The 61,156-nt window shown below is 43.8% G+C and overlaps 1 protein-coding gene across 2 annotated transcripts; it reads left to right on the top strand.

Annotated features, from left to right (window-relative positions):
• The first annotated feature begins 1,822 nt into the window (after positions 1-1,822).
• IRS2 (insulin receptor substrate 2) lies at positions 1,823-34,218 on the top strand. 2 transcript variants are annotated; one of them, XM_063337513.1, is made up of 2 exons: positions 1,823-5,766; positions 7,985-10,029. In XM_063337513.1, the coding sequence occupies exons 1-2, from the start codon at positions 2,262-2,264 to the stop codon at positions 8,050-8,052; spliced, it is 3,573 nt and encodes a 1,190-aa protein (XP_063193583.1). In that variant the 5' UTR covers positions 1,823-2,261; the 3' UTR covers positions 8,053-10,029. The 2 variants fall into 2 exon arrangements, with proteins under 2 accessions (XP_063193583.1, XP_063193594.1); XM_063337524.1 differs by lacking the exon at positions 7,985-10,029 and adding an exon at positions 31,772-34,218 and having other exon boundaries at positions 1,825-5,766.
• The last annotated feature ends 26,938 nt before the right edge of the window (positions 34,219-61,156 follow it).

Below are 61,156 nucleotides of genomic sequence, written 5' to 3'. Positions count from 1 at the left end.
CGCACTCAATTAGAGGCCGTGTTGCAGACGCTCTTTTCTCGCTCCTGCGGAGAGGTCCGTGCCTCAGATCTCCAATTAATTGTCTCCCCCCTGCCCCCTCCCCCCCCCCCTTTAAAAAAAAGGAAATGAGACCAGGGAACTGCTACCTTATATGTAAATGTTAGTATTTCCCCGTAAGACGAAGAGGTCTGCCTTCAAAAGCTGCTTTATTGCAGCGTACCGGTATTTACAGTGAAGTGGTCTTTTCCAATCACCACCCCCCCTCCCCTCCCTCCCTCCCTCCCTCCCGGTTACAGCTGTTGATTTCTAAATGGGTTATTATGACCCAAACCGCGGAGAATTTCGGCGGGCAGGAGGGAGCGGAGCGGAGCCGTGCGGCGGCGGCGGCGGCGGCGGCAGCGGTACGTGCGGGATGCGGGCGGCCCCGCCGCCGCCTCCCCCGGGAACGCGGGGAGCGCCCGCCCCCGGCCCCCGCCCCCGGCCCCGCACGGCGGCAGCTGGAGGCGCCGCATCACTTTCGCCTTTTTTATTTTTTTCCTTTTTGTTATTTTTTGGGGTTTTTTTGGTGGTGTTTTTTTTTTTTGCCTGTTTTTCCTCGGCTTTACACGCAAAAGCGGCTGCTTCAGCTTCGTCGCAGGCTGACAAATGGAAGCGTGTCCCGACGGCACTCAGGGGAGAGAATGGAGAGGGTGGGTGGGTGGGTGGATGGATGGATGGATGGATGGATGGATGGATGGATGGATGGATGGATGGATGCAGGGAGGGACGGACGGATGTTTGCGTGACCCCAGCCTCACTCTTCCTCCCGGGCATGTGCAGAGGGAAGGCTTCCCCCGCCGCCCTCAGGGCGGGAGGAGATACGCGCCCGTGATGGTGGGAAGCAGCACAACCTTTTCCCCCCAACCCCTCCCCCCGCGCTTCACCCCCCGACTTTGATTCTCACTGCCCTCCCCGCACCACGCCGCATTCTTCGCGCCCTCACCGGAGGGGCGATCGCCGGGCAGCCCCTGACCCGCAGCCCCCTCCCGGGCCCCCTGTCTTCCCCCCAGCTCCCCCCGCACACGGGAAAACGTGGATTGGCGACGCCCCCCACCCCGGCCGGGGCCCCTTCCCCGACCCGCGGCGGGAGGGAAGGGGGGGCGGGCTGCCCGCACCCCCTCCCGCCGCAGTCGTTTCAGGTTGGGGGGAGCGCAATGGTGGTTCGTGAGGTGGGGGCGGGCTGACACACCGGGCGGAGGAGTGCGCGTACGGCGGCGGTGGGAATGGAAAGGGGGGGGGGGGGGGGGGGGAGATGTGTGGGAGCCGCCGTGCCTGCGTGTGCGAGGAGGGCTTGACGCACACACGCGTGGGTGTATGTGCGGGGCGGGGGGATGGCTGGCGCACACGCACGCCCGGAAGCTCCGCTCGGGGGAGGGGGGAGCAGCACCTGATGGCCGCGGCGAGCGGCGCCGGTGTGTCGTGTCCCGTGTCCCCCCCCACACCTTGCTCCCCCCGCCGGGGTTACTATGGATGGCGAGGGACAACACCGGGGCTGCCCGGGTCCACCGCGGAGGGCAGCGGCGGCGATGATGAGGGGTGTGAAGGAGGCGGGTCCCGCCGCGGCGGGGTGGGGGGGGACGGGGGACGGACACATGACACCGGAGGCTGTGGGCGGGAACGCGCCCGCCGCGGAGGGGCGGGAGGGGCGGGGCGAAGCTCCCGCCGCCCAACCGCGTGTGGCCGCCTCGCCCACCCACCCCCCCTTCCCAGGGCCCGCCTCGCCCTCCCCATTGGCGGGCGGGGCCGTCCTTCGCGCGGCGCGGCGGCCAATGCGGGTGGGCGCCGGCGGCGGCCGCGCCCCCCCCGCCCCGTCTCGGTGTGTGAGCGGCTCGGTACGGCGGCGGTCACGTGTTGTTTTGCTCTTTAGTTGGGGCACTCGGTGCGCGATGTGTTACTTACGGCGAAACTCCCGCCGGCGCCGGCAGCAGCCGCGGCGGCACCGCCACCACCACCAGCAGCGACCGGGGAGCGGTAGCGCCGGTATCCGAGCCGGGGAGGACGTCGGGCGGCCGCCGGTAGCACCCGCTGCCTAGGACCCCGTAAACGGAGGACCCCGCTGCGGCTCCGGGCAGCCGCGCTCTTTCTCCGGAGGAATAACTTTATTTTGCCCGCTTTCCCCCCGCCCCACCTCTCTTCTTTTTTTTCTTTCCCGCGGCGCCCGGTCCTCATCCCTTCTCGGCAGCGAGAGGAGCCGGGCGGCGCTCCCGGCGCGGGGGTCGGGGATGGCGAGCCCCGCCGTGCTGGGGCTGCTGCCCTCCCTGAGCTCCCCGCCCGGCCCCAACCTGAACAACAACAACAACAACAACCAGGGCGTGAGGAAGTGCGGGTACCTGCGCAAGCAGAAGCACGGACACAAACGCTTCTTCGTCCTGCGGGGCCCCGGCGGCGGCGGGGAGGAGGCGGGGGGCGCCCGGCTGGAGTACTACGAGAGCGAGAAGAAATGGAGGAACAAGTCCGGGGCGCCCAAGCGGGTGATCGCCCTGGACTCCTGCCTCAACATCAACAAGCGGGCGGACGCCAAGCACAAGTACCTCATCGCCCTCTACACCAAGGACGAGTACTTCGCCGTGGCGGCCGAGAACGAGCAGGAGCAGGAGGGCTGGTACCGAGCTCTCACCGACCTGCTCAACGAGGGCAAGGCGGCCTGCCAGGGGTCCCCCCATCGCCACCTCGCCTCCCCCTTCTCCGCCTCCTGCAGCGCGGCCGCCGCCTCCCTGGCCGCCGCCGGCGAGGACCTCAACTACGGGCTGATCACCCCGGCCGCCGCTGCCTACCGGGAGGTCTGGCAGGTGACGCTGAAGCCCAAGGGCTTGGGGCAGAGCAAAAACCTCACCGGCGTCCACCGGCTCTGCCTCTCGGCCCGCACGATCGGCTTCGTGCGCCTCAACTGCGAGCTGCCCTCGGTCACGCTGCAGCTGATGAACATCCGCCGCTGCGGCCACTCCGACAGCTTCTTCTTCATCGAGGTGGGGCGCTCGGCGGCCACCGGCCCCGGCGAGCTCTGGATGCAGGCGGACGACTCGGTGGTGGCCCAGAACATCCACGAGACCATCCTGGAGGCCATGAAGGCGCTGAAGGAGCTGTCCGAGTTCCGGCCCCGCAGCAAGAGCCAGTCCTCCTCCTCCTCTTCCTCGGGGGGCGCCGCCGGGCCCGGCGGCGGCGGCGCCTCCGCCACCCACCCCATCACCGTGCCCGGCCGCCGGCACCACCACCTGGTCAACCTGCCCCCCAGCCAGACCGGCCTCCTCCGCCGCTCCCGCACCGACAGCCTGGCCGCCGCCACCAAGTGCACGCCGTGCCGGGTGCGGACGGCTAGCGAGGGCGACGGCTGCCGGGTGGGCTCGGTGGCCGGCAGCCCCATGAGCCCGGGCCCCGTGCGGACCCCCCTCAGCCGCTCGCACACGCTTAGCAGCGGCGGCGGGGGGGGCCGGCCGGCGGGGAAGCTGCTGCCGGTGCTGGCCGGCGGCGGCCTGCAGAACAGCCGCTCCATGTCCATGCCCGCCTCCCACTCGCCCCCCTCCGCCACCAGCCCCATCAGCCTCTCCTCCAGCAGCGGCCTCGGCTCCGAGCCTGCCCACCCCCATCACCCGCAGCGCCCGTCCAGCGGCAGCGCCTCCGTCTCCGGCTCCCCCAGCGACGCCGGCTTCATGTCCTTCGACGAGTACGGCTCCAGCCCGGGCGGCGACCTGCGGCCCTTCTCCTCCTCCTCTACCGCCAGCAACCGCAGCAACACCCCCGAGTCGGTGGCCGAGACCCCCCCGGTGCGGGACCCCGGGGGCGGCACCGACCTCTACGGCTACATGGCGATGGAGCGGCCCCCGAGCGGCCGCCTGTGCTACCGGCCCTGCCCCGACGCCGCCGCCGACAGGGGCCATCGGAAGCGGACCTACTCCCTGACCACCCCGTGCCGGCAGCGGCCCGCCCCGCCGCAGGTCTCCTCCGCCTCCCTCGACGAGTACACCCTGATGCGCGCCACCTTCGCCGGCAGCGCCGGCCGCCTCTTCCCCTCCTGCCAAGCCGGGGCTTCCCCCAAAGTCACCTACACCCCCTACCCCGAGGACTACGGGGACATCGAGATCGGCTCCCACCGCAGCTCCGGCAGCAGCAGCACCAACCTGGGGCCGCCGGCGGCGGGAGGAGGAGGAGGGGGAGAGGATGACGGCTACATGCCCATGACCCCCGGCGTGGCCGTAGCCTTAGGGCAGGGAAGCCGTGGCGGTGCAGACTACATGCCCATGAGCCCCACCAGTGTGTCTGCCCCCAAGCAGATCCTGCAGCCCCGGGCGGGGGTGGGTGGCGGGTCCCCCGGGAACGGGAGCAGCTACAAGACCAGCTCACCCGGGGAGAGCTCCCCTGACGATAGCGGGTACATGCGGATGTGGTGCGGCTCCAAGCTGTCCGTGGAGAGCTCGGACGGGAGGCTGAGTAACGGCGACTATATCAATATGTCCCCTCGGGACCCCCAGCACGGGCCCCAGGCTCCCTCCCTCACCCCCCCAGACTTCTTTTTTGCCCCTTCGGGGCACGGGTCCAGTGAGCCCTCCAAGCCTGGCTGCTACTCGTACAGCTCCTTACCCCGCTCCTACAAGAGCCAGGGCCTGGTGAAGGACAGTGACCAGTACGTCTTCATGAACTCCCCGGGGAGGATGATCCCGGAGGAGGCGGTGTGCGGTGTGGGCCAGTCGCCCGCTGGCACCTTCGCCCCCTCCAGCCACACTGTGCCTTCGCCCCTGCGGCACAGCCGGACTGAGAGCTTCCTGAGCCAGCGGTGCCAGCGGGTGGCCCGGCCCAGCCGCCTCTCTTTGGAGACCTTGCGGACGATGCTGCCTAGCATGAACGAGCACCCTCTGCCGCCTGAGCCCAAGAGCCCCGGCGAATACATCAACATCGACTTCGGGGATGCTGCCGTCTATTCTCCCCCCTCCCTGCCCGCTGACAGCCCGGCCTCCTCCCTGGGCTCGGGCACGGGGCAGAGGCGCTCCCCTCTCTCTGACTACATGAACATTGACTTCGGGTCGCAGTCGCCCTCCCAGTCGGGCACGGTCTCAGTGGGCTCCCTGGAAGCGCTGTCACCAGGCTCTTCCTCCAGCACCAGCCAGCCCGACGGGCGCTACCTGAAGGCGGCTGTGGGGGTGGCTTGTTCGTCCAGCCCGTCCGACGGTGGGGATTACACCGAGATGACCTTTGGCATGGCCACCACCCCACCCCAACCCATTGTTCAGAAGCCAGAAAGTGCCCGGGTTACCAGCCCCACGGCTGGGGTGAAGAGGCTCACCCTCTCTGGGGTGGAGGCTTTCATTCTCACCAGCCCCCCCCCAGACCCGAACCGGGGGGCCAAGGTCATCCGGGCAGATCCCCAGGGGCGCAGGAGGCACAGCTCGGAAACTTTCTCCTCCACCACCACTGTGACCCCCGTGTCCCCCTCCTTCGCACACAACCCCAAACGGCACAACTCGGCCTCGGTGGAGAACGTGTCCCTCAGGAAAACCGAAGGCCTGGAGGAGGAGCAGGGTAGCAGCCCCATGTGCCGGGAGACCTCGGCTGGCTTCCAGAATGGCCTCAACTATATCGCCATCGACGTGGTGGACGGGACCCTGGCAAACTGTGACAAAGCCAGGTCGAAAGCCAGGCACGTCCTCAATGGTGGCATCAACGGAGTGGAGATGAGCGCCTATGCCAGCATAGACTTTCTGTCTCACAACCTGAAAGAAGCGAGTGCTGTGAAGGGTGAGTAGCTACATCTGACAATGCCAGCCATGCATGTTTGTGCTTAGGGTTTGTTTCTCTGCCGTGGGGTTGTGTTATGCTGGGTAGAGTGCTATCCCTCCTTGCTTTCTTAAAAAGCTCTTTTTCCCCAAGGCATCCTGTATTAAACAGTCTTGGAGGAACTATCTGGCTCTTTGTATGAGGAGAAAAGTTTTAATTTTGGGATTTTATTTTTTTTTTTCACGTTTGAGTTCTGCTGTGCTATTATTATGAGAGTATACTTCTGGGCACCCCAACAGAAGCTAATGTTTACACAGTTACTATGTTTGGGCTGTACTTCAGTGTTTTCTTATGTAAGATTTTGGAAAGTGTTTGGAAAATGTGACCAAAATAGTTAATGTTAATGCAGCTTCTAAATACTATTTAAAAATGTAAAATGATTGAGTTAAAAAACAGGATTGTTGGACTGAGGACATGAGATTACAAAAAAAAAATCCTTGGCTTTCTGGCTGGGAAGGTCAATCATACCAAAATGAGAGGGACAAATTTAATATCTTGGTTTTGAAATACTTTATCTCTTGCAAAAGTTTAACAGTAAATCATGGTGAGCGCGGAATGTGAATTTAAAAACAACAACAACAAAAAAATTCCTTCCAGAAGTCACTATATGCAGGAGCTGTTGCATGCTGTATTGCACATTTCACTTAAAGGCCCACCCTATGGTGGTGTGTGACTACGTCCCAGCTGGCGGCTCAGTCCCAGCGTGAATGACCAGTTGGTTGGCTTGCGAAGGCTGGGTGTTCAAAGACAAAAGCAGACCGAAGAAATCTGAAACTTCGGGTGGGAGAGAATTTAGGCTTTAATTATGTAGCTGTTCCTTTGTTGGGGTGCTAGTTACGCCGTTTGGGGGGGGGGGAAAAAAAAGGCAAAACAAAAATACCCGAAGAAATGTGTTGTGTGTTCTCTCCCCCCCATGTAATAAGCCACCTCCCCTTAGCGAGTGAGTTTGTACACAACTGGGGGCTGGTTGAGGAGGGCACAGGACAGCCAGTCTGTCAAGGATTAAAAGTTAACGATGAGACACCGTAGGGATTCTCTTTGCTCTTGCATTTATGCAAGGCATGGCGCTCTAAACCCGTGTGCGTATATAGCTGTAATGTATGTTTACGGGTCTAGCTAGGTGAAGTGACATACCACGTTAAGGTAGTTGCTTGGAGGTGAATAATAATTGCTTCTGCGTTCGCAGTGCTGATAGAGGTCATCAATAATAAGCAAACAGCGACAGTTTCCAAGAGCCGCCTGCAGGTTGTTTTTGTTGTTTTGTTTTTTTTTTTTAATTTTTTTCCCCTCCTGTTTTCTTAGTAGCTAGTCGATTTTTGAAGAAGAAAATGTTTTCCTCTTCTGATAGGAAGTGCAGGAAGATGGAAGAGATGAGAGAGCCCACCGTTTGCTGGTGCTCCCACCGGAGCAAGCTCTGACCCTACTTAAGATGAGAGGAGTGTTGAATGCGGTGTCAGAGTTCGAAAGGATGAGCGCCAGTTCCGAGTGACTGGGAGGGCAGAGTGTTATTTGCCTGTTGCTGCTGGTTCTTACTGGGGGCCGTGATGGGGGTCCCGGCCCGGTGGGGGAGGGGGGTGCTGCAGTTCGGTCCCAGCCACCGACAAACTGTCGCACCCTTTAGCTTTGCAAGCGGATTTTTCACAAAAACAGGATTTTTTGGCTGGTTTTTTTTTCTGTTGTTTGGGGTTTTTTTGTGATTTGTTTTTTTTTTTTTTCTGTTTGTTTGTTTTGTTGTTGTTGTGTTTTTTTTTTTTCTTGAGCCACCTACAGCCCGAAGTGCGCCCCAAGCCCCGCGTTGGCAAAGAGCTATTTCCACAACATTCCCCAAACTGCTGACCCTGGAGAGGACGGGGGGGGGGACGGGGGACGGGGACAGGGGGAGGGGAGCGGGCACCAGTTACCGAGAAAACCTGGAGCGGATGGGAGCGCGGCCACCAGCCGGGCGAAAAGCAGGGATGAAAGAGCCGATCAGAGCAGATAAGCAGAGGGGAACCGACTGCTGGCTTTCCCATCCGGTAAACAGAAGGATAATGCAATAAACACGGCCGTGTTAATTTGGTACGGGGCGTGCGGAGGAGAGGGTTCCCTTCTGCTGTGTGTTTGTCAAAGGGTGGTTATAGGCTTGCCTTTTTAATCTGCACACCTATTTATTTGTTTATTTGTCCCTCTTTCCCGTAAGCTTTTAAACGCAGACCACGTGGAGAGAAGCGGTGCGGGGAAGCTGGTTGGGATTTACCCTCTCTGTAGGTTGTCTTCTCCACCATCCCAGCTGCCATCCCTGAGCGGTGGGCACGCCTGATGGACGCACGCAGGGCCGGGGCGGGGAGGGGGGGTCGATGTGGCCAACATCAGGCCAAGGCGGTAAGGAGAAACCTCGCACGAGCATCGCCAGCCAGCAGCGTGCAGGGTTAGGTACCAAAAATGGGGCTTCAGGTTAGTCGCCCTTGTGGCAGGCAAACTGGAAAAGCCATAGCGTGGGGCTGGGCAGATAGATCACAAAGGACTTCTTTATCGGTGTAAGTCGAATCAAGCCATTAACTCCTGCACATTTCCTAGTTTCTCTTTTGGTTTTCATTGGGATTTCGCACCAAAGTTGGCTTACGGAAGGACTTTTGCCCCTGTTGTTTAAAAAGATCACCAAGTATTGTGCCAGCGTATTTGAATTGCAAACGTTGTGATTTGGGAGACTGCCGAGAATTTGATGTTTTACAGAGAAACACGTATACAATTTAAAAAAAACCAAAACCCTGTATTTGGAGCATAAGCAAGATTATTTTAACACAGTAATAATTCACGTACAGTTGAGAGAATCTAATTTTGTAAAAATTAATGGTTTGCACAAGAGATAGCTTATATATAATCAGCATTGTTTACTTAGCTGTTTGCACTCTTTTGAAGTTTTGATTTCAACTATATTAGCAAAGTGAGAAGCTTTACTTCTTCAAAACTTCTTCAAAAGCCAAGAGAGGTTTCTAGCAATTGTAAAACAATGGAGAATCCACATAGATTTAATATTTAGAACAGGAGAATCCCAGAGATACAGGGTATGCAAACAAGCTCCTTGTAATTACCTTCTCAGTAAATTAATATTTCGATTTGTGTAAAATACATGTAAAAACAAAAACAAAAAAAAACCCCAAAACCAAACCAGTCTGAATGCTTCCTGAAGGTCTGTAGCAGTAGTTGTGGTTTTGTGTGGATAAGTGTTTAAGGGAAATTACTTGTGTCATGTAAAGGTGGCTGCTTTTCACATGTAGCATGTGTCTCTGCTATCAGTAACTTGCCTCTGCTGTAGGGAGTGCTGTGCTTTTGGAAATCTCTGTCCGCGTTATCCTCTTGTGGCAAGAGCAAGTGAGTGCATCCTCAACTGCTGTCAAAACTGCGAAATTAAAAGGTTGCTTGAAATTATCGGTCCATTTAGTTTTAGTGTGTTCTGAACGTGTGCAAATATTCGGGAATTGGAGAAACACTTGCCTTCATCTGATGTGTAAATAAAATAATGCTGTTACTGCTTGGTTAAAACTTGTTAACTTGCTGATAATTAGCCTTTGTTCTTCAAGGATGACTGCTTTTTTGCTTAAAAACATGAACTGTGTATGTTTTTCATTATTTGTGGAGACATTTACACTAATTTTTCTCATATAGTGTAAATTATTTATTTCAGTATATTTATGACAGATTATACCCAATAATGATGTGACTTTTTATGGTGGATCTTAGTTCTCTTGAAGTCAAATGGGAGTTTTGTCTCTGTCTTGTGGGAGTTACGATTTCACCCTTTGTGTGTAATCCTGAAATTCTTAAGGAAAATTCCCATTAAATTTAATGGGTGTGTAATAGGGAATTTTCCTTAATGGAAAACACCAGACTTGGGTGTGTTATCTTCAGTTTTGTTTTCTTTTCCGTTAACAAAATGCTCTGTAACTTGTAAATGTTTCTAGTAGTTGGTCTAGTTTTCTAGAGCTGAACAGATACTACGTGTAATGGTGCAAAAAAAAAAACCTGAGGGTTGTTCTCCTCCTGTGTTGGTTTCTTTTGTCTTGATTTATTTAAAGAAGTCATCCTCTGTAATTCATCTACTTAAGATAGTAATAAGGTGATTTTTTTTTTTTTTATAATAATGGCACCCTCCCTCCGCCCTCCCCCCCCCACCCCCCCCCGCCTTGTCAATTAGCTCTTACTTTTGTGAGGGTTTTATGATTGCACCTAAACAATAAAAAGCCTATCTTAAGAAATCTCTTCCTGTGTCTTTCTAATGGCATTTTAGCTTATTGAAGACATGACCCTTGTTTACTTTTTCTTTGGGATGCTTTGCCCAATGAATTATATTATTAAGGTGTTGGGTTTTTTTCGCTCTCTAATGTGCCAACTGCAATAAAGTTTTGGTTCTCAGAGCAGCATGAGAATGTTTAGTTGTCTCTTTAAGAAAACTTGTATTCGTTTTAAAATGACTTGGAAGTATTAAAAGAACTGTATCCTGTGTTAGAAATCCATACATCTTTTAAAGTCTTTTTTTGGAATAAATTAATAATAGTTTCTCTTACTGCTAAGTTCTGTAAGAACATCAAAATTAACAGCAGAAAGAACTGAACTACTTTTAATGCCTTATGTAGTTTGAATTTTTTTAACTTTTTACGGTTAGAATTAAAAAATTTGGGGTTTTCTTTTACAATCTCTAGAAATTTACTTCTTGTCTCTCAGGTTGCATTTTACAGCTGATCTAACCAAAATGGTTAGGTCTGAACCTAGCAGTGCCACTTGTGAAACACGAAATGTAAACTGAAGTTATCTAAGATTAAATGAAGCCTTTGATATTCTAAATTATGTTGATTATACGGATGTCCGCTTTTTACAAGCAGATAGAATATTAAAACGCGTAACATCTATTAGACTTTTATTTTGCTTTATACTTCAAATTACGTTTAGCCATACTGCTCATAGAAAGAATGTCATGGTTACTTTGAGTCATTTAAGATAAATTGTTATAGACCAAGTTGAATGGTGGGTTTGTTCTAAAATGAACCAGTACAGTCATTGCTCAAGGCGGAGGAAATGCTTAGGTTGATGATTGCTTCTGATTACTTGATTTCTTTCAAGATAGCTACAGAGACTAACGTTTGCTTGTAAGTAAAATGGATAAAGGAATGTTTGAACAGAAAGAGTATTAGCACATGTTTTATATGGTGTGGTTTGTGTTTTTTGGTTTGTTTTTTTTTTTATAAGGAGAGAGTAACATGGGTTTCTTTACACTTGATTTACTATTATTTTAAATAGCATTAATTACACTGGAATGCTGAAGTGCTTTAGAAGTTGAAACACAGCAAGCATCCACAGAAAAATTAAGCTAGAGTTAGTGTGTGTGATCTAACTTTCCTCCCTATTCAGCACTTAAACGGCAACATAGGTACGTGCAGGTATTTTCTGTTTGTATCAGATTTTCTCTAAAGCACCATTACTGCGTTTCTTTTTAAAGTAATAAACACATAAAGAAAAGGCTGTATCTGGGGTCTTTTTTTTTCCCCAAGTTGTTGAGAGATGTAGCGTGCTTTTGTACTGGTCGTCCATATGTTTTCTTTTTGTGTGTAGGTGTGTTGCGTATTAGTCACAATATACTTCAGCAGAGTTTGTGGAAGTTTTAACATTATGTTGGCGCAGTGTGTGTCTAATAGCAATTTAAAGTGAGCGTAGTGACTGGTTTGATAAATTAGGGCGTGTAATTATGAGGGTTTCACAATTCTTTGTTTTGCTGTAGTTTCTTACAGTGTTTGCTTAGAAGCGATCTGTGTATACAGGAAACCAGTAGCATCCCTTGAGTTTTTAGACGATGGTGTCGTGACCCCGAGGTTCGGATGTGTTTTGTTTGTGTGTCTGTTGTCTGGCATGTAGTTAGTTATTTTTTAAACTTCTTGTGTGTATGTATGCAGGGGGTCAAGAGTGGCAGCCTTGAAAAGCCAAGTTCAGCTGAGTAGTCCCCTGTTGTTGAAAAGGCTGGGTTTCTTCCTGCAGCCTTTCCAAAGGAAAACTTCTCTTGTTCTTTTTACACTTGTGTTTGTCTCGACTGCCTTAAGCTCTCCAGCATGTGGGCATCTTGGGTCAGTCAGTGCCAGGCTTTTTTGGAGAACCAGCAGCAGTAAATGGAGCCAGGAAGTGTGACTGCTGCCTTTTTAAATGCAAGTCTCTTGAATTTAAGTTATAAAGTAGCAGGAATCTTCCCCCTGCATCTCTGTCCCCCATAGAGGAAACCAGGAGTACTGGTTTAGATTGTATTTGCAGTTTCCACACTAATTTAGGTAGGATGAGTCCCTTAGTCGTAGGGTTGTAAGTGTTTGTACTTAAAGCAAGCTTTTAAGGCTTAGGTGTTATAAGTCTGATCCAAACCACCGAGAAATCAATGTAAAGATTTACAGAGGCTCACCTGAAAAATACACTTGATGGAGTGTTAAAGTGCTAACACGTGCAGTAACATTTGAGACTCACTCAAAGACAGTCGTAGTGTGTAATTTCCTCTGTGTTGCCAGTTAGACAGTAATAAATAACTTTCCTGAAGAATAGGTATGATCACAGCGACTAGTCTAGTAAGTGCATGCTTATGGAGCATGGAGTTAAGTTATTGCTTGGTGAAGAATGGGTCACTGAACTAGCACTGCTTAGGAAAGACGTTCAATCTGATCATGAGAAATCCCTTTGGAAATCGATTTAAAGACCAAAGACAATACTAGGAGTTCTGTTACTGTCCAGGGTTTTTTTTCTTCAATATTATTTTTTTTCAAAACTGATGTTCTCAGTTTTTTTTTAACAGTAGTGGTGGCCCAAAATTGTGTATAGGTGTATCAAAAATAGTAATTAAAAAAAAATCCAGTTCTTGCACACAGTGAAGGGCAATACACACTGTAAAGAGGTACATTACAGGTTAACAGTGGGGACATTCTTTCCAAAAGAAACCTCTCTGATACTAGGGTGTGTTGTTGTTTGTTTTCAAATCCAGATTTGCTTGTCTCGGTTAAATAAAAGTTATTTTAGAGTGTGTTTATTATCTTAGTAAATCAATCACAGAAATAGTTAAGAGGGAAAAAAAACAACCCAAGGCCCAGACCTAAGTCCCCGCCTCTGCTGGTAACATCCACGTTTCGGAAGAGTAATGCGATAGCTTGATTCCATAGATTAGGAATGATTCGGGGTTTTGTTTACATTATTTGTCAATCTCTTCAGCATCCTAGAGGAGAACACTTCCTTCCTGGCAGATGGCAGCCCCAGGGCCATGCACCTGCCATTACAAGCACTACGCGCTAGTAATCTACCCCAGCATCGCCGTTGACAAGAGGCTAATGATTGGAGACTGTCTGCCTGACAGCCTAAACAAAACGGGAACATATTTGTCCTTCAGCAGAGGGTCTGAGAGATCTTAGGAAGGACAATCAGGGTGGTATACTGAAGAAGTATAATGGAATTTAATTTAGACCTCTTTGGTAGCGTTTGCGGTGTGAGGCACTTTGAAGATGATGATGCCGCAGAAAGCAGGCGATGGCTCAGAGAAGGGATTTTCTGTTTTCTCTGGCGGAGCAATAGCAGACTTTATATTCAACAGCTCTGTGTCGATGGGAGGAAGGCTTGCGTGATTTAGAGTCCTCTGCAGCAGCGTCTGCCCTGGCTGGAAGCCGGGGGTCAGATGTACTCGCACAGGGCTCTGTCTTAGCCTGGTAAATGGGGCCAAAACGGTGTTAAAACTCAGAACGTCTCTCTTTAATTGTTTGAGCGGTGTGTTTTGTGCTTGCATAATGCATTCCTGTTTCAGTAATTTGATTTGTAACACTATATGTTTTTATTATGTCATTAGACCAGGATCTCTTATTTTATCTCGTGTTCGTTTCTCTTGCGCGTTTATGTGTGTTTGCCTTTCTTGTTTGAGCGAGCGGGGGCGACGTTTCTAGGGGACGCTACCCAAGGCGAGGGTATCTTTGAAGTAGGCCAGGATGTTCTTTGCTAAATTTAAAAACTACCCAAATATTACCCAGAGTTTGTAGAGTATTAAGCAGGATTACATGACGCACGGATTAGACATTGTTGAGCAGCTTGTTTTTGTTTGAAGGGGTCAGAAATGGAGGCACCGGCGCTTTACTTTAATGCCAAAATAGCAAACTTGCTGATACCAGAAACAGTAGAGCACAGTGGAGGATTTTCCAAGCTTTTCCAAGTGATGCTTTAGTAAAATTTGTTTGATACATGCCATGATGATGAGTGTAAGGTGTGAAACTCATTGTTTCATTTGGTCTCAATTTCCAAATCTGTTTCACAGACAGTTTAAAGTAGACTGAGAATAACACTGTAAGTGTGACTTGAGGCAGAGGACTTTGCTTCTCTTCAGTCAAAGACAAATCAATAAATCATTCCAGTAACAGTGGGAAAATCATGTCAATGAAAGAAGATCTAAGCAGTTTTAGATTTCTCCTCCCAGGCAGTTTATTATTTAAAAAACAATGTTTAAGACAGTCCTAATGTCCAATTTAACACCTCATTAAATTGGGTAGAATTGTCAAACTAATGTATGGAATGAGAACTTGGAAGATTTTATTTTTTGTTTTGGATCTAGCCTTTTGCTCCCCAGGACCAGGACTGATTGAACAAGACATACGACAGTCTTTTGGGGGAGAGTTAGGCTTAACTCTTTCATAGGAGACAGAGTGGCATTGAACAGTTGCTCAAGAACAAGAAAACAATAATAATGCTGGCTTAGTCTGCCTTCACTGATGGAGATAACTCTCTGTAGTCTGTAATAACAATGCTCCATTTTAGCATTATTTAAACAAAATAATAATACAGTTGACAAATGGATGCAAACCTCATCAGTTTTCTAGTTAATGCAAAACCCCTTTACATCACCAAGTTGACTGCTTCAACTACTGTGGTCTCTCCAGCGCTTGCATTATTGAGAAGTTATGGTGTGAATTTCTTCTGTAGTCTTTTTACCTGTTTCTCTGATACTGATTTTTTTTTTTTTCTTTTCAAAAGCTCCAGTGAGTGGTTTTAGTTTACTTTAAATAGCAGCCCAAATGTTAGGTGACGTGTCTAACCAAAATTTTCACTGATGCCCAAAAAAGACTTCTTTCAAGGGAATGATGAGATTTGGATCTGAAAGGTGGAGGTAAAATTCTTCTGTAAGGCGGTTGCATTGAGTTCTGTCGTAACATCATTCATTTTTACAACATAAACATTTGGAACAGATTATAGGTGCGTGGACTTGCATCTTTTGCAACAGGTTTCAGTCCTGAGTAATTATTTCTGCCAAAATCAATGAAATATAACTATAATAATATTGTCTCTTTATCATGACAAAAATAAAAGTTATGTTTTTGCTGTAACAATCTTGTACAGAAACTATTGATAAAGACTTGTGATGGTGATTAGTATTAAAGTGAACTATGGAAATTCACTTGATAATAAGATTATTTACAATTAATTAGTTTTGATCTAGCACAAAACTCGAAACATTTATGTTTGGATTTGGAATCAAACTTGTATAACTTAATGCAAGGGTACGTACTTCACTCAGTGGTGAAGTTACAGAACAGAATTAGTGCTCGTGACTTCAACAATAGTTACAGAGAAATGTCTATGTGGAGGACCATTTGGTATAAATATGTATATATGATCCTGAGGCACAGAATACTTGAGAGAATTGTCCATAAACTTAAAATGGTTTGTATTTACGACTTCATAATCCCAATAGACTAGCAGTTACTCTCACAAATAGCAGTGAGAGATTCTAACATGCACCAATGAGTGCTAGGGTAACATCTTTTTCTGTAGATATCTACAGAAGGGTAATTTACTACACTGTTCTGTTTTAAACTTTAAATGTCAGATGAAAATCCTGTCAAGATAAGCTTTTAACTTTAACCATAGCTGGTGTATTTTTAAATAAATGGTGGATTGCGTGGGTTCTAAATAAATAAATTGGTAGTACTCAGTTGTTGAATGTTAGCCAATAGGACAATTTCCAGATACAAATGCACCAATGTATTTCAGCACTCTAAGTGATTTCTAGTCCAGGTCCTCTCAGTTTTTTTCTGTTAGTATTAATGTTCAAGTGACAGTAAACTAAAAGCTTTTTAAGATATGGTAACATGAGAGAGTCCATCTGTTATTTAAGAAAAAAACAAAACCCAACAACAAAAAACTTGGTAGTAGTGAAATAGCTGGACTTTTTTGTTACTGAGTTTTAGTAGAATTAGAATTCAGCCCTTGGGGAATAAATTGATGGAATTTTATTTTAATAAATATATACTTTACTCTGCTAGGAAGTGGAAACAATAGACTCAGATCTTGCAGCTTGAGTGAGCACGGTCACACTGGTGTGCCTGAATGTGGAGGGAGCTGGTCCGTGCTGTGATTGAGCTACGTAGGACGTTTGGATGCCACGCTGCTGTTTGATGGAGTCGTTGCAAGAGGTCATTTAGAGGGTCTTCTCTGAGTCTGAGTTATTCACCAAGTCTTGAGTCTGCTTCGTCGGTCACGAACATGGGAAGCTTTAACTTGCCATACTGGCCGTGTGGATGCTATGTTGTCCAGTTAAGAAAAAATACCACGACTTTTTCTATTTCTCTCACTCCTCAGTAGATATTTTCCATTTTCTTTGTATTCGTGTGGCTGTTGTTGCTTTTACAAGGTGATAACATTTCAACCATACTATTTTAAAAAACAAATTGACAGTTATTTACATGATATTTTTAGTCATGTACACTCAAGCTTGTATTCTACTTGTATTTACTTTGCCAAAGTAAATACTTGTATTGATTTTTACTAATAATTTCCATATTGTTATAGTGCAGCCTGCTCCATTTCCTTAATTAAGCACAGGAGAAGCAGAATGCTGAAGTTTGGGTTGTTTGTTTCAAAAAAAAACAAAACAAAACAAAAAAACCAACCAATGAAAAACCAAACAGGCGCTGGGACATTAGAACATACCTGGGAAATAGTGAGCTCTTTTGAGGATTGATGCTTAGGAGACAACTTTACATTCTCCACTCTGAGAGAGATGAAGTGTATACATCTTGTCCTTAGTCAGGTAGCTTGGCTCTGAAGATGTTCTTAGTGTTTCCTGTTAGTTTACTTTAGATCCCAGCCCCCTTATCAGGCACTGATTTTTCACTTGTCGTCTTGAGGCATTTTCCCGTACATTTTGTAAAGGGCTACCTGAGCAGCCGACTCTTCTTCATTCCCCTTTGGAGGCAGAGTTCTATTAAGTTCAGCTGAAGATGGCAAAACAGTAGATAAATAAGTCTTTTATTGAAACTGCATGATGAATTTCTTCTTTGCAATCTTTAAGATTTTTTTAAATCATGTATGCTCATTGTTTTATTGGACTGTGAAATGGGTTTATCTTACTTATTAGCGTAGCTGTGTTTTTGCGCGTATGTGTGCGTACCTGAGCAAGATCTTCATTTTGCTTCTCTAGTTGATGAAACATTTCACATTTTGGTATGTCTCATTACCTGGAAGAAGGGAATAAAGTGTATATGATACATAAACCCCTATTGTCTCATCAGTTAAAAAAAGCACCCCGCTAAAAAGAATTATATTTGGTAATTGTCAGTTAATCCAGGAGCAGGAAACACTTGTCCAAATTCCATGATTTAGTTGAGGAAAAACATTGGAAATAAGTGGTACCCATATTAGTACAGGATGTAGCATAGTGGGGCTATGACTGTAACTGTCAGAATGAATAGCATTGTCATCTGTCTTTTGTATCTGAAATTCTATTTCTTCATTGGATCAGGTGCTACTGGAGGGTTTTTTTCCTAGTTATGTGTGTTTGTCTTGGTGTATATGGTGGCACCTTTCTTAAGGTGCAGTCTCCTCTGCTTCTCTAATGTGGTAACTTTTAATTTGACAGAGGTTTCCAAGATTTTTCATAGCAGCCATGAGATATTAATAGAGAGGCTTGGAACCATTTCTCTTTTCTCATGGATTGTCTTAGGTCCCTTTTTGGGCCATTTGTGACCACATAATATCTCTCTGGAATAGTAATAATTAATTACTTCAATTAATTTTTTCAATGTACTTTAATTAAAAATAGCTACTGGAAATAAGGACCTCTGATACAGTATAAAGTAGTCTGTGGAGTGTAATTTGGAAAGCTGTGATGTGGAGGAACCAGTCATTTACAGCCTGTTCATGTTGGGTTTATTTTATATGTGTGTTTGGTAAATGGTTAAGTGTTTTTGCCCAAGTCTTATTCCTGCTGTATAGGAAAGTGTATCTGTGGTGTCTTGTCTCAAACACAGATTGAGTCTGGCTTTTTTTTTTAAGAGACACTTTTGATGACCCTTGGAGACACTGAGGTATCAAAGTGGAAGACACTGTCAAAATTGTTGTGCCTTCTATTAGTGCCTCAGGTTTGTTTTTTCCTCCTTGTAAACGGGTATCTTGTGATTGCTGCAGAAAAGTTTTGGGAGGATTGTTTAGCACAGACAAAATGGGATTATTTGCAAGAAGAAGAAGGATATTCCAGAGGAGACCATTTATCCATGTTTTTCCAAACAGATTTTGTAGAATTCAGCTGTGCTGGACTCTTATTTTGGCCTGATGGACACAGGAGTGTAATTAAAAGGCAGAAATACCTTTGTCTGAGGCCAGAGAACTTCAAAATCTGAGGGAACCTTAATGTAGATGTTCTGAGTGAAGCTGCTTAATGCTTTTTGTTGCAGATTCCAGCTCAGGTATCTCCAGTATGTTCTAAGGGTCCATGTTCCTGTTTTAGATTTCCACATACGTGGTGCTTTGTTTTTTTCTTTTGCTAGCCAGTGTTCTTGCACATTACTAGAACAGAGAGGTTTGGCGGAGCCTGTAGGCACCTCATTTGCACCTTCTTAGGAGCCTACCGAAACAGTCCTCTTGAAATAAGGATCTGGCTTCCCTAAGCAGTTGCTGGAAGGATACGGGTCACTTTTAAGTATTGAAGAGGCTGGTCCAAGCCAGGCTTGGAGATTGGCACAAAGCTGTCTTCCCTGGCTATAGAGGGAGCCTATACGCTTGGCATAAATGGAACGTCTAACTTCCAGAGGTCTGTGGCTTGTGAGCTCAGACTTGCTGTGTGGAGTCTATTTTAAGCAGAAGGACTTGAAATGAGACTGATATTCGTATGTGGATCAGCTGGCGTAGCTAAGTATTCCTGCCTGACCTGGACTGTACTCTAGTTAGTTGATGATGTATTGTACTTGTTCAGTAAATGTGAAATTAAAAGGGATTTGTGTTTTCTCTAGCTATGCAGCTGCTGCACTGTTGGCTGAATGCTTTTTCAATGTATTTCCTGGTCAATCACAATATGTGAAATATGCAATGTATCGGGGCCTTAGCACTTGGAAGCAAACTGGGGCTTTAAAGGCGCAGACGCCTTGGGGGAAATACTGGTATTTTGCAAAGTAGTTCTTCATGCACGTTGTCTGTGATCTTTCCTTTTCTATTCTTCACAGAGAATAGAACAGCAAATTCTAGAACAGCATTTTAGCTTTTTAAAATCTCTCCTACTGCGTGGTATCCCACAGGAAGTTATAATTCCTTCATGTGACCTCCTGAAGTGTTTACCACACCTATTTGAGATGTCCGAAGCATCTTTAAAGAGCTGGCAATGGGAGAAAATACGTGTAGGTCTTTATGTACTGGAAAGCCTTCCTGAAGTCTAGGGGAATTCTCTGTTGAGCATCGTGGGACTACAGCCAAACTCTTAGGTGTCCCATCTTAGGTGACAAAGATGTTTTTTAATCTGTTTTATAGAAACAGCAGTATAATACAATTTCAAAAAGGTGACACTCTCGGTTATGTAGTCGTGTGGTCAGATACGCTGCTATAAGTAAAACATATCTTTCAAAAACACTAAATGAAGTACCGTCAGACTTTGTTAAGAAAATTAAGCGTCATTTGTTGCTTATAAACATACTTACCTGACAACAAACCAGGGGAGCCATAAAACAAAACAAAGACACCTGTGTGGGAGCACTTGGGAGGAGAGGAAAAAAACAGAACTGGTAAAACAGTAGGGTACAGCTCTGTTTGTGTAAATATTTACTGAGAGCTCTTGTAATTACAGAAGAAAGTGCATTTTGCTCTGGAGTTAGCAGTATTGCACATAAATGATGTGCATCACGTTATTTCTGCAGTAAACTATTGGATGGGGAGGACCCAAGGTGCATCCAGTGGATCTGGGAGCAATCCGATTCATTCAGTACAATCTGTTTCTTGCTTGAAAAACAAAGCAAAATATCAGTAAAACAGAGTAGGTAACTTTCTGCTATCACAAGTTATTTTATGACCACCTTCCAGGTTTTAAACTGGTGTTCTCAGAAGATAAACTGTAACCACCAAAATTAATTTTCTGAAGATTTTGCTAAGCTTTTTGCCTCTGTTTTCAAACAGAATATCAGTTAGCCTCCAGGAGTGATATGTGGATGATATTTATGATGCCCATGTGACAAAATACATCCTCTCCTTTCATGTCTTAACGTAATACTGGCTTCTGTACGTAATACAATCCATATCAGCTTCAGAAAGAAATGCTAATTCATCTCCAGGTTAAATTCAGAGCAGGAAATTACAGGTGCCCATGTTTGTTTTAAAAACGCAACATAAAAATGTTGTGTTTTTTATTATTTTTTTAGCTTTTGCCAGAAATGCGTTTGGAAGGGAGAACACAATCCAGTTTGTAAATAAGAAATCTGCAAATAATGTTCTCTGAGACATTGTTTTGCTTTGATTACTAAGGTGTGTGTTTATCGAAGGAATAGTAGGAAAAGTCTGCTGGGGGACTGTGTTAGAGTGGCCATTTTCAAGGACACTTAGTGGGTTGCTGTAGGGTGATAAGTATTAAGGCTCAAGTAGATGACAGTGTTAAAATCAACAGGGACAGGGCACCTCGCTAAATTTGTGAGCCTGGCTTTCAGAGAGTATCCACTGTGCCCAGTGTAGCTGTGGGCTGTGAGCCTACAGTCCCAAGGAAGTTAATGAGATCTCGGTCCGTGGTCGTTAATGAGCTGGCTATGGGTACTTTTCTAAACGTTATCTGGTGAGATGATCATAGCCTCTGATCATAGCCATCCTGTGTACCTGAGCTTACCTTACCTGAGGGTAAGATGTTTTGATCATTCTCTGTGGAGGTATTATAAAGTATTTGCTTAAACTCGACTCTTTTGGTTCTGGGCAGGATCTGTCTACCAAATCCCATGTCTGAACTGTGGGACCAGGACATTTGTCAGGCCTAGGTTTATGGCATGGTCACTCCAGTCACCTTCTGACGATGTGGAAGGTGACAGACAAAGGCCCAGGTTTGCATCATCTCCCAACTCCCATCCTGTCCCCTGATGCTCATCTAGAGGGGAAACCCAGCCTCAGGCAGGGAGGGACTCCCTGAGCACTGCAGTGGGTTCTCTGGTGGCTTCCCATCATAGTCTTGCTTATAGCTCAGGGCTTTGGGCTATCGACAGAGTCCACTCGCCTCATTTCAGGTGTGGCCATAGTCATTTCTAAGTATCTTAAATTCAGTCTTAGCGATAGGTTGAGGTAGAGAGAAACCAGTCACAATTTATGTATTTTTATTTTGTGTTATATAGATTATATTTAACAGATGCCACAGGGGCAAGGAGTACAGCTGAATACAGCAAGACACCTAGATGATTATAAAATAGCAACTGTACTACTCTAATGAGCAGGAATAGGTCTGTAAATGTTTTTGACCAGGGATAAGCTAAACTTGGTAGTTCAAACAGGCAGAAATAATGTTCCTGCAGAAATATTTTTATGGCTTAAAAAAAAAAAAAATTATTCACAGAAAAGTGCAGGAATGTGCTCAGGGGTGATGCGATGAGGGGCAGCTTGCCCTGCTTGGAGGAAAACCTGCTGCTTACGGCTTGAGCGGCAGCTGGGAGCCATGTCCCTGACACACAATGAACCGGTCAGGCTGTGCTTTGGTTTTAGCTCCCTCTTGTCATGTCTGATGAGTGGTCTGGTAGTATGAGGAAGTTCACCTTTTCACAAGGTTTTGTTGTAATAGCTCTTTCTCACAAATCTAATCTTTCAAATTCTTTCTGCAGTGTTGTTTCCAAGTACTTTTCTGGAGTGGTTTTTTTTGTTTGTTTCGTTTTTTGGGGTTTTTTTTTGTTGGGGTTTTTTTTTTTTTTGGTTGGTTGGTTTTGTGTTTTTTGTTTGTGGTGGTTTTTTTTAGTTCTTTTATGTGTTGCTAACAGGAGCAATACCTTTGATGTCATAATCGCAATTCTGTTCAGTTAGTTTACTGTAGTTAGTAGCAATATATTGTGCCTATGTGTATGTACAGTGTCTGGAACTATAGGCTCCATTAGTAGAGGTTTCTAACAACAACAATATAAAACCCCCAAAGTTTACAGAATAATGCTTTTAAAATAAGGAGACACTGACCTTATTCATGGAAATATTTTACTTTTTTTTTTTAATCCAAACATTTCTATATAGAAGCTTGAATTATTGTTTAAGTGGAAGTAATAAAGGAAAAAGGTTAAGGGCCTAACCTGGTTTGTGCTACTGTATTAACCACTCTGAACGACAAGACAGTTTTAAAAGAACAGGGGTAAGAACTTAAGTGCAACAAGATTAATAGCTGAAGTGAAAGATGTAGCTGTTTAATGACTCGGTAATGACACTTCAAAAGATACGAAATTGAGAAAGTAAACTGTTGTTACATTTTCTAAGGAGTATTACACAAAAGGCATCATCTCATTCTTTCAGTGTGAGAAGAGGATCCTAACCTGGAAAATAATGACTTAAATCTGGACAGAACAAACCTCAAAAAAAAAAAAGGGAGGAAAACAAATCTTCGTGTAAACGTGGTTAAAACAAAAATAAATTGTAGGAGCTCTCTGTGTCAAATACTGAGAACCTATTGGGAAATTGTGTAAAAAGAGAATACCTCTTTTTTCCTCTTTTTTTTTGTCTTAAAGAGCAGACTTGAAGTAAATGGCTAAAATAAAGTAGTGACCTTCGAGAAATACTGTACATCTGTGGATACTTCTTTCTCTTCTCACAGAGAATTTCTTTTCTCTCCCTCTACTGCAGTCCGTGTACACAGTGCAACTGATTTCCCATCCAAGTGTTAGAAACCTTTTCAGGTTAACATATAGCATAGTTTTTCTTGTTGCAGGAATCCTGCAGAAAGTGTTGGCCAGCCGTACAGGGCTTTTCATCCCAGTTTTGCGGGACTGTATAGAAATGCTTGGGCACTGTGTTTTTGAGCCTTTCCATTGTCCCCTCAGGGTGTAGATGGGAAATGTCGGTGCAGGGGAATTGCACTTCCTGCTGTGTCTCAATGTATTGAATAAAGGAAGGACAACATGTGATGACATATGGACGGTGAGTCTTACCTGTACGTGGGAAGTGAGACTTCAGCTTTACTGGGGACAATAAGGTAACATGTAGCAGGTTCGGAACAAGCAGAAGGAAATCATTCTTCTTGCACCCTTTAGTTCAGGTGTGAAACTCCATGAAGGTTTTCAAGGCGTAGTGCGGTGGGGTCCTGGATAGGTAAATCATTAGAAGCTAGATGAGAACTTGAGGAAGTATCTCTGTATGCTTATCTTGCTTTTTATAGTCTTGCTTAAGCAGCTGCGTTTGACCCACTGTCAGAGAGAGGAAACTGGATTAGAGGAGACTTTAGCCTGCCTCAGTGCAGCTGTTCTGTGCTGTGTTGCTCATTTCACTAAATGGCTTTGAGGCGGTTGGGGGGTGGTGGTGTCTTTTCATCACGGAACATGAAGTCTGCAACTTCTTGCCTAGCTTCACCTTTCCCTCACTCGCCTGTTACTGACTGATTCGCGTTGACCACGGTGGGAACACAAAAGATTTCTCAAAAAGCATTGGCAGAAATTGAAAATCATCCTTTAAAATCTTTTTCTTTCCTACTACCAAATGCTCAGAGTTTTAAATGAGGGTGCGACAAGAAGAGAGTGCGGTAGGGAAAAGGTTGCCCTCCCGTGCATGCCAGGCTGTTCCTCTTAGCCCTTCCCTGCTTTCTTTTCTTCTCCCTTTGCTCCGCATGTATCTCTTCCATGAGAAGAAGCATATCTCTGGATGCATCTCCTGACTTGAAAGGCCAAAAGCGGCAGCAGCCAGCTGGTTTAGTGTGGGACCATCCAGTTGCATTTAGATGCCAGGTTAGATGCATAAATGAATGTATGTAATGCCAGGGGTGTTTCAGTCTGCTTGGTAAGTGGTCTGAAATTCAGTTTGCAAAACAGGCAGGTAGTTGACTCTGAAAAGGTTGTGGAGAGCCTTGTGTTTTAAAGCATGCTGCTCTCTGGAAGATAAATGGCTAGCTGTAGGATGGAGGAATGCTCCAGTCTCCATAAAGACCTCGTAAATCTGAAACCTCTTTTGATATTGGGTGCCTAAGCCCTTTTGGCAATGACGGAGGCAGGGATCAGTCTTTCAAGGAGTGCCTGGAAGAAGTGTTTCTGTTCCCCTGCCCACAATATTTATGTGGCTAGAGCACTCACCTGGGACTGACCAGCATCCAGTACCTTTCTGGCTGAAAAAATAATCTCATGCCTCTTTCCACCCTCCCCATCCCTAGTGCATCTTAGCCATATATTCTTTGGTAGAGTGCTCTTGTTCTTTCTTACCAAAGCTGTTTTCATGGAATAATTAGATATCCACTGTAATGGAAGGGGAGAGTGAACATGACATCCCACAATTTGCACGAGTCCTTATCCCTGTTCCCATGAATATTTAAATTTTTAATATGACTGATTCTTCAATTTGATCACTGGAAAAGATTGCTTTTTCTCCCAAGTGAGAGAGAGAAAAAGCATGCTTTTAGGTTCTTTGAGAGCACTCTAGCACTTTGTGTTCAGGCACGTGGATGGAGGTAACCTCGTGGCTCAGAAGAAGCTATTGGAATTTGGTATTGGCCATTGATAACTAGAATGGCAGTCAGGTTCTCACTCATGGATCTAACCAGGAGTCTGATTATACTCCCCCCCCGCCCCGGTTACTTGCCTGAAATAGGTCCACCAACACTGATGGCATTTCAGTTGGCAGCTGTGTGAGATTATCAGTCTCTACTTACCAAAGCTCTTCTTTCTTGTCAGACCTTGTTGCCCTTGTTAATGACTACTGATGTACATTAGAAGAGGGACAAATATGCCTTTGACATCCCAGCTGAGCAAACTTCCCAGCAGTTTTAAAGAATCATAGAATGTGTTGGGTTGGAAGGGACCTTTAAAGGTCATCTAGTCCAACCCCCCTGCAGTGAGCAGGGACATCTTTCACTAGATCAGGTTGCTCAGAGCCTCATCAAGCCTGGCCTTGAATGTCTCCAGGGATGGGGCCTCCACCACCTCTCTGGGCAACCTGTTCCAGTGTCTCACCACCCTCATTGTAAAGAACTTCTTCCTAATGTGCAATGTAAACCTACCCTGCTCTAGTTTCAAACCATTGCCCCTCATCCTATCACTACATGCCCTTGCAAGCAGCCCCTCCCCAGCTTTCCTGTAGGCCCCCTTCAGGTACTGGAAGGCCGCTATAAGGTCTTCCCGAAGCCTTCTCTTCTCCAGGCTGAACAACCCCAACTCTCCCAGCCTGTCTTCATAGGAGAGGTGCTCCAGCCCTCTGATCGTCTTTGTGGCCCTCCTCTGGACTTGCTCCAACAGGTCCATGTCCTTCTTGTGCTGAGGGTTCTAGAGCTGGGCACAGTACTTCAGAGCTGAATACTGTATGCAAAGGTGTGTAAAAGGATATGGTCTTTGCTCCTAAAATGAATACCAAGTCATACACCTCACAGACTTGGAGATCTTTCATAACTCTTATTCATCTCAACCTAATGTGAAATAGGGCAGCAGAATTGTTACTTAGGAGTGCCCATTTCTTCTCCTTGACTATAAGGAGCTAGAATGACTAGGGTGAGTAGGTCAGAGATGTAGAGGTACACACTGGGGGTGGCAGAAGTTATCCGAGTATTGCCTAGTGTTTGCTGTAGGGGCAAATGTGCTAATTCAGTTGTTTTTGTTGTGTCTCCAAAGATGGGGTTGGTAGGTAGCTCAGTGGATGAGTCACTATTCCCTTCCTCCCTCGCCCTTCATTGCTGGTAAGGTGAGCGTGTTGTTTTGCAAAAATTCTGTCTCTTAAGAAACTTCCGCCCTCACTTTGTATGCAAAGTGCTGTCCCTGGAGTTTGCATAGTGCTGTTGGTCTGCGCTGTCTCCTTGGGGTGGTGGAAGGAGCTGTAAAAATCAAGGCAAACGCCTACCTGAGGCCCCGTTTGCAGTGTTGGGTTTTGAATCTGCTCTGATAAAGGAACGGTGTGAGGGTTGTAAGTTGGTGCGCAACTCCAGTTGCACGGTAATGGTCATCAACCAAGAACGTGACTTCGTGTTCCACCATGGTTAAATCCCGTGCATGTGAACTGTCGAGTGGCTCCCTGCCTGGCTGCCACAGACTGATCTTTTCAGTGGCAAATTTTCTATATAGTTTCCACATCTGCTTCTCTCTGTGTGTCTCCGTCCCCCTTACAAACTCCCAGTGGAAGGCCAAAAGGACTAAACATTATTTTTTTTCCTAGCATTTTGTTTGCTCAGAGAAAGCAGCTTGATTTTGTTTAATTTCATGTAATGTTTTGAATGGTTGTATACCCGACTGGCAAGGGAGAGGATAATTGAACACATTTCAGATGTTGAGGTTTTATCCCTAATCATGGGATTAAATCACATCTATACAAACTTGTTTAATAGTACACAGTGGCTGTAGCTCTGAAATTAAGAGATATAACAGCAACTGTATTAAATTAATCCTGGAAAAATGAGCATGTCTAGTTTCTAAATTTTAAATTTGAAGTGCCTATTTTTATTATAATTGATATGGGAAAAGTATTTCTGGAACGGCACTTTAGCTATAAATTCATTATAATGACATTTGTAAGTTTAATCCTTTATTTTCCACATAATTACATTTTAATGTTTAGCTATTCATACTACAAAATCTATAAGAACCTTGACAAAATGATATGAAACACAAATTATATCAAATTCTGAAATCAACTAAGCATAGCCATCATTGTCATCTGTACTTCTACTGTAGACTCAGCTGCTTAAACTATAGTGTAAGATTCTAAGTGCTAGTTGTGTAAATACATGGTATCAAATGTAGATTACTTTGATTTTTAGTACCTTTGGATAAAAGTTGACACTCATTATAAATTGTGCGGATTTCTCCATGCCATCAGATGGACATTTTAGCCTCTTGTGTGTATATTATGACACACACACACACAAAAAAAAGTACTTGCAGGTGCTGACAGGCAGCATCTTTTTCCAGATAATGTAGTGTTTTGTTTCCCACTGGTTGGGGAGTGGTTATTTTAATGCAACTCAAGATGTTATGATTTTTAACTATTTGACATGAGAGTTAAAAGTACTATAAAGCTCATTTTAATGCAGATAACTGTGGCCATAAAATCCCTACTTTTAAGAAATTCAGTGATTTTTTTTTTTTTTTTTTCAGGCTATTAGTCATGAAGAATCTATGTTGACCTGATGCTTGCTTTTCTAAATTCATAAAAAAACAGAGACATATCTAAATAACATTACGTACTGTTTCCTAATGGAATAACATACTGAAAGAGCATAGTTATATGAGGCAACATGTCTCCAATTATGATCACCCATGACTGGTTTAAAAAAATAACAACAACATGGCTTTCAACATGGCTTTTTCATTTCATGGTTTAACTCCTCCCCTCCCCCTCCCCCCCCCATCAAATGTGGGAACATTTTACTCTGGGTGGATATTATTCATGGGCTTTGTAAACTGTTAGAGCATACTACTTTAGGTTTTCCTGCGAAGTGTTGGTAAGGCGAGTGTTTAAGCTCTGATTGAAACCTTTTCCTGCGATGGTGGCCGAGCTCAGCTTTATTTGGTATGAGCAGTCCCGCTGAACGGAGCTCTGATTCCCTGGAATTACTTGTGGAGAGCCATAGCTCAGCACATGAGTTGTTCCGTTATCCTTAGCAGGGTTACCTATATACTTCATATTAAATATGGTATTTATTAAATTGCTTAATCGGAGTCAGAGCCAGGTCAGGATTGGGCTGCCACTGTGCACATCCCGGGGAGCGGACAGGCTGCATTCACGTTGGGGTGCTTGGCCAAACTGTGACCTTACAATGCGTGCGTGTGTGTGCACACCCTACAATCCTTCCCGTAAAGAAGCCCTCAGAGACTGCTGTTCAGAACATCTCCCGTTGCCATCGGTGCCAGGTTGGCACGGGGTTTATCTCCATCAGGACCCATGCTGTCCCTCCCCACCCTCAGCCCCTGCCGCCTGCCCCCCTGCTCCCTTCCTTGCCGATGCTCTGGGCACAGGGAAGGTGCTGCCGAGGTGCCAGGCTACAACCCCTGCAGATGCCTGCAAGCCCGTCTCCTGCGGGATGCCCGGCCAGGTACCGTGTGTGATGCCGGAAGGTAGGGAGGGCTTGCTGGCAGGGGGGACACTTGCCTTTTCTGGCTGGCCATCTGCCTCGCCCAGGGCCACACATCTCCGCCTGGGTGCCGGGGGGACCAAAGACATCTCCCTGCAGATGGGATTCAGTTCCTTGGGTCGCGTCGTCTAATGGCCTGGCCTGACGCCCGCAGATGTACGTGGTGTTAACCTCCAGAGTCGGTTGTATCAATAGGATCGCTCTTCCAGGGAAAGTCAGTTAGCGGGATCAGAGCCTTAATCGATTTGGCAGGCAGCGTGAGGAGGGGAAACAAAGGGACAAAGGCACCGAGTGATTTGCCCGGGAGTCAGGGCAGAAGCCCGTGGCGGAGCTGGGGGCTCTGCGGCCGATGCCTGATCCGCTCGGGCGGTCGCGCTGCCAGCAGAATAAATTTACTGGTTCTGGATAGCCAGCAAGTGTTTTGCCATGAGCCACGTGAATAGCTGTTTCTGCCTGCGTGCTTGTTAGCAGATGAGAATTATTTTTAGGAATTAAGAAAATTTTTATTCATGGCTTACTGGCTTTGAAAATTAATAAGCAGACTAGATCTTCTTTAATTGACTAACCATTGTATTCTCTTCACAACATATATTTAATAAGTCTCTGAGTATTTGGTAGTTTCCTAGCAATTTGTGTGTGTATTTACTATCTGATTTATTCCCCAAGAAGCACTAGTTTTAGAAACTCAGCAGTGGTCATGGATGCTTTTCTTAAAGCCCAAAACCAAGAGGAAACTTCAGTATTAAACCAGTGCTGGACTTTGTATTTTGATTTGTGGGTGCCCACGGGGAATGAGGTTATCAAATAATATGTGTCCTGTAGGAATTCTGTTTAGTTCCTGAATAAAGACAATGTGTGCGTGACTTGCTGTGTAAGTGGAATGTTGACCTGGGACTTGAAATGAGTAGAAGATACTAATCACTGAAGTAAAAATTAACAGGGATATTGATGTAATTTTTTTCTTGCTTGTTTTCACTTTAGTGTGGAACTTGCAACTTAATTTCTTGCAAGTAGGCTTCCTCTGAAGCTGACATCGCAAGAGTCCGTTTGGGTTAGGTTTTGAGTTACAGGTCAGCGTTACAGACTCATTGGATGACGTGTTTATTGCATCATAGGCTCTTAGGCTTGTGCCCACAGTCCCATCCCATCATCCACCTACAAAACCCTATGAAGCAAGTTTGGAAGTGCTTTGAGGCATCGGCCACTTCACCTGCTCCAGTCTAATTTTGGCTGGAAAGTCCGCGTTGTGCTCTAAGAACAAGGGCAGGTTTACTCAGTTGCTAATAATCCTCCCTGCCGACCGCCCTAGGCTGACATACTTCTGGAAACATACTTGTTTGTGTTCCTTGCATGTGCAAAAATATCTTCCTCTGATTTCCGTATCTGAACACATGATATTTTTTTTTTTTTTTAACCTCATTTGGGTTTCACTGCCATGTGGCTACTTTTGGGAATCTAAACTTAGTTGTCAGGTTGGTTTGCATTTGGAGGAGGAAAGCAACAGCACAGCGTCAGTGTGTATCTTTAAACCTTCGCTTGCTTGGCTACATGATGCATTTGCATCCTGCCTCCCTGAGCAAGAGTCAGAATGAAGTGGTTTGTTAGGCAGCTTTTCCTCAAACGAGGGATCTTTGCTCCCTTCCCAGAGCCATCCATCCTGCCGCTCGTTCTCCCACGCAGTCTTACCAGATGATGATGATGGCCGTTTTGGGGCTCCCTTGATTGCCTCATAAGCCAGTTCAAGTTCTTAATTTGAAACACCCTCCCAGCCCAAACAACGAAAGCTCATTTTCTGAAGATTGAGTGGGTAGATTTGACTTAGTTTCTGATTAGAAAAGTGGCAACAAATAAATGGCACTGGTTGAGGGCAATGAGATGCTTTCCTTTTGGTCTTGGCAAGCTATTAATTCATCTTGAGCTGTGTCGTGAAATAAAATCCTAAGTAACATCTTAAGTAGCTGATCATATAGTGGCTCCAATTGACTTCAGCAGGACTTATTCCTTAGGTAACCCTTAGCTCTGAGAGAGTCAATGGCAATTTAGCAATTCTCACTTATATGCCAAGATATGTCAGTCAACCTTTGTTTTTGTGTAGACCTGAAGAAAAGCCTTTCTTTTGGTTTGTCGAAGACTTATATGAATTGAAACTTGCACAGATAAGCACTATGCTTACTTCGACATCCAGGTTTTGTACATAGTTTATTTTGATTTTATGGTCCCTAGGGAATTAAAAATATACAGGAATACTGTCATCTTGTATCCATACAGTCAAAATTGTTGGATTATATCCTTTACAGACTTTTCTAAGTTAGTTCCCAAAGTGTTCCAAATAACTTCAGTTTTTAGGAAAATTTCATACTAAAATTTTTATTTAACTTGGAAACTTGGAGCCAACAACATACAACAAGAAAGTTGCTATGAACTATTAAACGAACTAGACACTCTTAATAGCACTTAGCGTGAATGTAATTTTGCAGCCCGATGTTGTATCGGGATGTTCCACTTAGCACCTTTCAAAATGAGGTGCCAATGTTTTGTCATGTAAAATTTACAGTCTTGGTGATTTAATCACTGCTGTTTGTGCATTGCTGCTTTCCAAATATTATAGCAAACAGGAAAAATCTGCACAATAAGCAACATACTAAGGAAATTTTGATATTTTTTTTGTTTTAAAATGCCCATGTCAACAAATTATCTTAATGCTGTGAGTTACTCAATATAATAATGCCCCTTTATGGCAGTGGCACACACTATCCATTAATTCTTTGCAGTGAAAAAACACAAAAGGAGTCAGCTGCATTCTGTAAAATAGAATGGGTCACTTTGTAATTCATTTCTATTTTACTGTATAATTCACCTTGACTATTTAAAGCAGCTTTAAACAGTCAGTAACCTAGAGAAGATGCCTTCTATGTGCTTACCTACCCACTTTTTTACTTCTGGAAGTAAAAGGTTCTTTCTATAATTTGTTTATGTTTCTAGAAGACTCTTTCCCTAAAGACAATATAGTCTCAAGAAACTTGTTTTTAATGTCTGGAAATGGACAGCTTTTAATAACACCCAGCTGACAAAAAAACCCGTTGAGTCTGTACCTACTTTCTGTGACCCCTTTTCCTTTCCACTGGTGCAAATGGCGATGGTCACAACTTGAACTGGGGGGGATTATTGTGTTGGGTTTTCTAACCAGTTCTGTCTCCCGTGGTTTGCTGGTCTGAAGAGCCACAGCTAAAAAGTTCTAAAATAAGGAGGTGGTATTGGATTGGGGAGTACTCCCTTTACTGCCTCTGCAATACCTTGTGATGTATACAAATATAAAAGCAGTGAGGTGCTTTGTTTGTTGTTTGGTTGTTTGGTTTTTTGTTCATTAAACCCCATTCTGAATAATCTCTTTATGGTATTTTTTGTGTTTAAAATTGTAAATATGATTATCTTTTTTTTTTTCAGCTTTTATTGACTTTCTTTCATTTTTCTTTTCAGAGTGAAGGAGTTAATTTTCTCACCATGACCTCAAACAACAGAGTACAACATTCAAAGAAGCTGCTCAGCATATACCTTTACCTTTTTTTTTTTTGTTGTTGTTGTTTTGTTTTGTTTGGTAACTGAAGCTGCTTAAGGTTTACTTTTTGTTGTTGTTATTGTTGGTCCGGACAGTTACTTACAACCTGTTGTGGACTAAACTGTGCAACAAATCTGGGAGGAAGGGAAAGCAACCTGCCTAACTCGTTACCTGTCCATGGCATCTACGGTATCATTTTGCTGCTGTTTCAACAGGAGTTGGAGATGCTCTTTAGACCCTAGGAACTTTTCTGCCGGCCTCTTTAACTAACGGCCAATGCCTTTATTTCCTTTTTTCTGCAAAGACGAACTGTATTTATTCTTCGGCATATTAGGGGATTCTGTAACGCCTGCTGAAGCAGTGAGATCTGGTATTTACTGGCGTAATTTCAAGCCTACCACAGTCCTACCTCAGTTCAAAGTAAAGCCGGATTTGCGGTGTCGGTGTACGACAGGACCTCCTTGATCTCTATGCTGAGTCTCTCTCGAGAGCGGTCGTCAGCCTTACTGAACTTGCAACGCGTACAGCTGCTGCTGCTGCTGGGTTGTTCGTGAATCACTAGCCGCAGGGTTTATACTTCTCAGACAAAGCCGAACCAGGGCACTGAAATGGCGAAAATGGGACGAAACTCTGTGAATCGGGCTTGGACCGAGGATTCGGAGTAGTTGAAAAATGTAAAATGTGTAACTGAAGCAATGTAAGTTAAAAACAGCAAACTGTATTGGGGGTATCTCTCTGTACCTTTGACACACTTGTTTAATCCTCTCTATGTAGGTGTTTATGTAGGTACTTCAGATTGCAAAAGCCTTTTCTCCTATTTAGAAGCTCACTTACCCCGTTCTTAGCTGCGTTTCTTGTAACCAAAAATCCACGTAGGCATGCTAGGAATGCAGGGATGATAATGGGTAGCGGGCAGATTCAAGCGCTAATATTAACGCAGTATTATCTTGCCATCTAGAAAGTCCTGATATTTGCCTTCTAGCAGGAAAGCACCGTTGCAGCTACAGGCATTGTTACAGGGAAGAAGAACTGTTGCAGTCACTTATCCTGAGTTCTTTTCAAGGCTACCTGCGCATCACGTTTCCAGTAGCCTGAAAATCCGAGTGATGTGGCGGCTACTGTCACAAATGTCACATACAGCTGTCGCACCAGACTAGCAGAATGTCACGCCACCTTGTTTCTCCTTTGATAAATTTGTTGAAGAGTTCATATACATTTTAAGGGTACCTCCCCAGTGCCTGCTCCGATAGACATGTAAGTATTACTAAGTTATTTGAGTTACGTGAGATTTTTTTTTCTTTTTTTTTTTTTCTTTTAAATCATTGTGCTAGGTGGAACCTGTACTTAATGCATTATCTTTTGCGATTATTTTTTTTTCCGAGGAAGACGAGAGTCAATGTCTTACAAATATATTGAATGGCAATGCGGTCTTCCTGCTTACATGCTGAATTTTTAGAACTGAGGATTGTATTACAAGACAAAGATGAATGTAAACTAATTCCTTCCCTACCCCATGACACACTTTATTTTTCAGTGTAATTTTTGGGGTCTTAAATCACAGCAATGCATAGGCTAATACAATATTAGATCTAAAATCAATTTAAATATCTAATCTATCTGTTTGAGTTGGTTTTGTTTGTTTTTTTTTTTTAAATACTGTAAGTGGTTCTAAGACATTCTAAAATGCTGCTTGTTTAAGTCTGGAACTAAAAAAAAAAATAAATAAAAACAAAAAACAAATACCTTTGCCATTTTCTGTCTGACCCCCCCATAGGACAGAGTGTGGTACCTGCTGAATTCAATGTTTTGAACTTCTATTTTGAAGTAGCCCTCTGTACCAATTCAGAAATCATGCCACTAAAACAAATGGCTAAAATGCATACAGCAACTTCAAAAGAAAAACTTGACAATATAGCCAATTCTTCTCTATCCTGTATATTTCACAAAGGCATATGCAATACTTACATTCTTAATTTAGTTTACAGAATGGAACCAAAATGTATAAATGTTATGTTTGCTAAAACTTCACAATGTATATTGGGTCTTTGTACATTTTGCCTGACTTACCTTAAATTTAAAATATTTTTTGCTATATAACCTTAACAGTTATTAAGCAGTGTTTTCTTTTTGGGTACGTATTGTTTCTGGATATCAAGATGTTAAATATATTTCTTGCTATTGTGATATGACAAGAGACTTAACTTATCTTGCTGTGTCTTCCAATGTACACGCTGTATATAAGGATAAATGTGATGCTGCTGGAGACCAGAATAAATGGAACTAGAGTAGTGTATTGTATTTAGTCTGTATTGATCATGGATGCTCTCCTTAATAGCCATATGCAATAAAATACATTATTTATGAAAGGAGTAAAGTATTTGTGTGCCTGTTTTCTCTAGGGGAGGGGTGGTTTTTCTGGTTGTTTACATAAAATCAGTTTGTTCCCTCTTTCAAATGTAAACATGCTTTCTCTGAACAAATTTTACTGCTCTGCACATACTTACCTGCTTTCCTCTTAACACATGTAACACTCCTGGAAAAACAATGAAATCACTTAAAATCTTGTTTAAGAATATAAAGATCAGTATTGTAAAGGCAAAGCTTGCGTATTTGGTAAATAACTAAGAGCAGAATTTGGTCGTAATTCTTAATTCCAGTTTTAAAAGGGAGTAGAAGACTATGGGAGTCCTTCTGGCAGCCTACTTGGTGAGAACAGCCTGGCCCTATACATTGTGTACAGTCAGTTACACTGGTACAAGGTAAACGGGAACCTAATGCTCTACGTAGGTATCTTCATCTGCTGGCTTGCGTGCAGGGTCACAGTCATGGCACCATGGGGTTGCCGTAGCCTGATCTGCTCCTGGTCAGTAGGAATGTCCCTTGTGTAAATGACCCTTTTCCAATGTTCCTTGCATCCAGGTAAATGATCCATGAGCCCCTGACTCATGACAGGGATTGGGGTGATGAGGGGCAGGGGATGACAGCAGTAGGTTAGTAAAAAGCTTGATGTCCCTTTCACAACGGTCTCTTGCTGAGATCTCCTTCACTTAAGCTGAGGAGTGTCTGAGCAACACGTCTTTGTTGTTCCCATGCAAGGCGTGCTGCCAGTGGAGGAGACGTGATCTCTGTGTTCCTCATTTAAAGTCATTTGCAGTGCAATCCTGTCTTGGGACGCGTATGTTACGTTGTCCTGGCCACATATACCACTAAGTGGGCTGGTACTTTCATCGGTACCTTATGTTTTGGGGATAGTTGAAGGTCCGTACTCATACAACTTTGCCTTAAGAGGACCAAACCTGGCTTATTGTCACAAGCTCAGGTTCTTCCCCTGAAAGTGCCTTGAATGGAAAAGAGCAATCCTGTCTGTTGCTGCAGTGGGATCATCCTGTGGCTGCTGGAGCGTCTGTGTAAGCCACAGAGTGCAGACGTAAATCACAGACAATCTATATGCTGCCCGAGAGAGAACATTCAGTTCCTTCTCTCATCTGTCCTGACCATCACAGCTGCAGACTTAGCTAGGGGACACAAAATAGGACATTGTGGATCTTACAGTGCCTACATCCTTTAAGAGAAAGAGCAATTGCTTTATTCTTTGAAATCACTCTGGAGATATACAACTATACAAAAATATCTTCTGCTTTTCTGCTGGTGACAGGGTGTGTGAGTGGTACCCTACAGTGCCATGGAAGAAGAATGTGTTTGATAAGACATCTGTAAATCCAGTGCCAGATTCTCTAGTGAGTTCAATTTCTGGTAATCAGAGCATAAAGGAAACGTTTGGATATTCAGCCCGCTGACAACGCAGTTTGTTGTGATGTCGGCTGCTTCCAAACAGAGCATCATTCGCACTGACCCAAGAGTGTTGCTTCAAAGTCCTCATCCAGTCACTGTCCTTCTCAAGGACCTCAAAGCAGTCCATGGCTTCCTCCTTGGAAACCTTGGTTTACTTTTTGTGGTACGGGGTTCAGAGAAGGGTTGATAGGTGTCCGGGTGTCACCTCAGCATGGAATGAGGTTACCTTGAGCGTATACTTGCTCCTGGAGCTTAGAAGCATTCGCAAATTAGCCAGTTCAGAGTGGCCCTGGAGACCACTATAAAGGCATCGCCTTTCAATGGTTTTTAAATAATGAACACAGGACAAGCAGGTTGCCTTCTTCAACACCTGCTCCTACCATTCAACTTGCTTTCTGTTCTCAAAGAGGACGGGACAAAGAAAGGGTTCAGGTCTTTGCTATGCTAATTCTGAACTCATTCTGGGTATTCTGGGTGAGGAAAGGCAACCTGGAGCCTGCTTTTAGGAAAGCCATTGCTGAATAGTGCAAGGGGAACAGATTTGGCCAGAGATGCAAGCCTTCATGCTCTGTGGGAGGCAAATCACCTGCCAGATCTTTCATTATATTACTGTTGCTTCAGTCATTCTCAGATAGCTTTTCCACCTTCAGGAACTTCAGGCAGCTTTTGCAGAGACATGAAGATACACTGCAAAACTCACCTGACTTGCACCTGGCTTTTCCTGGGGGACAAGAGTCTCTGAAAGGGTCTGCAAACAGAGGTTATATTTAGTGAATGCTTTTTAGGAGCCCTAAATATTTAACTTACAGTTGATGATAGATATTTCTAATTTAAGGGTACAATTTGTGACATTTAGTGGGAATCTGACTTCTGAAAACAGGACTTCACTCTGAAGTATCTCAATGGCCTCCCAAAATAATAGGGACAGAAAATCTCCCCATACACTTCTGAAAATACAGATGCCTGCTGGTCTTTTTATTTTTACTTATTATTTTATTGTGTCCAATCTATATATCAGACTAAACATATGTTTTACAATGTTTAAACTAGGGACGGGGAAACTATGTTCTGTGGGATGGCTATGACACATAACATTGCTTCATATGAGCCATGGCCTCATAAATTTTTTCATACTATTAGGCAACATAGTGTCATGTGTTGAACATGTGGCTGCCAAAAGTTTTTGAAAAGTCTACTTGATCCTCAGTATTTAGTTACAGGGCCTCTTTGCATCTTCTCTTTTCCCCTCTGCTTAAAGTGAGTAATAAACACAATCATAACAATGCATCGGTAAAGTGCTAAACTGCGTGTAGAAGGGATGTCTAGAAGGTGAGGAGCACTACTGCCAAAATACTAGCTCTTGCTCAAGGAAGCGGATGTAAACATCAGGCTGTGTTTACATATTGTAAACTGAGGAGGCAGAGAATGGAATTAGACACGCCTTGAAACAGCCATCAATACCAATACGAGGGGTTCTAGATAAAGGAACAGGATTTCCTTACTTGGAAACATGCTTGCTGCAGATGGACCAGTCAAACTGCACTCCTGTATTTGATGGGAATGAAACATTAATATATTATTCCATCTCAACCTTTGAAATTTCTGCTGCTGCTCCTAAAAGCAGTCGTACTTCTTGTTAAGTCAGGATCCTGTGTGAAAATGTGGGTGTATCCAACAATGCAGTTACTACTTCCCCATTCGTTCATTAGCCTGAGTAAGCTGTATCGCAGAGGTGAACATCCAGGCCTACCGTTCTACCTCAGACAAACTCCGACATGGAGATTTAATTTGCCCACGCAAGACAGTCCAGACTTAGATCTTATAATATGACTTAGATTTTCCCAAAGAAAGTGAACTGAAGTCTACTCTTAATTCAAAATATCAGATTGGATGATGAAACTTCGGTATAAAGGGGTGAATTTACTACATCGCCTACTAGAATATTTTTGTGTGAAACCCGACCTTAAAAGAGCAGAGTTAATTCATGTCCTAATGCTCCTAATTTCTTTTAAAAATTTCCTTTCACCCAGGCATAATGGCTTTTGGGGCAAATTCCTACACTAAATGACTGCTGAAGGGTCTCCCAGGTATCCCCTGTGAGACTTCCAAGGTATAGTCTAAATTTGTGGTGTGACAGCACGACACCATTTGACAGAGCAGTTACTCCTGGAAAAAAATTATGATAATTTCTGTAACATGGGCTCTTTACTGGCAATTGACCTGATTTAGAAGCAGATGTTGAAGAGAAAGGAACTGGTGAGACTGGTTGCTCTCAATTAAAACTCAGATCATTTGCTCACGAGTGCTCTTATCCAACTGCAGATGAAACTCCTCATTCAACACGATAAATCCAAAAACACAAAGCAGCACCATGATTGACTTCTCTGACAGCCGTGGGCAGTATCATTTCGTATCAGGAGACACGAATGCTTTCCATGTATCAGAAGAGAAACCGTCCCATGTGTCACAGCAGACTGGCAATCCCCCACGCCAAGGAGGCTCAGGGCAGAGCGGGGCCTCCACGCAGGGCTCCCACCGCTCCTCGGGCATTAGGGGTGAAGCTGGTCAGTGTGACAAAGCAGCTTGTTCTCATCAAACCTTTCAGACAAGTATTGCCATCCTGCAAAAGGACCAGAAAGTGTGGGGTGGGGTGTTACGCCATTACTTCAGCTGTGATAAACCTACATGAAGCTGTCATGGTTCATGTAAACGTGTATATACTTAAACAAGCTACAGACATAGGGGAGGAACAAGGGGTTCAGCAACCACACCTTCATATCTATCATTTTACTTGATCTGACCCAGAGGTAACTGTGAGGTGTTCACCCCTTCCCTACAGAGCAGTGATTACCTCAAATTATCTCACACTTGCCATGGGATCAGGGTATAAACACAGAGCCTGGGAAGTAAGGTCACACCGAGCTCGCCCTTAGCAGGATCACCCGGATCACCTACGATGTCCCCACCGATTGCCCTTTTACTGCTGCCAGTTTGCAGTCTAAATACCACAAGCTGGTGTACAAAGATAAACCCCGGGCCCCAGTCTCAGTTGCCGCAGATTAGGGCTATGCCACCATTGCATTCATGGTGATTTACTGCCAGTGAAGCTCTGACTCAGAGTTGTTTGAGAGGTTGTTTATGTATTTTTGATATTTTGTTTTTTAAACCTTATGTCCTCTGAAGGCTTTTCTGTGTTGTGGTATAAGATCGCCTTTGAGCAGTACTTCAAGAAATGTAATCATAGTCAATTATTTAACATGTCTATCAAGCTTGATTCTTAAGAAGGATATGCAAAAAACTCTTTTTTTTTTGCTAGAATGCCAAACCTCGTGAGGAGTGCCCATTTTCTCAAGGCTAAACTGCTTTTAAATGACATTTATTTTCGTTCCTGTTCAATGTGTCAATGCAAGCAGAGAGGAATTTCCATGGCTGGTGTGTGCCTTTAGCCAATGAATCAATAAAGCAATCCAATATTAATTTCAGCTGCAGATAAATGAATGCTTCTCTGAGGGTTTCAGAAGAGTAAAGGTTAAAATTTAATCTTATTTATCTAAAGAACAAATATTGAAGTGTTTCTACTTTGAGTAGAGTCTTTTCTTAGTAACAGACTTGACAAAAGAGGAATAATATTTTCCTTCTCTGCCTTTGATGCAGCATGATTAATATCCCAGTGCTGGATTCTATATTATTTTAATCAAATAATGGTTTTACTATTTCACAGGAAATACTTGGACAATATAAACATTTAATTACTTTATTGACTTTGTCTGTATTTCTCAGGAGGTAACAGACCCCAGGATTTTTCTTTTCTAAAGGAATAAAGAAAATGAGATTTCTAATGGAGCAGCTGTAGTCTAATGCCTTCAAAACCAGAAAACCGGTACTGCAAAGAAATTCAAGACAGCATAATTTTCATTTTGGTAACCTGCTCTTTTGTTCTTTAACAAGCACGTTTGTTATGTGATGTATCTGGAGAACTCCATTGCCGGGTTCAATCTGTGATCTTCGCTCTTCGTTTACTGACATGCAGATTAGGAGAAACGTCCAGGTGTCACAGTCAGAAGAACCTCATTTATGTTTGGACTTGCCTTCAGACTCTCCAGCCATTGAACTGCCTGTCCTGCTACAAATTATAAGCTCCAGCAGTTCTGTCCTTTTACACGCTGATTGTCCTCAATTCGATGTGTAAAGTAGCGATGTACCTTCTCGGTGTGTGAGGTGCATCATCTGTGGGTGAAGTTCTCCCACGTTGTTCAGCTAAATGCTCCGGCTGTCCTCTTCTGCCGAAGCAGCACTCCCTTTTTATCAATGGATACTGTAATAAAGGCCTAATTATACTTGATACTACACAAGAAATCTCATGTTTTGTGTGCATGATACAGCATGATGGATGTCGGTGCACCAACTGACATGTATTTGGAGGGTGGTGGTTTTTTGGTTGGTTGGTTTGTTTTGCTAATGAGTGGGTGACTATTCTACTTGTCCTCTAGCACAGAAGATCCACAAAGCGAAAATCTATTGTCCCCTGAATGAAAACAGAAATTTCAAATGGACCTTCAACTTTTGTGAGCCACCAAAGGCTTCATCTTCCTGCCCCAGAGCCTGACCCGCCGGCTCTGGATGTGCCTCTCTCAGTGCATCCATTTAAATCGCCACGTTAATCCGTGTGACTGAGACCCAGTGAGGGCGAGGGCCCTGCAAAGCTCTTTTTGAACCCCTGTCTCACTGCATTAATCTGCAAGGTGGCTCTGGAAGACGACTGGCTCGAGGAAAAGAAAAGCGAGACTTTTCGTATTTCCTTTTGCGTTTCAGGTTTTTCAGGAGCCTTTCAAGGGAAGAAATAGAAACCTCCAGCTGAGCGCAGAGCGGCGTGCACCACCATGCAGGAAACCCCCTAGGCTTTACGGTGGTGGGCAGAGAAGCAGCGCAGAAATGGGTGCCTGCCTCCCCGGCCGCTGGGATGGATGCCTCATCTGCTGGGCTCCGCTCAAACTGCTCCCGCTCCAACCAGCCGCCACCAGTGGGGAATGTCACAAACCATCAGGCTCAGCCTCGGCCGATTCTTTCCGCCATTGTGCTCTCCCCGCCGGGAGGGCAAGCGCGGGACCCTCGAGGTATTTCACAGCCTTCTCCGAGGCGGATGCTGGAGGAACCTGGCCCCCTGGTAGCCCCCCGCCCCGGCTACCTCCGCTCGCCCCTCCACTCTGTGTCAGGGGTGTGTGTGTGTGTGTGTGTGTGTGTGTGTCGCAGCCATCGCTCAGATTGTGTCTGCCTCATTTACCGCACTAAAGAGGCTTTGTCGGCTGCTCCGCTGCCCTTTCTGGGATCCCCGGCTTGCTTTCGATGTATGCCTCCCTGGCGAGAAGCCAGCATTTTGTTTACCTCTTTGAAGAAGATTCATTAGTATGTTTTTCCTGTGCTAGTTTATTTGTGTGTCGTTTACCCTGCGTAGGCAATTTTGCTTTCTGAGTCCTTTTTTCTTTTTTTTTTTTTTTTGTTGGCTGGGGAATGGGGGAGGTTTGTTTTTATCATTGATATATTGGTGAGTTAAGTAATTGTTTGCAAAATGAACCACACACTGTTTGTGGTTTAAGGATTTATTTTCTTTTCTTTTTTTTTTTTTTTTTTTAAGTTTCAGAGCCAAGTTTTGCTAACAGTTATTTTTATGCAGCCCCGCTGAAGTCAATAGAATTGCTTAGTTATGACTGAACCTCGTATTAAGGCCCACTGTAATTTTCTCAGCCTTGTTTAAAAGGGTGTATTTATGTGATATATCCACCACTGCTAGCACTGATGGCCCCGCAAAAGGACTGGGTGCAGCGTGAACGCTGGCAAATGAAGCCCCGTATTTCTAAACTGCCAGGGTAAGATAACCTGCGAGATTTAGAAGAAACAATGCTGATGATCCCAATCTGCATTAATATTACACGGCTGCCAAAAGCGGTGGTGCTATTTTAGCAGAGAAATCGGATTCAGGTTTTTGACGGTGAAGACAGGCTGATCAAACGAAGTGGTGAGAAAGTAATAATTTCACAACTTTTGCTGCGCTATCCTACAGAAGGTGTAACTTTTCTTTTTTTTTTTTTTGTATTTTTAAACGGTAAGATGACGGTGAAATTTGCAGACCTCCTGCGCTTTTTGTTACACGCACCAGATGATTTTTTCAAGCTCCCCCTGGGCAGTTTGCGTATTCTGGAGGGTGTGTGGAATGAGAAGTACCGAGTGCCTCTGCTCACAGCACAGGTTTTAGGGAAGGGAGGGGTGTCTGGGGCAGCGCGGCAGGCAGGGAGCAGTAACCTGCCGCTCCCTGGGCTTGGAGACCCCCTCAGGTGGAGGGGAATCCGGGAGGCCAGATGCCCACCATATTGCAGGGGCTTACAATGGCCCTCACGTGGTTATTTAAGCACAGGAGTTCATACAAAGCGAGAAGCGTAGCATGGGCTTTTCCGTTCCTCAGTCCTGGAGCTTAATTAAGTTTGTCCTACAAACTGCCGTTTTGGAATGAAATAATTTTAATCATTTAATCAAATGCGTTCAAGGTCAGATTGAGAGAAGGAACTAATGAATACATTCTGGAAGAAAGACACTTTGCGTCCAGTGTCACTCTGCCGGGGAATGGCTGAGATCAATTTCCTCTCCTTATAAAGCCATAGCACTGAGTCTTAAAAGATTTATGTTGGAAAAAAGTCTCCTCATTTCAGGACAGGAAAAATGTGATTGATCGGCTGCCTCAAAAAAAGGAAGTCCTCATCTAATTAACACCCCCATTTGCTTTCTTTTAAGGTAACGCATTAGGCACTGCTGCGGAATGATCTTTTGTTACATATTCTGTTTCCTCTTCTGCTAGATCAGTGGGTCAGGGTCGGCAATGCAACAACATTTTCCACTGGTCCTGTGACCACAAGCGAGGAGGATTTTGAAAGCCAGCTTCCACGTTCCCTCGTCAGAAGGGAGACACGTTCCAAAAAAGTGTAAGATCTCTTTGTCATCCTGACTACCTACGTTTCAAGTTTAAAACCTGTTTCCTTGGTAACTAGACTTGCTAGGCTAGTCTGCTCACACCACGCATGCAGAGGCCACCACATACCATCCAAAGCTTATCGAGCCGTTTAGCAAAAACATTTAATGCATTAGATTTTTGTACTAATTTTAAAGGGCTCCTGAGAGACGAAAGATAAACTTTCTCTGCTGCTCGTCTTGCCCCATATAAAAATCTTCTCCTGTGATGCCGGGAGGTATCGTGACGGGGGATGGCGACAGTCCCTTCGCAAGAGGGAAGTCGCTCTCCCGCTGGACTCGCCTCTCCATCGCAATTCCTTCCTGGATCCCTCCCAAGTGTGGTCAGCTGCAACACCACTTTACTGTACTTTTTCTGTCTACGAGTGCTGCTGTTACGGAAGACGTTCAGAGTTGGCTATTCAGGGCATATCTCTGTGCTGTCGTCACATAGCTGTGTGACGGGCAGCTACTTGGATATTCCTGACTGGCAATTTGACTCTCCACACCCAGACAATGTACATTCATAGCGACTTGGTTGCCTGCCACCCGGCCCATCTGTTGGGTTGACTCTTTGCCCGTTTAAAAGTCAGTCAGACAGGGGTGTAGGTGCCAAGAAAATGTGAATTGAGAAGGGGAGTCTGCATAATGCTGCTGGCAGAGTATCTTCGGCAAGAGCCTCCTCCTTTGTGGCAGCCATCACTGCCAGATGCCTCCCTACAGTAGGTTACAACTGCTGACATTTGTGTACCAAGAAAAGGATACACGAAGCAGAGAGAAGGAGGGAAGAGTTTTCAGGGTAGCCTTGGCAGCTTGCAAGGCAAGCTGTGCTGCTGCAGGTACTCGGCTCGCAGCACAACCAAGAGACGCATGGAGCTCGCGGGGTATTAAAAAGTTTCTTGGTGGGAAGGAGAGCACGTCATCAGCATACCAGCGTGAACCTGAGGGAGCCCATTACACTTGAGAAGGGAGCCATTGACCCAACTGAGTTAGCTGCAAGAGGCCGGTAAAGGTATTTCTCCTCCCCTTCCACGTAGGGGATCTATACAAGATTGTTAGCCCTGTCTGGGGAACATTCCTGAACGCAGAGTAGAGGTTCAAAGATAAGATCCCTTAAGATAGATCATCTCTCTCTTAGCCACAATCGGGTTGTGCAGTGAAGAGGATTAACTCATCTGTGTGTAACCTTTATAATCCAAACCTGGGGAGCGTCAGGCACATGCATGCTGGCAATACTGTCCGTAAATGTGTGTTTCACTCCAAGTCTGTCTGACTAGGATTGTTTTAATCTGCGAGGCTAACTCGTGTAGCTGTCTTCTTTGCTTGGACAGCCCTTGATTTCTGCTGAATAGGCATTACTGATGCTGCCCTTTACACCAGAGGAACAGGTAGCCAGTTTCCATCATCATTATTATACTTGAATATAGAAAAGAAATACCTTCAGAGCTGGTCAGTGGGAATTTGCCGTATCAGAGACAGCACACTGCAACCTAACTAGCATTTAATGGATAATTTTCTTTTCTGCTCAAACTTAAAACATAAATAGACATGTCGGGACAGTCCAATCTCCAGAATGTTTTAAATAATTCTTTATAAACTGAAGAAAACAATCATCCCAAACCAGGTGGATAGCTCTGTGTGATCTGAATTACTTTGTTACGTTTCCAGACTTTTTTGTTTGGTTGGTTGGTTTGGGTGTTTTTTTGTTATAAACAAAGATGTGGCTTTTCTAGTTACCCCATGAAATGCAGCATGGCACCAGGAGCCTGTGACTAGTGCAGAGATGAAATCTCCCTTCTCATGAACCTGAGAAAGGAGTTTATGGAAGGCACTGAAAACGAAGAATTGCCCAGTCTTCTTTTTGGGGCTTGCTGCAGCGAAAAGATGAGCTTTCAGGTACTGGGCGTGATTATTTTTGTGATCACCCAACTCCTCGTTCATCATCTGTTATTTTCTCTTTCTGATGTCTTCTGTCCAATGTCTAATCCCAAGCAGAGAACCCCACCTTCCACTAGCCTGGGGTAACGTACTGAAGAAGTAATGCACTGCAAGCGATGTCTGCTGCTGTACTCCCCTTTCCCTGATGCCTGCGAGTGATGCTGAGGAATCTGGTGCTCAACATGTTGTCTCTGAGCCAAGAGTTAGGGACCACTGCCTGAGGGGACAAGAAGCAGATTTAGTGTGCCTACTCATCGGTTAATAGTCAGCCTTGTGTTGTACAGTAACCACTCTACTTGCTCACTACAAGAGAAAATAAAGAACAGTCAGAGACAGTGAAAATCCCAAACAGTAGCAACAGTTCTCCCCCTCTCCCCTATTTCCAGAGGTGTTAGGCAGCACACTGCAGGCCTAAACATACATGCTATCAAGTAGTACCAAAATTATTAGGTGCTGATGCTTGTGTAGCCTTTGCAACACCAGTATGCTGCTGCTCTGTGGTGCGCTAGCCACATGGCCCGCATTCAGTGCCTCTCTACCCACCCATATCTCCTTTGGTCTTACACCTTTGAACCCATAAGATGTATCCTGCACAGTCTTCTGCATCATCAGCACAATGGGGACCAACTGGAAGTGGGTGCCCTTGCTTGTCCCTGGTCCACTCTCCAGGAGGGTGTTGTGGTGAGCTAGGATGAGTCTTGATGGGGACCAGGGCTGTAGGGACAGAGGCACTTGGGGGGGGTAAAGGTGGGCCATGTTTCCAGAAGGCAGCGAAAAGCAGAAGGTCAGGTTGGAAGAGGGGAGTTCAGTAAGCCATGGGCTGAGAGGGACAAAGAAAGAGGTGTGGGGAGAAAAGAGGAGGAGACAGGAGGAAGAAGAAAGTGCCGGAGGTGAGGCTCTCATGGTGTTACTTCCCTGCAGTCTTTACTCTGGAGTGAAGTCTGCCAGGAAAGTCACATTATCTGGAAAACAAAGGTGTTAATGAGAAGAAACCAAACTTTTGTTCTCACCTGGAGCCACCTGCAACATGGCATTTGGTAGTATCTGTATCATGAAAGATTCAGACAGCAATGTGTAAACCCAAGTGTATGCCCAGGTAGTTGGTTGTCAACAGACAAATCTGTCCTGGGCCGAGGAAGAAGCACAGAAGAACAATCAGAACAATCGGTGTCACAGAGGAAATACTTAATATTTAGTCTGACTAGTACTAGGAAATATGAAAGTTCTAAGAACTGCAAAAAAATGTCAAACACTCTCCTGGTGTTAAAGCGCTGCAGTCCAGTGAATAAAGTTCCAGTCAATGAAAGCAGCCTTTTAAAATAGCATAGCCCAGTGCCTCACTCTTCTTCCGTGTACTCTACAGGGACCCTTGCCAGTAGCCAAACTGCTGCTTTTTGGTCCCAGAAAAATATTGCCTTTTTTTTCCCCTTCCCTTATTAAAGACTATCCAGAACTTAGCTGAGAAAAACAAATATTCTTTATTTAAACTGTTAAAATCAGATTAATTATTTTGGCACGTCTTTTTCAACAGCGGTTCTGCTGTATGTATCGGTGGCCATAGATTACGGGAGAACTAAATGCTCAGTCGTAACCTAGGTCCATTTCCCATTCTGGATCACACATTGTTATGCCAGTGTTTGTAAAATACAGCCTTTTGAGTTCCAGATTCGGATATTCAGCATTAACATAGTTTATAAACCATTTATAAACCTGTGTAATATGTATGCTGCATACTCTGCATGTTCTGTATATTTTCTTTGTGTAAGCTGTACGCAGTCACTTTAATAAATATCCCGTATAAGTAGCATCCTCTTACCCATTTATGGCAAAGCACTGTGGAGGATGCACTTCCCAAACAGGTCGGTGAATTTGGAGGCTAGAGCAAGAGAGAATGACTCTGACACCATGGAGTCATTCACAGCCGAGTTAAGGTAGCAGACACCACTGCCACTGGAATAAGCAGTCCTGCTTTCTCCTTGCCCCTGTACGTTTTCCCCCCTCGACCCTATGCCACGGGGTGTCTTGGTGCCACAGCCAGGTTTCACGAAGTCGCACATTGCGCCTGGCAGGGGAACGCATCCAGAAGAAAGCTGTGCCAGGAAAAGGGGCTTGGCTTGCTCTAATGTGGGTCCGTTCCCCACTCTGGTCCACTGCATCGACATGCACCTTCTGATGCCAGAAGAAGGGAAAAGGCAATGTTGAGTCAGAAAAAAAAAATGAAGGTGATGGGAGAATGGGACTGCTTCTTTTGGCCTCAGTGCTGGACCAAAGTGTTTGTGGAACTAAAGCCTCTGAGTGCCAGGTCTGGATCTCTTGAATTAATGTAGTTAAACCATGAATAAAATCTTATTCTGGCAGAGAATTTTCTCTGGCCTACGGTAAGCAACATCCATTGCTTATTCAGTCAGGTTCCTGGAATATGGGCAATAAATATATTTCTTTTTTAGTGTTTTTGTGGAAGTTTGTATAATAATGCTTGACTGCAGCAAGTCTTTTCCAGGCTGGGTCAGGCTGCACTCCATTCTCTCGCGCTCCAAACTGAGATATTACAGACCAACACATACATTTTGACAGATATTTTGAGGCCTTCATGGTCCCCATGAATCGACAGTGCCCTGCAGTGATGACTGCTGGGGTCTCGGGTATTTCCCAGTGCGAAGCCTCTGGTGTGGTGTGCTCGCCAGTGTGGAATGGGCAGGAGACAACCGGAGAGCGGCAGAAATGACTGCCCTTCTCAAAGGTGCTCTGGCTGCTGCCCTTCTCTGAGTGGTTCTTCCCACGGTCTTCGACTCCAAAAGAAAAATGAGGTCAATGTGAGGGTCTGCAGTAAAAGGCGTTTCGTCAGGTACTTGGATGGTTATGATTCAGGCACTCACTGTCTTTACTAGTGGTGTTTATGCACGGGTAAGCACAGCTTTTGCCCCACACAGTTAGACTAGAGCTGTTTGCACAATGCCTCCGAGTGAGGAGGTGACCACGTATGAGGCAAGGTCCAGGATGGCCAGTCCTCAGTGGAAATATGTGCAGTTTGGCACAAAAATGGAAGTCTTCCAAACATTGCACAACTGCTCACTCAGAAATGCTAAATAAAAACCCAATCCTGATGCCCTAGGTGTAGGGATGGACCATGGGATTTAAGGGCTGGGTAAGGGCTTAAGAAAGTAATAAAGAAGTGAGTCCCTGTTCAAAAGAGCGCATAGCGTTGGTGCCAAACAACCACTACCAAAACCAGGCGGAGCGATGGGTTGGGAGGGTGGCCCCCTGCAGCTCAGCTGAAGCACAGCCGTCTCAGGTGCGTGGGGGGGATATGTTTGAAGGCATCACAAACCATCTTGGATTTCTGTAGGCAGCTCTAGTGGATTGTACAGCAACGGAAGACTGGTTTTGTCCTCTGGCTTTTTTCAATAATATATATGGTTATCTTAGGCTGGAGGAAAACACTTCTATTGATGTGTAAGCTAGCGTCAGTAGGATGAAAACACAAATTCTCTTACAAACCACGCCGGTCAATGATAGGGTCGTGAAACACTGAGAATACAGGTATACCACTGAAACGTCAGGAAATAAAAGTCCTTTCCCATCTTTACGGCCGTTTCCAGCCCTCTAAAAACCCCTTTCTATTTCTTTCCTTTTATAGAGTCACGCATTCCCCCTGCTCCAGCCCCCACCCCCGACCTTTTGTTTTACTATATTTGAGTTGGGAAACATCTTCTTTGATTGTCGGAGTGTTGCTTTCATTTGCAGTTCTACTTTGTTTTGCAAAATCATTCAGGAATTTGTCTTGATCCAAAGGCAATTGTTTGAAAGCATTTCAGTAAAGCCTGTAGGAAGAAAGAAAGACATCTGTTCTTTCGTTATTCGCTTTCTCTATCATTTTTCTTGTTCTCTCCTTGCTTTTGCCGATGACCATTAATTTGTCCATTTAGAAACCAAGGAAAAGCCCGCTTTTATGTTTTCCGAAAAAGCCGGTGTTATTTTCTGTCCTTCGCAAGATGCCACATGTGCAATTTGCTTCCTGCCTCGAGGTCTGAAATCACCACAACAATACCTCCTGCCATCAAGGTCTCAGAGGCTCCTCTGCAGCAAAACACTTGAACAAACACTTAAAGTTAAGCCTCTCCAATAGCCTTATTGAAGGAGGTGAAGAAGTATGAATGCACCTTGAAATGCACAGAATTTTTGTGTAAACCTTCTGCAGATTTGCATTTGAAAGGGAACTGATGAAATTTTTGCACTAAAAGTTGCTTTCCACTGGAAATGGCTTTTCAGTTGATAGCAAAATTTCACATCATTCGACATGCCACAAGAAGAAAAACAATAAACTCCTCAAAGCCAAGCTTCCAACTGGAATTTTTTTTTATTATTATTCTCACAAAACATGAAAAACTAAGCAAATTACAGCTGAACTTTTTTTTTTTTCACAAGGAAAAGAAAAAGAGACGACCACTAACCCTTGTTCTAAAGTAGAAAATGACATGAAAATGAAGAGAAAAAAAAATCTGCTGAGTTTTTGTTTGTGTGTTTGTTTTTCCTGCTTTGTGGTATATAAAAGAGCCTGAAAGGTTTGAAGATCAGATATGATGATTCCTGACCCAGAGTCCAATTCACCACGTTCGGAGTGGTTGAGTTAGATATTCAGGTTTGTTCAGACCATTCTTCTCTTCTTTGGAAGGACAGTTTGCAATGCCTGCTTTCTGGAACTGTAAATGACTGCATAAGCTTTAAAGTCCACCTGAAAATCTGGTGGACTTACCTTAGCGTAGTCAGATACGTGTCAGGGATCACTGTAGATCCCTAGAAGTGTTTCCAGGATCACGGTGCGGGCAGGGTACCATAAAATCAGTTCAGAGGCCCAAGGACTGGAGCTGCCCAGTGAAGAACTGTAAATATTTGCATCAGACAAATGCACTTAGAAATAGATGAGTAACCTGTTTCTGACGTGGGGAAATCATCAGGAAGTCTTCGCACAAAGAGTCTGAAATATCAGCCCCGGTGTCATTTGGATTAAGATGTCACTATGTTGTTATCTGGGATGAAGTGTAGGATTTATATCAGCATCTTCTTTCCCTTGCTGAGAATCAGCCAATTCAAACAACTTGTATAAGTGGTTTCCATGCTAAAGAGGAGTGTGTTTACACCTCAAGCAGCTGTTGCTGTATTTTGCTCCTGTACAAAACCAAACCAAACCAAAAACCTATTTAATTGCACTTTCGTTACCCTGTTTCCAGTCCCCTTGGACATAGTGGCTGCTTTTTTCATCTGGCAGCATAAAAACCAGGCAATTTGGCTAGAGAAGGAATATTCCCGCCTAGTGGGATCCCCAGGTTTTGGGAAGTGCTGTTGTGCTCTCTCTGCCACCTCTTTCCAGGGATGAGAAAGGAAAGAAAAGAGAAGGGGAAGGGATATTTTTTCTTTCTAGACTGGCTTTATGTGAGCTGTACAGAGACATCTTCTACTGGCATCTAACTTAGTCATTGCAGCTCATTTTGTGCCTCTCTCAGTGATACGGGGGAAGGACCTGGCAGCCTCGGACAGCAGAGCTCTGGACTGATCATCACTTGCTTGATATTTAATGCCGGAGCGGCTGTCACAGCTTCATTAGGCACTGCCAGTACAGTGCCTTGGAGAGTGCCTTTGAGGCGGGGGACCCGGATTGGGGGTTCATAATTGATAATTTAAAACCAGTTTCTGGCCACCCTAATCAACTGCGCTGAGTTTTCTGAGAGAAGATCAGGGTCGTTATTTCTCCCTTAAGAATGAAATGTTAAGTCCCGTTCATTCTTCGGTGTATTTTCTTTCCATATGCAAATATACAAATCCCTCCTTGTGTAACTCTGATGGCTTGAGTGCTTTAAACAGATAAAAGCATAAGGAAGAACATAGCTCTTTATATCTTATGCATTTTGCAGCTCATATGGCCCCGACGAGAATTTTTTCTTTAAAATTTGGAACCTGTGTGTTAATGAACCTCATCTTGCCTAGCTAGTTCAAGTCGGGTCTGACGAAATCCACCTTTGATTTAATTTTTTGTTTGCATTAAATGCCTTTTTGAACTTTGGTGTGGGTGGCTGACCTTTAGAACAAAAAGCGATACTGGTGCAATGCAGCTAGAAGCGTTAAGCGAGTGTACTGACAGTGAAACGAGAAGTGACTGGCTGGGCTGAGGTACACCTGGCACATTAATGCTGCCAGGGGAACTTGGTGCTCACGTGTTTGGGGTTTTTTTTTATTTTCCCCCTTATAAATCTCAGTTATATAAATTTGCTAGGGAGATTTACATTTACAACTCTGGCTTCAGAGGCACCCCACACAATATTTAAAGGAACTCTGGCTTCTTTTCTCTGGAATGCAGGATCAAGAGAGGGCTTGCACATTAAAAATGAAAAACTAAATCAAACAGCGGTGGCTTATTCTTTAAAGTAAACAGAGCAAAGGCTATCGGTGTCAACCACAGCAGAAATCAGGTGCGTGCTGACAAAAGAAAGACAGGGAAGAAATTTTTCCTAAGAGAGGATATTATTGGGGTTTGCTTACTTTTTCCAGGGACCAAATGATCTTTTTGACGGATGCAGGCTGATAATAATAACAATAATGATAACAACAACAACAGCAGCAACAACAACAACAACAACAACAACAACAACAACAATAATAATAATAATAATAATAATAATAATAATAATAATAATAATAATAATCCACCAGAAGGCAGACTTGTTTTCAGTAAAACCACTGAACGTTATCCAGCTTATGGCTCTGCTCAGGAAAGTGCTGAGCACCTGAAGTTCAAAGAGGTGGGTAGAAAATTAGGTGATGCTCTCAGAATCGAGCCCAATGGCAGGAATGAGGCAGTGCTTTAGGGAACGAGTCCTGGATTTATCATTAATGAGCTGTAGGCAGGGAACTCCAGATCCATGTGCAATTTTGCCAATAGGTAAAGCTATTTTGCACAGTCATACTAAAGGGCACAGTAATTTGCTGGCCCTGCCGCTGTTTACCTTGCTTCTTTGTGGAAACAAAGCTTCTGTTTCATTTCTCAGGCTGCCTGGATTCTGTCATGTGTTTTGGGTCTCTTAACCCCATGCTAAATTACTGTGTGTTTGACTACTGTTTGCTCCATCAGGAGTTAACTCCAATGCAACAGAGTACCAAAATGGAGCATGCCAATGCAAAAAAAAGAAAAGTCTCTTTTATGAAAAAGGCAAAAATCATAAAGAAGTGTGTTTTCATATAACAGCAGGTATGTATTAGACAAGAACTTTAGCAACTTATCAATGATAACATCTTATCATCTTATCAATGAGAAGTCAGTGATTTCAGGCTTCTTACTCCTTTTTCCCCTGCAAGGCTGTTCCTGCAAAGGAAAGAGCCTGGTATATCCTTATTTTGGATCATGTAGGTAACGCAAAGGAGGCAAAACCTGCCTGACCAGCATCATTGCAGTGATTTCTGGCAATGGCATCCTGCTATTTGCTTTTGCTTTGGAGCCACGTGCAACAAATAGTGCTGGCTTAAATGAAGGTTAGAAAGAGTTGAAGGCAATGCAGGTTGTATGCTGGGAAGTTTTGGAAGGAAGATGAGTCCCTGAAGGATGCCTCAATGTTATAAATTTTCCTCTCAGATGGATTTAAAAATTATGTCAGACAATGGACACATTTACAGCTTTATTGCACCCCCTGCTCCAAAGTTCAGCCTGGCCAGGTTGGGATGCAGCCTCTCATCTCCACCTGCTGAAGCGCCAGCAGTGTGAACACACACGTCTGTGAAAATCACATCACACAGAGGAGTTTTGCTTAGTAATGGTGCTCCATTTCTGTCTTTATAACAAGAAGCCTGACTGCACGTGAATAATTTTTATGGGTAGCAATGGTTATCTTCCTATTAGTGCTGCTATTTTTTCAGAGAGTAATGGCAAATTCTCCTGACACAGATGAGCCAAATGAATAACTGCTGCCCCTGAACAGGCAGACCCCCATTTCACCCTTTTCCTTCTCCACGTATTTCTTTTCCTGCCCTGACCCTTTCCCACATCTCATTTCTTTTCCCACTCATAATTCCCCTCTCTTCCTCTTTAAGCTAACTCCCTCAATTGGAAAAAAACAAAACAACCCAAACACAACCACCCTACTTATTTTGTTTCACTGAGTTTTCATATCATTTTGGTGAACTGAATTGACTACACCTCTTGGTCATCCCCCCATGCTAGTGGACAAACAGCACGGCTGGCACAAGCTAAGCGTCAGGCGTGGGTGTCCACACATGGCGAGGGAGCGCAGGCTTTCTCTTTTTCCTGCAGCAAAACAGTTTTTTGGCTCACCCTGTTGAACAAAGCCATACCCTGAAAACTTCAACCCAGTAACATTTTTCCCATCGGCAAAGCCAGTTAAAGAGGTTCTGATTTTTCCTAGTCCTCCACCTGTTCCCACTCTCTGCTATGTTTCTCCTACTACTTTCATAGCTGTGCCAATACAACTATTTGTAGGGATGTGTTGCAAACCAGATCATTGAAATGATCAAAACCACTCTTCAAAAGTAGGTTTTTTTTTTTAAAAAAATCCCTCTGATCCTGGTGGTGATTGTGATCAGAGCACAGCCCAAAGCAGCCCTACAGCCCTTTCTAGTCGGCAGAGCTGGAGGGCGCTGAGCTGTGGCTGTGAGCCAGGTGAGTTTGCAAAGAAGGGAAGCAAGTGTCCGACAAACTATTTTACACTGCTTTACCATTACAGAAAATGAATGTCTAAGTTACTTGGATTTAGCTTTTGTTTTCAGCAAAGGCTGCAGTGAACACAACTGGGTAGTGTTCAGCAACAGATGAAGCAGAACCTCTAACCGCTGATGTAAGTACAAATTTTTACAGTGACAACCAAAGGACATCAAGGTGACAGCTGTGTTTTTAGCTTTGATCATATAAATTGAGAACTGGTGCCAGCTTGGAGCAGTTCAGCCTTTCCTGGGGTCCAACTCTAACAAAGAAGCAATTTTGCTTTTGGAGCTTGTGGGCTTTATTTTTTACACCTGACTGACCTGTAGGTAGAAAATATATAATAAAGAACATTTTCTAGGTTTGGAATGAAAGAAGTGCTCATCATCATAGCTGTGATTACTTAGCATAGGAGAATGTGAAGTACAGTATGATATTCTCCAAAATCCAGATTAAGGAAACCTTCAAACCTACTATCTCCTAACAGTTCTTTGTCTGGTGTTATGTCTACCCTCAATCAGCAATACATAATGAACCACCTCGCGCTGTAATTTATATGCTTGTATAAAATACAACTATCAGCTTAGGTGTTTACATGAGACACAGATTTTTGTTTGCAAAGAATATATATGCTGAGAGCTGAATTCTTTGAACACCAGGGAGGAGGGAACATTGTCTCCCCAGAGGCTTAATGACTTGTTTATATTAAATACAGCAATAGTTCTTAGCAAGTTTCTGTTTATGGGGAGATGACTCCACCTTGCTATCCGAAAGGGCCCTTAATAAATCTCAAAGTTAGATGGGGAAGGCCAATAACCCTTCCGGAAAAGTGTCAAAATTATCACTCTGATTAAATTGCAGATCACAGGTATCAGAGGTGGGGTAAAGGTTTGAGTTTGAATCTGACCTCAAGAGGAGTCTTTGCCTTCAACAAGATTTACTTCTGAGAGCAAAGGGTAAGAGTTTCATCCTAAGAACAGTGCGCATGGGAGTATCTTAGCAGTATTTGAAGCGAAGAAGAAAAATGTCTTTGAGTGGATCTAACGCACAGACATACATAATCATTATTCCCTTTTATTTCTTTAAATCTGAATTTAGACCAAGTAATCAATCTGTAAGTATTTGAACCACTGTAAACAGTTGTTTTGCATAACTGTTTCTGCATCTGCTTCTGCACCTATTTCTTAATGTCTGTCTTGGGATAAAGTTGATTTGAAGGTAACTTAAACTCCAAGGCATTTTTTTCTCTGGATGTGGTGACCCTTAAATCTTGGGTTGTTTATCCCTTTTCTGTGCCGTCACCATAGTGAATATGTTTTGGCGGACTGAAGAGTTAGTGTTCCTTCTCTAATTTATTAAAATGCTTTGAAATATAGAGGATCACTGCAAATGAAATCTCTTTCAATAAGTGGTGTTAGCCAGAGTCTCGAAGCCTTGCACTGACACAAGACTGCTTGTGCTGAACCCTAGATGTAACTGGAAACAAAGATGTTTCAAAGAATCGGTCGTAGATGAACCGTATTCTTATAGTAAGAGATTAAAATAAATGCATGATTAAATAAGAAAATAAAGAGCAATGCAGTGCAGGCTAGTTGTTATTAGCGTATATAACAGTAATATGGAATGTATTAGACCTGTAATTGTGTGAATAATAAAAAGGAAGAACATTTATTCTGGAAATTGCTGCGGGTGTATGACATTTAGGATGCCTTCTACCTAACTTAACCTCAGTTCAGTGTTTGCATTTCAAGAAGGTTTTAGGGCCTGTGCAGATGGGAATCTAATCAGGAATACGGGTTCAGTGCCAGAGGGGACAGAACTCTCCTTTGTTTACAATCAGAGCTGCTTTCTGACCTTCACCCATTGAAAGCTCTCATTCAGCTTTAAAAATCTGAATGTTCTCACTACTGATGCTTTCCAGACATCTTATTTCTTGTTACCATGACTAAAGCTACGCTAGGCACACACTGTTTACAATCACTGCTCATGCTTTGCTAAGCTGGTGCTGATACTGTTATCTTGGACTATTTCTAATGCTATCTTACACTATTCAATATACTAAGGTCTATTAAAAGAGTTAAGATTAAATTTTGATCCCTACCTGAACCTTAGCAAAATCCTTTTGGAAAGCTTCTGTGAAGGTTAGAATTCATTTTCTCTCTGTTTGAACAGGTCTGTCTAGCCCTTTCTTGTAGAAACCAAGAGCTTCCAAGGAGTCATAATAAGGTTTGTAATTTTTATGAATAATAGAAGCACGGTAGGGACAATTGTAAAGGCTAAAAAAGATCAAAGATACGCACCCTAATGCTTTAGGATCACTGTTATCTATGTGGAATACAGAAAAAAAAAACAGTATCTGCAAGGTTATTTCATCTATCTTAGAAGTTCTTGGAAGAATTTTGTTGGCTACTTCCAAAGATGTGTATAGTCTGCTGCTTTGAACTATTGTGGGCATTCTTGGGCTATGAAGACTGATTTTTCAAGCCCCAAGAAACATGCAAGCCATCACCAAAAGCTAGCAAAGATATAAAGTATGTGCTATCAAAACTTCAAAGCAAGGAGAAAAAAAAGAAGCGGCTGCAACTGTGTGGTTCACAGGAAATTTATTTTCCTAATGCGACTGATTTGACAAGGAGAGCGCTCAGATGCTGCCGTGATGGGAAAAGGCATAAAACACTATGGCTGTCACCGCTGACAGAGCCGTGTGTATTTACCACGGACCTACCAGGTCACGTTAGCCAACCCCGTGCAGAAATGTGATACAATCAAGATTTTGTTGTCAGGCAAGTGAGATATTAACCACGTGGGGACACACGGATATTGCCTAGTTACTTTGGGTGATACCTAGTTTACCACAGGATTTTAGCAAGGTCTGTAACTGGAGGGAAGGAGGAGGGGGAGGAGATGCGAGAAAGCTGCTCTAGTGGTGACTGGGAGAGGAGTTTTGCTGTTTGGCTGATAACTGGTCAAAACAGGTTCTGCTCCTGCTTTCTGGTTTGTTCTAGCTCCGATCTTCCTGTGTTTATAAACAATCCACGTTAGACACCTTGTTATAAGTGAAAGCTTTTGTGTTTGTGAATATAAATCCCCAGATGAGACAGGGCTAAAAAGATTTAACAAGTAGAGGTAAGACTGAACATTCAGGAAATAAGAGCAGATGAAGATGCGAGAGTAGGAACACAGTAAAAATGTACCCCATTTGGACATCTTCTTGAAGAAGTCATTCAGGAGAGAGTTATCAGGAAATGATAACTCTCACTAGGAAATTTTTTAAACCGGTCAAAAAAAATTAATGGCTTTTGAAAGTGGGTTCTGTGTCGTTTTGAGTTAACATCTATAGAATCCTTCTGGCTTAATCCAGGGATGTAAACAATGAATGAAATAGACTCAACTTATTTCTCCTTTAAATAAAAAGCATGATTTCTCAGCTTGCATAATATCCTTTGCTTTTTTTCTTTTTTTCCCCTCCCAGGGTCTAAAGACCATATTTGAAACAGCTTTCTATCTGTTACTAGGACTTTATCCTTTTTCCCTTTCCCATAACTCACAATCGACCCTGAATCAGGTTCCAGGAACAATTGGAACTGTTTTACGAAATCAATAGGAACGTTTTATTGCTTGTTATTCCTTACTAGGCTGCTTTATTTCCTTGTTCCTTACTGTGCTCCCGTCCTATGAGTTTTTTTAATTTTTTTTTTAATTAGGAGACTAGTAACCAACCATGTAAATTGTCTTCTTCGTTCCTTTTCCACTTTGTCAAAGGAAAATTCAAAATAGAGGTTATTAGGAAAATTGTGCAGGTAACAAAAGGAGCTTCTTTCATTGCTCCTGTGTAGAGGAGGGTGGATGGAAGAAATGAGTGCAGGGGATTTTCCTTCCTTTGAGGCTTTGTTCCTCTCTCTGGATACCTAAACAACACCCTGATAAGGAAGAGAGGCTTTTCTTCTAATTTATAAAAGACCTGCTCACACATGTACAGAGCATCTCCTCTCCTATAAGGGAGAAATGATTCAGATATGGCTGAACTGAAATCAAGTCATAACTCTGGCAGTCACTGTGTATAGTCATTACTTCTGAGCGTTCGTCATCTTACAAAGCTGGGCTCAACGATACTTATAATGACATAAGGGAAAATCTTGGCCTTTAAAAGTCTAAGGGAGCTTTGCTGCTGACTTGACTGGAGCCAGGATTTCGCCTTGAATATTTACCTTGTTGGATGTCCTAAATTGCACTACAGAGCAGATGTTTTCCAGTCGTTCTCTAGCGGCTAATGTCCCCAGATCTTGTAGATCCCTGCAAGACTTTAATTCGCTATCCTTCTTTGTCACGTGTCCTATAAGCTACTTTCTTTGCAAACTACTTTGAAAAAAGGTGTAGTCTGCACACAGGTGTTAGACCGATGCGGAGTCTGACCTGACAGCCAGTTGGTCTTCTTGTGATCGGGGTTCTTTATTTATTACTGATTAAATCAAACATCAGACCTGACAGCAAAGTCTATTTATCATTTTAGCCTCCAGAAAAAGAAACTGGAATTTAATTTTATTATGAGTTTGCCTTAGAATCATTTCATTCAGATTCATGACCCTGCACTCATGTATTGATATTCAAGAGATTAATCTTATTTTAAATGACAGGTGAAAGTCTTCAGATCAGGCATAGGGTACGTATCTATCTGTGCAGCAAGTCTCCAAATGTATCCTTCCTAGATAATTAACAGATTTCAAGGCAGTGACACAGTGGCGATAATTCATTCTAGAGTTCAGATACATACTTGATTGACTTTAATTTAAATATGTTAAGATAATAATAATAATAAATTCTATAATTCAGGCATTGTAAGAGCTTAAAGGCAAGTGTCAGTTTGTTCCGCACCTCCTAGCAGATTAGTTTTCTAATATATCTGTTTTCTAATGAAATTGCAGTGGCGAAACTGTAATTTGGGTTATCTGCCAAATGTTCTTATGCCTATTTACATTATAAGCTTCAGCTGAAACTGACGCATATTGGGTATTTCCAAAATACACACCAGATTTATACAGCGCACAGAGAGAATGAGACATTTTTAAGTCGAGGTGGAGACTCCTGCTCATTAGAAGTCTTCCTCTGTCATTTCGTCACAATGAGCTTCTTTCAATAAGTACAAATTGATTAGGTAGTGTCTGAGAATATGAAATTTCCTGCCACAAGGCTCAGTGGTCTCACTGCTTGGCTATTAAAAAACCAAAACCACCTGGGGGCCGTAATTTTTTCCTCTGAGTAGTCAAGGGAGGACATGTAGGGAGGGGCTGGGTCCCAGAGAAGACTATGGTACTTAGTCAAGTGATCTCCAAACAGCCTTTGAGAGGGTGCCAGTCACCACAACGATGGTGGTCCCTCTAGATGGATGGAACAGCAACATTTCGGGTATCTGAATAAGCTTTTACCAGCAAATGTGGGTCTTCTCAGAACTTGTCTTAGGTGCACAGTTGATCACTGTATTCATCATCACAGCACAACTTTCTTGCTGCTTTCTAGGCCCAATCTGCTGTTTTATGCTTCACCTCACCTGCAATACAACTGGCAACAGGCAACTCTTCTGCATATGCATGACTCACTGGTTTTGTCATCTTGTGTCCTGCCTTTTACGCATCAGGAAAGAAAGAGGTGCTACTGGTGTGCCTACTTCTGGTGGCAATAATGCGGAGCTCAGCTCTGTGCCACCAACTGGTGCTGAATGCGGTGTTGATACCGGCCGCAGCTAGGGTTCCTGGAGCCCTGTCTCCCTTCGAATGCCAGGACACACCTTCACAGAAATTAAAGAGCAAGCTGCCCTCTTACTGTGGCTCTACCTGATCCCTTTACCCCGTACCCGCTCCTATTTACTAGTCCCAGAGCATCTTTTGTGAGTACGCATTGTCCTGTATTTACGCGGTGGGCACCCTTTGGTAAACTGGAGGACTCGTGAGCAAGTGCCTTGTAGAGCCTTTGGGAAGTATTTTAATTATTGACAAGAGTAAAGGGAAGATAGATAGCTGAGGTGGGGAAAACCTCCAAAGTATAGCTTAAGAAAAAAATACCTCATGACAAGAATTTTTGGTAAAGGGAAAGAAATGTGTCAAAATTTGACTCTTGCATTTTTCAGACTTCATACATTTGGACAATCTTGTGTCTGAAGAATCAAAATCTTATAATGGAAAATAAATTGAAATAATTATTCACATTAATGACAGGAAATTGTATTATTATTATTATTATATATTATTCTAGCTCTGGGAACTTAGTGATGACTTAGTGATCACTTTGCACCTTCTGGTATGACCCTAAATATTTCATGAAAGAAGTTTGGTCACAAAAATATAGGTTAAAAAAAAAATTTGCCATTATGAAAATGGCAGATATTCTCCTCAGAATGCTGAATAAACGAGTCTGTTTCTGATCTTCCTGATGCGGGGGTGAAAGTGGAGAAACTCTAACGAGGCCATGGAATTACATTTACATTTGTGCAAAAGCAGGGAGAGATCAGAATCAATAATATTATACTTGTCTATTTTAGAAAAAATTGCCAATATTGTCAATATTTACTACAGTCATAGTTCTTAAGGAACTGTGCCTTGACCTCCTATCTCTAGAGATTAGTCCAATGAGCTCAATTAAAGCAAAGAAAGTTATTTAGCATTATGTTTACTAAAAATAGATCTGATCCTTATGGCCTCAGACAGATTAAACTATGCTTCAGGTGGTGAAAGGACAGACTTCTCTGGCATGATGTCATTATTGAGCTATTTCTCTCTGAGAGTAAACTCACATGTGGGGAAAAAAAAATAAGATTTATTTTATACTGCTCAGGACCTTAAAAGAAATTGCTATTGTCACCTACCCGTGTTTTCCTGTTTTTCTGTCCATCTTCCTACCTGCCTGCAACATGGAAAAGATGAGAAGTGAATATTTTTTATTTCCCAGACTTATAAATAGATGATACAGTTTTATTCTGTCTGCCTTTCTTCTGATTGCGTGTCAGCAAGTGATTGCAATTGTTTCAGCATAGATATATTTTTGCACAGTAGATCCTATAGTCAAATTAAGCAACTTTCACATTTTTTTTGTTAAGAAAAGCCTCTGTTCAATTTTATTCTTGTTTTAAATTTCTATAAATCCTTTCCCTAAGCTTTTCTGAAAAACATCAGTGTCTATAATGCTAGAGCTAAAAGCATCAGCTTTCTCACTGTGGCAATTAAGCAGCTCTGTGATTAGCAGCAGTTTGTGCAATAGAATAGAAGACATTGCCTTTACTGTTTTGCTTTTTCTCTAAAGGCTGGTAAAGTAACGTTTTATGTCTTCAAGGACAGGAGCACCTTAGCACCTAATAACAGGTATAGATCCATGGTCCTAGAGAAAGTACAGTTGCCATAAATACCATTTTTGCAGTAACTAGTGTGTGTGTAACTTATTACTCAGCTCAAACCTTTTGGAAGTAAAAATATTTTTCACTGGAAAACATTCTTGATAGCTCCTGTCTATAAATATCTATTATTAATGTGTTACCAGTGCTGTGAAACAAAATAAACAATCGGAAACTGGATGAAGCATCATTAGGAGAAAATAGGTAGAGCACTGTTAAATTTATAATACTAGTGAACTAGAACTCAAGGCCTCAAAGACATTTAAGTACTTAACTCCTACTGCTTTCAGTAGGCATTCCAATACATTTTTAGAATTTGGGACTGTGCAGGTACTGTAATGAGTACAAGGGAAATGCAATAAATGAATATTTAACACAAAATTTCTGTTTTGACAGGTTTATTTCTTCAGTAGTTATTTATTTTTTAGCAGTTTCATCATACATCATAGCCTAGCAATATATAGCAGTAGGATACGGCTTTTACAAACATATGTTTGTATC

The sequence above is a fragment of the Chroicocephalus ridibundus genome, chromosome 1 (assembly GCF_963924245.1).
Source record: "Chroicocephalus ridibundus chromosome 1, bChrRid1.1, whole genome shotgun sequence".
NCBI lineage: Eukaryota > Metazoa > Chordata > Aves > Charadriiformes > Laridae > Chroicocephalus > Chroicocephalus ridibundus.
Note: the sequence above shows the minus strand (reverse complement) of the source record. Positions and strands in the feature narration are given on the sequence as shown.

Coding starts and splice junctions, on each gene's coding strand:
- IRS2 (XM_063337513.1), top strand. CDS start 2,262: ATGGCGAGCCCCGCCGTGCTGGGGCTGCTGCCCTCCCTGAGCTCCCCG. Junction 5,767..7,984: donor AGAAGCGAGTGCTGTGAAGG/GTGAGTAGCTAC, acceptor CTTTCCCGTAAG/CTTTTAAACGCAGACCACGT.